Below are 72089 nucleotides of genomic sequence, written 5' to 3' on the forward strand. Positions count from 1 at the left end.
ATACATTGTTGGTGGAGCTATGAAATGGTGTAACCATTTTGGAAAACAATTTTGAATTATGCAAATAAAATGACTAAACTGGCCATACACTTTGAACAAGAAACTCCATTTACTAAGGCTTATACCTCAAGGAAGTCATCAATAAGAAAAAAGTCCCCATATACTCCAAAATATTTATAGCAGCACTTCCTGTGATAGCTAGGAATTTGAAACAAAGTAGATGTAAATCAAATGAGGACTGGCTAAACAGACTTGTGGTACATGAATGTAATGGAATGTTATCATACTGACATATGTAATGAATACAGAGAAACATGGAAAGATCTATATGAACTGATGCAGTATGAAGTAAGTACAGCCAAGAAAACAGTATACACAGTAACTACAACAGTATCAATGGAAATAACAACTATATACCAAAAAATAAAAAATGTAACAAAATTATAATGAGCAAGCAGGACTTGAATGAAGAGGTATGAGAGGACCACCCCCAACCCATCTTTCATGGAGGTGAGATGGCCACAGGTATTAGACATTGCACATGTTTTCAGCTTTTTCATTTTATTGATCAGTCATGCTGATTTTCCTTTCCTCTCTAAAAAATGATATTTTTTTATATGGGATAGCTCTCTAGGAGGAAGAAAGGGAGGCATACTTGGGATAACTATGATAATATAAGAAACAGATGATATCAATAAAATGTCAGAAAAAAAGGAATCATTGGTAACTTTGATCCTTCTCTCCTTGATGCCCATACAGCCAAGAACTTCCTAATCTTTCCCTTCTCTGCAGTTGTACAGCCTTGCCTTTCTTCCACACTTTCTCCAATCTCTAGAATCCATAGGCTCAGAATCTCTTCTCCAATTCTGAGATAGCTTCTCTCTTTTATACAAAGTGTTGAGCATGTGATCCAGTGTCTCACATAATGCCCTTGATTGATTTAAAGAGATGTACAGTCCGGATGCATATACATTTCTGATAGTTTTGATGGAAACAGCTAGGTGGGGCAGTGGATAGAACACTGGACCTGAGGTGAGGAAGTCCTGAGGTCAAATCCAGCTTTAGTCACTTACTACTAGTGTGACCCTTGGCAGGTCACCTAACTTCTGTTTCAGTGTTCTCTTCTGTAAATGGGTATAATACTAGTACTTCTCAGTTCAACAACTTCACAGTTGTTGTGAAGATAAAATGAGATATTTGAAAAGTGCTTTGCAAACCTTTAAAGTGTTATATAAAGCTAATGGTTATTGTTATTATTATTATTGTAGTGAAGGAAGAAAAGCAGTAGTAGTGGTAGTGGTAGTGGTAGTGGTAGTGGTAGTAGTAGTAGTAGTGGTGGTGGTGGTGGTGGTGATGGTGGTAATAGTAAAAAAATGTTTATACCTAGTCAAGACATCAGAACCAAATGAGGTGATCTAGATTTCACTCTCACGCTACTAAAATTTCTTAAAGCATGTTCAAATATGTAGTCAATTTATGGTACTCTTAGTACAATGCCAAACATATACTACTAGGCCTTCTATAAATGCTTGCAGAAGTGATTGAGTGGTATATTTAAATATCATTTAATAGAAAGGAATTGCACTATCAATAATTTCAACTTAGTTGAAGGAAATTTGGTTGTGTCTATTTATTTATTGGGTTTTATAGCATCTCTTCTCCAAAAAGCTCAAGTATTGACAAATAATTTTAACAATATTTTAAAGTACTCAGGTATATCTGAACCTATGGAATTTTTAGTCTCCTCTTAAAGTTGCCTATCTTCTTTGCCCTATTCCCCCAACCTCCCCAATTATCTTATCTTAAGATCACAGGTTTGTTATAGTTGATGTTGATTCTTCTCTAAGACATCATGAACATGATATCTTGATTTGCTCATGAACTGGATTTGAGACAAAGTTGTACAAAGTCATCAGCTTTGCTCTCTCCTCCAAAGTCACTGGAGTCCAGTGTCAAGACAAAGGTCAAGACAACTGGCAATGGTCCCTAAAATCACAGATTTATAGTTGGAAGGAGCCTTAGAGTTCATTGCATACAAACACCTCATTTTGCAAATAAGGAAACTGAGGCCACAGAGATCCAATGACTTTACATACAGCTGGTAAATGTTGGGGGGCAGCTAAGTGGCACAGTGGATAGAATGCTGGGCTTGGAATCAGGAAGACTCATCTTTCTGAGTTCAGATCTGACCTCAGACACTTACTAGCTGTGTTACCCTGGGCAAGTCATTTAACCCTGTTTGCCTTGGTTCCTCATTTGTAATATGAGCTGCAGAAGGAAATGGCAAACCACTCCAGTATCTTTGCCAGGAGAATACCAAAAGGGGTCATGAAGAGTAGGACACAACTCAGCAACAAAAAGTATTTGAGACAGGATTCAAACTCAGGTCTTCCTGACTTATCCAACATTCTATGCACAATACTCTAACTCTAGCTAAATAACGCTAAATAACTCTAGCTAACTCTAAAAATGATTTAACTTCACTGGGATAAGAATCCAAGATGTATTGTTTACCAAATGATTTTTAAACTAGTTATATACTCTGAATCTGCGGTGTGTTGGACAGAGCAATGGACTTGGATTCTAATCCTAGCTCTTCTATTTACTACTTTGTGATCCTGAGGTCACTTAACCTCTTCAAGGTTTCATTTTCCTCACCTGCAAAATAAAAGGGGATCACTCTAGATCTTTAAGATTCCTTCCAGTTCTAAGTGCTATGATCTTATAGTTGATAATAGTGTTATGTTCCAGATAATTTGCTACTCTGATTAGCTGAGATCAGAATACAATAAAACACATTCAATTACTCCTACAAGATGATAGATGGGACCCCCAATTTTGGGGAGTTCTGCTTCTGTGTGGATCAGCCTTGCTGTGACCAATTAGTTGGGTAATGATTCAGGGCAGACATTTGGAAAGTGATAGGAGAAGTGGCTTGGTTAGGTGAGTATGGACAAGACCTTAAATTCACAACCTTCATTTCTCCTCTTCAATTAAAAGGAGGTTTTTCAGTAAGTTTTCCCCTTCAGATCCCACATTTTGTGGTTTTTTTTTCTCTTTTAAGACTGCTTTTGCTGATTCATTTGAATTTGATTTCATTTCTATAAAAATGTCATTTCAGCTTTGCTCAGTGCCAAATATGATCCTTCCCCCAATTCCTTAGATCTACTAATTGTATGATTCAGAATCATACATAATGATGATTAATAATATGATGTCACTGTATAGCATTATGAAAAAAAAATCTGAGTTTGGTGGCTTTCTGGTTATTTGCATTCTGGATCAATGGGGCCATTGACTTCTCAGTTTTGGGTGGAAGGAGAAAGTCAGGTGTTGTGCTTCTACCCTTAACATTGTTTCTGTCTTCAGAGAATCTAGGATTTTTACATAATGTCATTGTTTTCTTAAGTAAAGGCAAATAATATAAACCTTTTGATGAGAGTACCTTGTATTTAAGCTACAGTTTAATAAGCCTGTCCATGAGGCCATACATAATGACAATGACTCTTTATATACAGTAGATTACATGAACCAGTCAATAAACATTTATTAAATGCCTACTATGTGCCAGCTAAGCACAAACAATGCAAAAAAAAAAAAAAGATAAAATAGCCCTTGCTCTCAAGATTACAGTCTAATGGGGGAAGACAACATGCAAGCAAGTATGTACAAACAAGCTATATACAGGATACATAGGAAATAATCTACAGAGGTAAAGCACTAGAATTAAGGGGAATCAGGAAAGACTTCCTGTAGAATGTGAGATTATAGCCAGGACTTGAAGGAAGCCAGAGAAGCCAGGAGGAGAAAATGATGAGGGACTGAATTCCAGATATGGAGGTCAGCCAAGTGAAAATGCCATGTGGAGAGATGGAGTGCATTGTTTGAGAAACCGCAGAGCTCAATGTCCCTGAATCGCAGAGTATTTTTTTGGGGGGGTGTGTGTGTATAAGATGTAAGAAAACTGGAAATGTAGGGAGGGGGTGGGTTATGAAGAGCTTTGAATGCCAAAACATTTTTTTAAGCACTTGCTATAGGCCAAACACAGTGTTAAATGGACAAATTCAAAAACAACTCAAAGACTCCCTCTACCCTTACAGAGTTTACATTCTAACAGGGGAAGACACACGGGGGAGAGGTGGCCCGGGAGGTGCACTTTGGTCCCCCTAGTTAAAGGGATGTCGAGCAGTTCTGGGGTAGAGGTGGGGAAGGAGTCGGGGTTGCTCACGTGGCTTAATAAACTAATTGAAATAATTAGGGGTGTAAATCCTAGAAATATTAAAATCAGTCAAGATTGATATTAATTGTCATTTGATAACGTCAGAGAACTAAAGAAATTAATATTCCAAACCAAGTAAGCCGGAAGAGTAACTGATTAACTCTGAAATCAGATAGTCTGAAGCTAACATATTATTAGTAATCGGACTTAAGCAGTATCGGACAAATCAGGTGGTACGTGCACACACATACATAAAGTAGCGACCCTCCCTCACCTAATTTAAAAATTATACATCCATAAGTGCACAAAACCCTAGACCCCGTTTCCTTTTGTGGAACGCGTGCAGCAGATATTTTCGGGAGCGAACAGGGCAGGAGCTTCTTCCGGAGAAGCGCGAACGTGTTGCTCTGGCCGAGAAGCAGCAGCGAGAACTCACACCAGGTGTCTCACGGATTTTGGAGTGATGACTCCGCAGATCGAAACTTAAGCCAGCGCCGGGCTCGCTGGGACAGGAAAGGGAGTCACGTGACCAATTAATCACTGGCCTACCCCAAGGCCAGAGCTAACAAGGCTTTAAGTGAGCGCCACTTCTGAAATCTCGCCCAGGTGATACCGCGCGCCCCTGGGGACTAGAGAACGGGCGGCCGGTCCTAGACTCGCTAGCTCTTCGATTGAAGCTCCCGCCTTTCCCTTCAGCCGGCTTAGCCAGGTTTTGTTGTGTTTTTTTTTTTTAACTCTTATCTTTCCAAAGTCAGAGACACGAAAAGAAACTTCCGCCTGGGTCACGGCGGAGGCAAACCACGTGACCCCGGCACGAGAGGCGATTGGGAGTGGGGGGGGCGGGAGTAAGTCGGTCAATTTCCCAGCTCCCCAGCCCCGGTTCCCTCCCCACCTTCGCACCGTGCTGAGACGTCGGCCGACCGCGAGTCACTTTGGCAGTCTCGCGCGCCCCCACGCGTGCGTGCACCCGGCCGCTCTCGCGGTGTCTCGCGCCGCCTACCTACCTCCCCCCATCCTTACTCCTCCTCCCTCTCCTACTCCGCTCCTTCCCTCCTCCCCCTTCCCTCCCCTCCCCTCCCCTTCCTCCTGCCCCTGTCTCTCGACGGTGGTGGCTCGCGCAGCTCGTTGGCTCACTATATAAAGGAGAGAAGCGGGCGGAGAAGACGGCTGGTGGCTGCAGCCCGTGCGGCGGCGGCGGTAGCGGCAGCGCGGGGGGCGGCGACCGGTGGCGGTTTCGCTCCTTTGCCCCGGGCGGGGGGCGGGGAACGCTTCCCTGGACCCCCGAAGGGTCGATTTTTTTTTTTTAAGGGCGATTCTCGAGGATCTCAGCTCCCGGAGGACTTCCCCCCCTTCACCGCCCCCCCTTCCCCCTACTCCACCTTCGGGACTCGATTTCATTTTTTATTATTTTTTTTTAATCTCGGTGATCTGGTTACAGTCGGGGTCTCTTTTGTTTTTGTTTTTATTTCTTTTTTTTTAATTTTTTTTTTTGTTGTTGTGTTGTGTGTGGAAATGGCGAACTCGGCAAATACAAACCCCGTGGTAAGGATGTGACTCGGTGACCGGCGGCGGCGGCCACGGCCGGAGCTGGGTGGCGGCGGGGGCGGGCGCGGGCTGGGGGCCCAGGAGCTTGAGCCGGGCTCAACTCTTTTCCCCCTTCCCCACCCCCACCCTCAGTCTCCTCCCGCTGTCGCCGCCGCCACCTCTTCCCGCCGAAGGGAAGACCTGGGCCGAGGGCGGGGGAGGGGGCTGGGGTGGAGGCAGGAATGGGGGGGTCATGGGGGGTGCAGGGTGGGGATCCTTATCCTCTCCAGGAGGGAAGGGTCTCGAGAGGGGTGGGGAGAAGAGGGGGAGATGAGAGTAGGTGGAGGGCTCTCAGCCGTGCTTTCAGGGTTTAAGGAAGGCTTTCCTCAGATTAGTTACCACTCGAGCGAAAGAAGAGGCTAAAAACTTGAGAAAGGGGAGGGGACGGGGCAGACACCCTCTCCTTCCGCCCCTTCCCCCCCAAAAAACCGCCATAAAATGGTTTTGGTGCAAGAGAGTTGGTTTTGTTTAAAAAGGTGGGGGGGGTAGATTGGTGGTAAGAGGGAGGAGTTTAGAAAGGAGTCTGATTCTCCGGGGCAACCGAAGTCTATGGCAATCCCTCCCGACGAGTGAGGCAAGAGAAGTGGCCCCGGGAAGCCCGAGAGTCCCGAAGCCCGAGCTGGCCAGGAGCGGGCTTGTCCCGCTTGGCAGCACTCAACTGTTCGGTTCCGATCGAGGGGGAGAAATCCGGGTCTTGGGGAAGAAGATTAATCTCCCAGACCCCGCCCCGGTCCAGTTTGCTGGGGGTGGGGGGGTGTTTCTTTTATTTCTTTTTTCTTTTTTTTCTTTTTTTTTTTTTTTTGTTGAACGAGGATGCCTTGGATTAGCGCAAAGTGTGAGGCGACCTTTGAGTTTTGTGGTGGTTAGTTTCTTTGGAGCTGGATGGGGCCATTTTACGTTTTCAAAAGAAGGTTGAAAAGCACTTGTCCCATCTCCTTTAGAATCGTTAAAATGGCGAAGGGGAAACAAAATCCCGTCATACCTTCGACTAGCAAGAGGAAAAAAAATTACATTGACCCAAGGCACCCCCTTTGCCTTAAATGCTGCCTTATCCCCCCCCACCCATCCCCGTGTCCTTTTATTTTTTTGTTACTTGCAGTCACATAGGTTTGCAAAAAGCAGTCACATAAATAACCTTTGCAGTCACCAGTGCAATGTGATACTCGATCCACCCGACTCTCCTTTATTATAAGACTAATAACAATAAAAAATGACACCCCTCCTCCCCAAATGCTGCAAACAAACCCTCTCTGCCCAGGACTGTACCGTGGAGACTTGGCCCCCTTGTTTGCGACTCTCAGAGAGAGATCGATCCATCATGGCTGCTGCAGCTTCCCCTGCTTTTCAGTCCCTGCTCCTTGTGGTCCTCCTCCCTTTGGCTGCCCTGTTTATATAGAGCCATTGCGCTCTCTAATATAGACTCTGCCAGGATGGGAAGGTGCTTTTCAGTCCTACGTCACCGGCTCTCCATTTAAACACCAGATCAGGCTTTAAATAGTGAGAGCTGCGGAGAGCGAGGCTGGGAGGTGCATGCTCCGGAGTGAGAAATTGATTCGTGCACAGCATAGGTTTTTTTTCCTTTTCTCTGTGGCCTCTTCTTGCACTTTAATTTTGCAGCTCTTGAGCCCTCTCTACGTTGCTCGTCGACGCTGGCTTTTGCTGCAGTAACTTGTTTTTCTTTCTACATGTTAAACAATAGGAGACTGGTCTTTCTTGATGACTTTTGTGTATTTTTTTCAAAGGAGGAAAAAAGTAAGAGGCTTCCCTCCCTTCTTCCTAGTACCCCCAATTTTTCCAGAGTATTTAGAAGTGGGAAATAGGCCACATTTGTTATAACTTAAATGGAAAATACAGGACAGGCTGTGTTCAGTACTGAGTATTTTAGTATTTTTGGTTACAGATGACTTCAAAACATTTTTAAAAACCTCAGTTTATTTATTGAACAATTTAAAATTGTAAAACATGTAAAAATCATACTTTTGAAATGTGGAATAGATTCTAGGTTCCTATGATGAATCTTAAATGTAATTTGCCTTCCAGACCTTTTCTTGAGGGAAATAGTATTTTCATTGTCAATGAAGAGGTGCTTTGGAGTACAAACCCTGGATTAAAAAAAAAAGTTAACAGACTAACAGATTGTTGAATTGATAGATATTAACATCATCCTTGTTACACAAGCAGTTTCAATTTATTTTACATTGTGTTTGTATACAGGCTACTAAGTGTGTAGGAATGGATTCTGTCATTACCAGTACCCTTAAATTTAGATGGACCATATAGATATCTGTTGCTTTATGTAATAGATGAGTATACCAACAAATGTGTATATGGAATTTTTGTTAATAGAACCAATTATCCCAATTAGGGGAACTGATTAAAAGAAACTCTAATAAAATAGTTGACAATTACATAGCTGCATGTGTTATTTCATTTGATCTTTATGACAGCTTTGTCAGGAAGTATAAATATTTGTACTGTCTTACTGATGAGGAAAGGAAAGTTCAGGGTTTCATTGCTAACAAGAATTGGATGGGTTCTGGGCATGGGAGCTGGATTTGGAGACGAGGTGACCTTTTTTTTCAATTCGCACCTTTGCTATTTAGTATAACTGCAGCTAGCCCTCTGTGTCTTCTTCAGTAAAAAAGAGAATTGGACCACATGGCCTTTGAGGGACCTTTCACTTGTAAATCTGTGATCCAATACAGCTGCCTCCCTTCTGTAGTAAATTATTTGGTAATGGAAATATTCGCCCTCTAATTTATCCAGTTGTAAAGTTTGGTTTTAAATATCCTGTTTTGCTAAAATATGGTATACCTGTATTTGCCTGAAGCAGTATGTTTGGTACAGTTTGTAGCTTTCATTCAAATTGACTCGAAAATGTCTTTAGAAATTATCCTTATTCTGAATGGTCTCTGAAGTACCTGAACGCTGATATTTTAAAAACCTCTTTGGCATAGGAACAAAGGCAGCTAAATCATTCCATATGCATTTGCTTTATGAAAATATAATTATTCTATTGCATTGTTAAGAATGTAAGGTATTAAGTCGTGTGTGGAATAGAATATCATTAAATAGCATAAGATACCATTCCATCAGAGGGCTGGACAAATGTTCTCTCTCAAAAAAATAGGTTCATTGAAAAGTATGTACAAGAACAAAGAAGTTTGTAATAGTAGTGAAGAAATTTTATACTGTTGTATTTAAAAATTAAAACTATTTTCTAGGTGCGTATAAATGCCTAGGTCTATAAGCTAAAATTTTCTGTATTAGCTAACTTATAATCAAATTTTAACATAAATGGGGAAATTATAATTTATAATTTAGCATACCGTTCAGTAATTTCTTCACATAATATAAGAAATAGCCTCATTGTCATAATCTCTTTGTAGCAGGATTTTATGGTGAAAACAGCTTGGGCAAAGAAGGCTGGTATTTAAGAAATTAAATCTCCATATATGTGGATAATACAGTAGAAGAGGTACCTGAGTTATTTTTGTGAGAATGCATTATGTTGAACCAGTCTACATCCTTATCAAAGACATTTTTTCCTAAATCAAGGGTGCGTAACCGTTTTTGTTTCATGTACTTCCTTAGCAGTCTTGTGAAGCTTATGGATTTTTCAGAATGTTTTTAAATCCACAAAGTACAGGATTATAAAGGAAGCCAGTTATATGGAAAGTTAGAAATTTTTTTTTAAAAAACCAGATCCTATGTTAATCTCTCTTAGATGGCTTCTTGTGACCAATAATATTTGTGATTATACAATTAACAGGAATATTTCTGAATGGTTGCTCTGGGGGTTTTGAATGAGATATAACTCCTGAACTTGGCACCATCAACTTCATGTTTTCACTTAATTTCTTCCCTAATTAAGTTTAAAACAACTAAAAGTCATTTTCAAAAGAGAACCTTTTAGGAAGTTTAACAAACTCTCTTTGAAAACTGTATGGAATATATTGTGATGATACAATTCAGTTTTACATATGTAGAGGTGACAAGAGACCTCCAGGGTCATTTAATCTAATCCCTTCATTTTATAGATGAGGAAAATGAGGCCCATAGAGGATAAATGCCTAAGTCGGTGTTATAAGTGGATAAGCCAGTATTCAAACCTTGGACTACAGATATAATACTTTTTCTTCTGTATCATGCTACTTCTACTGATGATTCAGCTATTATATTAAAATAAAAGGACCTTCCACTCATAGTCCCTGTTTCCCTTCCAGCTTTTGATTCTACATCTGATATGAATGAATGAGAAAAGCAAATCATTAAGTGCTTACTATGTACAAAACACAGTGCTAAGTGCTGGAGAGACAAACATAACAGTAAGATGTCCCCTGGGTCAGGGAGCTCACATTCTAATTGGGAAGACATTTATTTAAGGTTTTAGCTGATAGTCAGGTAGAAAGGTCCCATGGTATTTAGGGTACAGCAGCAAATCAGATGGTAATACCTTTTTTAAAAGTCATTTTCATTGATAAATTTCTTTTTTTGATGTCACTTGACAGTGACAAGGATTTTTGGTGGCTATTTATTCTGAGTCTTCAGTAGCTATGGCAGGAGCAGTTGCCAGGCCGCATCTCCACGTGAGTTGCTTCTCAGGATGATGGCTGTGGGCAGTGGGCTGGAAGCATTGCTATTTCCAAGGCTCTTAGATTCTGGGCCTTGGGCTGTCTCCCTCATGGGTCTGATGGGAGATGATGGTCCAAGTGTGGTGCTGGTTTGACTTGCATGGTACATTCTACCTCTTTCTCTCCCTCTGGGTGCTTTGCTGCTTCAGCTAGGCTGGCTTGCCTGCCCTTCAGAGGGCTAGGGGGAAAAAAAAGAAAAAAAGAGGGCTAGGGAGGGGCAGGTGAATGGAAACAACTGACCTATTTTCCACTGGAGTCGCTTACCAAGATGATGCATGTAAGGACCAGTTGTCTTAAGAGAGCCTCTTGAGAACAGGAACTGGGTTTTGTTTTATTTTGCCATTTTTTGTATCCCCAGTGCAGTGTCTAGCACATGGTAGTGCTTAATAAATGCTTATTGACCTGTCCTTATCTTGCCTGTTGGGTGAAAGTTGGTCAGTAGTTGATGGCAGTGGTAGAGAGGAAGGAAGGTGGGTCCCTTCTCCACAGTGATTTTTCCTCTCAGTGGTTAGAAGGGCTTACCTGTAAACAAACCTGGTGGTTGGAGGACACTGCTGTTTTCCAAGGTTCTTAGGTTCAGAGTACTAGGTGTAGGTACTTGTGAGTCTGAGGGCAGAAGATGGTCAAAGTGTGGCAGTGGTTTGTCTTGCCTGGTACTTGGTGCATCCTGTCTCTTTTTATGGTACCTTCCTGCTTCAGCTTGTTACCTCTTTTTATCCTGGAGATAAATTTTTTCCCTCCCATTTTGCAAATGGGAGAATTGAGGCACAAAGTTTAAGTGGTAAGCTAGGCATCACTTCTCCAGATTTAAAACTCAGTGTTCCTTATTGTACACTGTGCTGGCTTTGGGCCAGTGCATGGTTTTGAGTTTGTTCTGTTTTGTGGTTTCTGAATGGAACTTTAGTGTGGATAAATTTGACTCCATGGATTAAAAGTAATTTAAAATTCAATGTAGATGTTAAATGAAACTTCACAAAACAGAGGTTATGTTTAATAACATAATAATGTTATTATGTTTAATAACAGACTGTTAAATAAGTTCCTAATAATTTTTTGAGTTGTACATATCATCATTGTCATGTTCTGTGCAGGGGGATACAAAAAACTGTAAGGCATAATCCCGATACCTTGCCCTTCAGGGCATATTGGACTTTCAAGAATTTACAGCTTAGTTGTAGGTACAGGATTTAAGCATGAAGATTAATAATGTGAAGTTTAACATGTTTTATCTGATGAGTGGCAGGCTCTTTAACATTTCCTAGCCCTTTCCTTCCATCTTTAAAGTGGTCATCCAACCCTAAACTTATGTGATTCCATAGATCTTTTGTTTATATAATAGACATAGGGCAGCTGGGGTAGTTGGTAGTGATCTGCCTCAAAACCAGGAAGACTTGGGTTCAGGTCTCACCTCTGATAACATCCTGGCTTTGTGATCCAGAGGAAGTCATCTTGGCCTCCCAGTGTTGTAGACAACTTTCATAGAACTTACGTTTTAGAGTAGCTGCTCCCTTGTATTGATAGAGAAGGTTTCTTATTTACCTTGTGTAAAAGTGCACTAGATCCACAGGTCTGAGTCCCTATTCTTGTTCCTGTCTTTACACAGTAGAACATCAGAATTGTCACATATCTCCTAGGATTTGCTTTCTGGGATATTGGGACAATTTGGGAAAAAATATGGCTGTCTTAGATTGTAGTACTGTGTGGGCCCCCTCCTCCCAAGTAAAAGAGAAAAGTGGAATTGATTTTGAGGTGTGTAAAGGCATATACCTCTGAACACAAAGGAAAAAAAAGGTAACTGGGAAGTCATTGTGGGTGAAAGGGAGAGGTTAAGCTGTTAAGAATGGGAATCCAAAGCAGGATACCAAGTGAGAGTGGCAGTGAGTAGTCTGTCTAAAGCTATCCAGAAACAGGAGTCAAGTGGCTATGCTTTCAGGCCCTAAGTCTAAAACCCAAAGGTCAAACTGAGGGGCAGAGGCTGGCATGAAACTTTGGAAGGTTTTTGGAAGGTTGGGAAGGTAGGTTTTTTGCAGGGAGAGGAGACTATGTCAAGGTAAAGTAGAATAGTGACAGAAACTAAATCTGAGCAATTTGCATATCTGTTGTTCAACATCAGAATTAGTATTTGGCATTGAGATGCTAGAATTTTTATTTGTACTGTTATGCAGATTCCTGATGTGTTAATGAATTGTTTCAATTTTACTCTCAAACACTCTTTAGAGGGAGACTTACTGAAGGATTCAGTAAATAACTTGTGGATATAGAATTTGCCCACTATATTAGAAATATTAGTTTTTAAAGCTAATTGGTCAGATTGACGTGTAACTCCCCATTTTTTATGGTAACGCTTCCCAGACTAATTAGATATTTTGTAAAATGACTACCGCATTAAATCCAGTATGTACCAAGTGAATTTATGTTCTCAACAATTTCTTTTTTCTTTACAGCCCAAATTATATAGATCTGTGATGGAAGATGTCCTCAATGATGTCAGAGAAGTTTTTCTGGATGATGGAGTAGATGAACAAGTCCTTATGGAATTAAAAACAGTGAGTTGTCAATTGTTCAAAAAACATTTACAATCACACCATAACTTGCCAAACATATTAGACAAATTTTTACATTGTTAAAGGTGATAGCCATTATAAATGTTAAAGGCATGGTCTCCCTAAATATACCTTTGAAAAATGCTTTAATTGTTATAGTTTGAATAACATCTCATAATTTTGATACAGGGATTTCCTCTCTCTCTCTTTCTTTTTTTTTTAGGCAATTGGGGTTAAGTGACTTGCCCAGGGTCACACAGCTAGTAAGTGTCAAGTGTTTGGTCTGAGGCCGGATTTGAACTCGGGTCCTCCTGATTTCAGGGCCGGTGCTTTATCAACTGTGCCACCTAGCTGCCCGATTTTCTCTTTTTTTAACCTAACTCCTTTCTGAGGTTTTAAATGAAGGTCAAATGATAGGTTTTTCATGTCTCTCTTCAATTTTGTAGCTCTAAAGTCAAGATTGTGATTATGCCTGGGCCATTTTCTTTGGTTTGGACAAGTGATATTGGGGTATTTTCATTTAGCATTTATATATTCCTGCTAGTTGATATAGTAATATGATACCAAATACAGTTTTTGCAGTATTACATATAATTCAAATATTCCTCAGCACTTAACTAACTGGTGAATGATGATGTGCTGGTATATGATATATGAACATAAAATAACTATTCTCTATAACTATCTTTATCTTGATGTATAAACACCAGTTCAGTAAACAAATTTATTCAATATCTGTTATGTTCAGTGCATATAGTACTACTAGGTGTTTTGGGAAGTACAAAAGAATTGACATTGTTCTAGTCTGTTATGTAGCAAGTGAGGAAGAGGGGCCATAAATTATTTTTTTCCCCATAAGATGAATCTTATTTTTATGGGGTAGTAAAACGTGTGTTAGTCAACAAGCATTTAAGTGCTTACCATGTCCTAGGAAGTGCCAGGCATGTAAAGAATGAAACAATCACTACTCTCAAGGAACTTGTGTTCTATCAAATGAGATAATAATAATGTTCTTACCGTAGTGTCTAGTACAGAGTAAGAACTGTATAAATGTTACCGATTACTATCAAGAGAGATAATATGCATCCATATAAGTACAGATTAGAAAGAGAATGAATACAAGTAAGTACAAGATAGTTAGGGAGGTTACCAGCTATTGGATCAATATGGAAAGGCTTCATGTGGAGGTGGTGCTCAAGATGCATCTTGAAAGAAGGAGAGGGATTCTGTGAAGTGGATGTGAGAAAGGAATGCATTCCAGAGATGGGTCTGGCCAATGCAAAGGCACAGAGAAAGGAGATGAAGTACTTATATGACAAAAGGCAAGAACGCCAACTTGCCTGGATCACACAGTGTGGGAAGGGGAATAAAGAACTTTACAGAGGAGTTAATTTTTTATTCTAGAAGCAGTAGGGAGTTTATTAAGAAGGAGAATGACATAGGTAGATTGACTTTTAAGGAAAATGACTTTGGCCTCTTTGTGGAAGTTGCACTGGAGTCCATGTATTTAAGGCTAGGAATGATATGGTTGAGTGAGAATGATATGGTAGAAATGGCGAGATTTGGCAACTGCTTGAGTATGTGGGACAAGAGAGTTGATAATGCCAAGGTTACAAAAAACTTGAGAGTTTGGAAGAATGGTGGTATCTTTGACAGAAATAGGAAAGTTTGGAAGACTAAGTTTTGATTTGTAGATACTGAATTTATATTATATAGTATGGTACTTGTGAGCAGCTTTCTCTATGTTCATGTGTTCATAAGGCTTTTAATCAAGGAACTGGTAGACATTTGAACCTTCAGTCTGTTAAGGGAAATTATAGAATGTCAGGCTGTGGCCTACTTGGGCTTCAGAGTTGGAGTGGTAAAGCTTGCATACGAAGAGGTCAGAAAAGGCTGCTAAGAGGACTTACCATTGGGTATGCATTGCCTGTTTGTCTTGTCTTTGGCCACACATTGACTTGGGCAAGTAGGGGAAATTAGGAGTCTAAAATGGGGAAAGAATCTAGCTTTCTCAGTCAAGAAGATGGTCAGCTACGTGAGTCAGCAAATTCTGAGCTCTTGAACTCATTTGTACCTTTTGTAAGTGCATGGTGGGGCAGAGAGGGTAGTTAAGTCAGCAATCATTTATTAAGCATTTGCTGTGTGGTCGGCAGCTGCTAAATCATGAGAATACAAATGTAAGCAGAAAAAAAATCCATTCCCTGCCCTCAAGAAACTTACTTTCTAATGGGGGAACACAACACATAAAAGGAAACTGGAAAGGGAGGAGGCAGAGGGCATGGGTGAGGAGGGGAAGGGAAGAGAAGAGATGAAAGTATCCAACTCTATGGTATTATACAAAAGGTTATGTAGAGTCTAGAATATAGTCTGAATAGGAATGAAAACATGGCTGATCTGGGCTGCCTCCTGAAAATGGAGGCTGTGGGAGAAACTAGCCAATCAGAGGGGAAAACTACAGAATTTGGAGGGTTTCCATTGTGAAGTTCGGGGGTAGAGTGAGCTGCTAAAGTGAAGAGATTTCTGGGGCAAGAGTATAGCCTGGAAAAGAATGAAGACATGGCTGGCCTGGGTACCCTCGTTTAAAATGGAGGTTTGGAGAGGAACTAGCCACTCACAGGGAGTTACAGAATTTAAGGACATTAGTTCCTGAACTCCACTCTTCTATGTAGAAGAGTTTGAAAAGAGAGAGAAAGAGCTCAGTCCCTGGAGCTAAGATTCTGTCACCTCTGGAGATGTTAGGTCTTAGAGACAAGACTGGGAGTAAACCAGGGGAGAATTCCTACTGGTCTTAGGGTAAGGATTCTGAAAAAGCCTATAAGTAACTTAGCCAAAGATTCAGCTTAACCAGAAACTGGATGCAGCAGAGAATCATGCCAAGCAGAGCAGCAGGCCTGGTTAGCCCAGCAGAGCAGTGCCCCTAGTCAAGACAATTTATCCAGTAAGGAGTCTCATAGGGATATCACGGGAGGACAAATACGAGCTTTCCTTCCCATGTGCTTCCCCTGGGAGGACCTCATCTTGTGGGATCCCTGTACTTTTTTAGTTTCCTCCTTAATGATGTGTTGTGTTTTCAGTAATATGCTTCCTAAGTTTATGGTGGACAGCCAATCGTTTTTACTGTGCTGTTTCATTAATTACTTTTACATTGAAATAATTTTATCTTCTTGCTGATTATTTATTAAAAGGTAACATGTCAGTGGGAGTCTTCTATACTATGTGTAGTTTTAGGAGTCCCAGACCTGACCTTTCAGTATGAGTTGGGGCTAGACTGGTAAGGTCTTTAGGGATAGAAGGCGGTGAGTGGATTGATGAGACTGAAAACAAACAATGGCAAATGCTCAAATATCATGCAGATACTCAGTGGACCTGGATAAAAATAAAATGGGCTTGTTTGAGATTCTTTAAATATTAGCCCTATTGTAGTAGTAAGGTTAATTCTTTGCATTAATACCATTTTCACATCTTTTAGCTACATTTTATAGATCAGTTTTTTTAGGCTTGAGTTTTTCCAAGTTATTTCATATTCAGTTCTCGTAGCCTAATTCTGTTCATAACTTTCTGCTACATCTTTTTGTGAAGCCAAGGAATTATCTTCTTCTCAGTTGGATTAAGGAATTTCCCTTATAGAATGAGAATTCATGTTTTAGACTAGTGATACTTCAACTTTTGTTCTCCAGTCAAATTATCAATCAATAAACTTTTAAGTGCCTATTAGATGTAGGTGCTGTATCTCCAGCCTCTGAGGATATAGACTTAAATGAATCCCATTTAAGAAACACAACTCCTTTTTTCCTTCTAGTCTAAAGCAGTAATACTTGAAGATACCTTCAAAACTGCCATTAGTAATATTGAGTACTGTAGATGTTCTTGAGAACCTAGTATACTACTCTGATAAAGAAATTACAGGTATTAAAAAGCCACAGTGGTTTTTTAACCTGTATGTATATTTACATATAAATGTTTCATTCTATAGGATGTAAATTCTTTAAGGGGAAGGGATTATTTCACTTAAGACTATATTTTCAGAAACCAGAGAAACAGCATTGCACAGTGGGTCAGCTATTGATGGCTCCTTGTGTAGGACAGATGTGTTCATAAAATAGGAACTATGACTTGATAGCCATAGATATCAATAAAACTTAAGCCTAGAGTTATCATGTGATAGGTATCATAAATATTCCCTTTCCTCCAGAACCACTATCCAGTACAGAGAGATCTCGTTTGGATACCTTCCTTAGTCATCCTCTCCTTAGTTTTTCCTTTTTCCCACCTAATGTCTCACTCCACTTCTTATACCTCTTAATTTCACTTGTTCTAGCCCTCATTGCCTCTGGACGAGGCTCCTTTTGTCTTTTATACCTTTTTGTTGTGAACCAAAAATGTGCATTATTATAAGGCCCTTCTGGAAATAAGTAATTATTTTGTATTTCTAGTGGTAGCGTTGTTTAAATTAAATAATGAAAAATTCTAAACCAGTCAAGATGAGGTTGTTATAATGTATCTCTAGAATTAGTCATATACATACATTTTAATGAAAAATTTATTCCTTCAAAAAGTTTATGTGAGAGCAACCAGGAACTCCACAAAGGCCTTACTTAGATGCCTTATTGTGACAGAGAGTGGATTCTGGGCTTTTGAATGCTGTGCAGAGTGCAAATTATCTAAGGTTCTGTGGAAGTTGGGAAAGCTTTGAATATAGGCCCAATGATAACCTTTCTCCAAGGACCAACCTAGGTAATTATGCAAAGGTTTTTTTTCCCCACAGAAAAGATAAAATTACCAAATTGCCCACTGTCTATACAACTCTATTTTTTTCTGTAGTAAAAGTAGTAGTGTCAAAGGAAGGGGGACAGACAACTGAGAATTGTATAGTTTTAAAATTGTCTACAATCATTAATTTTTGCTACTCAGTGTGAAATTTTTGTCTCATTGAAGAATAGTGTTGATATACTATCGGAAGAACTGAATCACAGTGATTCTGGTTTTATTTTGACAAAGCCATAACATAAATAATTTACATCGTTTAAATGGAAGGATAGCTCGCAGGCTGTCCTGAGAGGTGAATGAAAGATTTGACAGAGTTTGGTTAGTCCTGTTCCTGAAGGCAATGAGAAATGTTACATCACTGTATGTTTGTTTGTCTTGCCCAGCATTTCTTGTGTGAGTAAGCAAACAGACCATCCAGAGGATAAATAGCAGCTTATATTCCCACATTGCTGCAACAGATGAATAAGTAGAGAGGGTCTAGGAAGAACTTAACAAATTCCTCTAAATTAAGCCATATTTACCGTGATTCCAGTGTAGAGGAAGGTGTTGTATTTGGATGTGGTGTGTATAAATTACAATTTAAAATAATTGGTTCCTGATGATGGAAGCCATTTCCAAACCAGCTGCCTACATAGGCTAATCATTAATAACATTTTTTAAAAAGTGATAAATATAAAAAGCATATATTCCACACAACTACAGCAGTTTGATTTCATTAAAAAAGATGTGGACTTTGCAGTATAGAAAATTATCAAAAGTAAAGATACTGACTATCACCAGCTTTTTTAAGTTTATATGATTATGTAAATGATACTGAAACAATATCATAAGCAGTTCTTTTTTTCTATGATGCATGTGTTATGTTAGTACAGAATATGATCTTCTTTTTAAAAGGAAGGTCGATTGCTAATAGACAACAGAACTGCTTAACATGTTTCTTTATCAAGGAAATATTAGAACTGGTAAAGCTAAAACAAACAGGTTTCCTAGGGAATTGAAGCCTCAGATAAGTGTTTTCTTTTCACTTTATTACTAACTATTTTGAATATGTTGTAATTATGCCAAATCGTTGTCACAGCAAGTTGGCCAGAGCATAGAAAGTCTCATCAAACAAACACCTGATCTTCTTGTCCAGTAGATAGTCAGAAATCAAAGGCAATTATCCAGAATTACAGAGGAGATTAAATAGTGGTATTACCTTATTAAACAATGCAAAGCTGGTTGAGGGTTAAACTGATCTGTACAGTCAATAAGCATTTATTAAGTACCTACTGTATGTGAGGCACTGTGTACAGAGCTTGGCGTGAGACTCAGTCAGCTAAGCCAGATCATTCTGAGAACGTTTGTAGATGAAACTAGGGGGATGATAAGAAATTAGCATGAAACTGAATAGATACGCTTTCATATCTATAACTATTCATTTTTATCAATGACCGTAATGGAATATATTTGGAATGTAATTATGTTAATAGCCAGTGTGTAGAGTATTTAGCCAGGTCTCCTTAATCCTGTAAATTACTGTTTTTTCTTTTTCTTTTTCCAACTAAAGTACAAAGGTTTGTATTTATACATTTTAAATTTCATCATTTTAATTTTAGCGCATCGTTGTAGTGTGATCTTTTGGATCTCATTGTTTTCATCTGTCTTGTTCTAATTTTGTCGTTTGTATTTTTGATGAAAATAGCATTAAAAGCTTTGTCAAAGCTATATGAGGCAGAAGGTAGATCCAAATGACATGACATAGTTCTTTCAGATTGATACCAGTGACTCAATAATCTTTTGGAACAGTTTAGCTAGCTACCAGTCTACTGTACTATTTTTATCCATTCCACATTTATCCATCTTATTCACAAGGAAATCATGTGAAATAATGTCAAATGCTTTGCTGCTCATTTATATGAAGATTGTAACATTTCCCTGTCTGATAACCCAGCAGAAAAAGAAATGAAATTCATTTGGTATGATTTGTTCTTGGAAATCAATATTAACTTCTAATTATCAGCACTTTATTTTGTAAATTTTCACATATCATCTATTACAAAATTTTTGACAGGCATTGAGGTCTTAACTCATTGGTTTGTAGTTTTCAGAATTCACTTAAGAATTGACAGTATTTATCCATTTCTAGACCTTAAGTACCTCTGTTTCCATAATACCAAAAAAGATTGCCCTAGATACTAATTTTTTTAAATCTGTAAATTCTCTGGAATGTAGTTTGTCTGTGTCAGGGAAATTGAATATATTCAAAATAACCAGGTAAGAAGGTAAAAAGAGAAAACACCTAAAGCTTTACTTTTAATATTGTTTCCCTCGATAGAGTAGAAAGAAGGGATAAATGTTAAGTAGTTCTGTTCTCTTTCCTGTTGTTGAACATATCCAGGGGTATAGCATTCTACCATCCTTTAAAAAAGGATCTTGTTTTATCCTTAACACCAAATAAAATGAGTATTTCCATATATAAAGTAGGACATAAAAAGGAAATTGAACATGAAACTGATATTTCTGTTGTGCACGATTTGCTTTTCTAAAAATATATTTTCAATCTGCAGCTTCCAAAGCTGTCCTGCTTGCTGTACTTCTTTCTGGTCTCTTTTCTATTTTTCTTTTACTTTATACCTTTCTCCTTTCACCCTCCTACCCTCCTCACCCCACTGAAAAGAAAAACAAAAACAATACCTTCATAATAAATATGCCTCATCAAGCAAAACAGATTTTCACATTGGCTTCTCATTCGGCATCTTGAGTCCATCAGCTTCTCTATCCATAGATGGGTAGCTTGATTCATCATCAGTCTTCTGAGGTCATAATTGGTCGTTGCATTGTTTAGAGTTCTCAAGTCTTTCAAATTCTTTTTCTGTATATTGTTAGTATGATTGTATAAATTGTTAAAAGTTCTGCTCATTTCACTGTGTATCAGGAAATAATATCTTCCCAGGTTTCTCTGAAACAATCCATTTCATCATTTTTTATGGTGTAATAATATTCCATTACATTCATTTATATCATGATTACTCTAGCCATTCTGCAATAGACTAGCACCTCCACAGTTTGCATTATTTACTGCAACAAAAAGAATTGTTGTAGATATTTTTATACATGTGGGTCTAACTAGTTTAAAGAGTACTCACTGTTTAGTGGGTTTGGGGGCATAGTTCTAAATCGCTTTCCAGAATGGCTGGATTAGTTCCTAATGTGATTAACAATCCATTAGCAAGCGTACTTCCCCAAAGCCCTTTCAACAATTGTCATTTTCCTTTTTTTGTCATCTTTACCAATACTATTGTTGTTTTCATTTTGTTTTGTGTTTTTTTGCTAGGCAATGGGGTTAAGTGACTTGCCCAGGGTCACACAGCTAATAAGTGTCACGTGTCTGAGGCTGGATTTGATCTCAGGTCCTCCTGACTCCAGGGCTGGTATCATTGTTTTCTTTAAGAATGACTGGGCACAGGCAACTTGTAGAATAGAACATCAGACCTGGAGTCAAGAAGACCTGAGTTCAGATCCAGCCTCAGACACTTCTATTTTTGTGACCCTGGGCAAAGTCATTTAACCTCTGTTTGCCTGAGGTTTCCTCAGGTTTCCCCCATAAAATGGGGGAAATAATAGCATCTACTTTGAAGGACTGTTGTCAGGATCAAATGAGATACTAGTTATAAAGCACTTGGCACAGTGTGTGGCACCTAGTAGACACTATAAATGCTTATTCCCTCCCCCCCTCTTTGTTTCCTTGCCCTATACATAGTATAAATGTTCTTGTCTTTTTTTTTTGTGCTAGTTTCTAGTGCTTCTTGACTCTACTATTCTTGATTGTTTACAATGATTACTTTCTCTGATTTTTACCTTTACCTAAATGTTGTTAATCACTTTTCTTCCCCATGCCTACAGAAACACAATGGCAGTATCAGATTCAGGGAGATACAGGTTTTATTTTTAGAAAGCATGAGAAAGAAAAAATGCATATGTACAATATATCTTAAAGTGATAGACTCTTTTGGTACTTTTTTCAGAGATTCGTTCTGGAATTAATTTTGAAAACTGAATGATCTGGTTTTACCAAAGTGAATTGGAAATCATTAATGTGAAATTGGAGGAGAGGTTAGGGAATAAAATGATCTGTAGTCATGATTATATTTGGACACTTTTTGCCATGCTATATTAATGCAACTATTAGCACCCAAACCAAACCTTTAACTTTTATTTAAATAATAAGCTTATGTATTATTTGCATGAAATTCAGATTTTGCAAAATCAGCCAGCAGATCAGCACAAAAACATTTAAGGATATAAAGCCAAAGCCCTAACAGGAACTATTAGGCCACCACTCCTTTCCCTAAAAAAATACTCTGGTCCCTATCAATCTCTTATTGCCAGAGGGAACCCCCTTTGCCTGGGATACCCTTCTTCTACTTACCTGTGTGACCTTGAACAAATCACTTCTTTCTGGGCCTCTATTTTCTTATTTGAGAAATGAGGGGATAAAATGAGATAACCTTTAAGTTCCTTCCAGCTCTCAATCCTATGATCCTAGAACTAGAAATTTCTCACAGAAAAAAAATGTCATAAATGCCAATGATAGCAGCTCCAACTTTGCGTGTGTGTGTGTGTGTGTGTGTGTGTGTGTGTGTGATGTGAGTCAGTAGTATGATAAAGTAATCAAAAAAGTCAAAACGTCATCTTAGACTGCATTGAAAGCCGCATAGCATTCAGGATTTGAGGATTAATAGTACTCCAGTGTTCTGTGCTGGTTAGGTCACATCTGTAATTCAGTTTGGACTCCACATTTGGAAAGGATATTGATGTGTTGGAGAATATCTACAGAGGAGTGGCCAGAATGGTGAAGGGCTTGGGGATCATGCCATTTGGGGCTATTTTGAAGCAACTGAGGATGCCTGAATCAAGAAGACTTGGGGAGAAATGACAACTCTCCTTTCAGATATTTGCAGGGCTGTCATGTAGACTGGGGATTGGACTTGTTCCACTTGACCTCATGAGGCAGTAGTAAGAAGTTGCCAAGAGACAGATTTACACTTGATGTTCAGAAGGGGAAATTGTAAAAATTAGAACTGTCCAGAATTGGAATGGGCTGCCTTGGGAGATAGTGGTTTCTCTTGAGTTTTCAAGCGAAATCTGAGTATGTGTAGGAGATTCAGGTGTGATTGTATTAGATGTTCTGAGATCCTTCCAAACTCTGAGGTTCTTTGATATTCATAGAAGATTTCTTGTTGGAGAAGAGGGACTTTAAAGCTCTTTCTGTTCTACTGAATTAATGTTTATCAATAACAGACATAGGGCTCTTAGAATCTCTGTATCCTTTAGTAGTGAGACTGAAGAAGTGCTCTGCTCTTAAAAATGACAAAGCCTATTCCCTTTTCATGATAGTCTTCTGGATTCTCTCTACCCTTCCTCATAATGTTTTTAAATGTAGAAAATAAAATGTATAGAGTTACAAAGGAAGCTGATTATATTGAAATGTAGTTACCAAAATATTTTTTTAAAAGCAAACTCATGGGGTAAAAAAAAAAGGCAAACTCATGGACCCCAGGGTAAGAATGTCTGGTCTAGACTCAAAAAGGTTTTATAGAGAATGTGGGTCTTTTTTTGTGGGCATGTAGGTCTTTTTTTTTTTTTTTTTTTTTTTTTTTTTAGTGAGAATAATTCAGATGATTTAATTCAGTGTTGCTTTTTGAATTTACTGCCTCCAGAATGAAACAAAATTCTGCATGTGTTTGGGTGGATCCAGTCACTCTTAATTTCTTTAATTTGAATCATTGTAGAAACTGAGCCATTCTTACATTATTTTCATTTTCTTTTTTGGTTTTATTTTTGAGAATATTAACATAAATGTGGTTTAATTTCCCCAGTAGTCTATCACCTCCTTGGTGACTGAAAAAAATCACATGTTTAAGAGTACTAATATTTTTTCATTTTTGTAAATGATCTTAAAATTGTGTTTATTAATATCTTCTTCCCATTTTTCTGCCACTCTACCGTATAATCTCTGTGAAAGCAAAAGTTGGACAGCACATAAAATGGACTATTTTTTTATATTTATTAATGTGGTGGTTTACTGGGGTCAAACTTTGGTGAACCTCGGTATACTTAGTCAGGCTAGTCCTTGGCAGATGCATTTTGTTACTGGAAGCTTTTCTAATTTAGTAGAACCTGCAGACCTGGATGCAGCTGATATATGCTGCAAGATCCTGCAGTCAGACTTCTGTCGTCTGATCAGTCCTCTGAAGGACAAGCACTGTTACCTTTATTTCATAAGTGAAGGAAACAATACTCAGCAGGGACACAGTGACTTTCCCAAAATGACACAGCTAGTTAGAGTTCAGCTAATTGGGTTCCAAATCTAATCCTCTTTCACCTCCACATTACCTTCTTATATAGTTATAGTAATACAATAGTCTAGCTATTACTGTTCATCACATAGAGTTTTGTTGGCTGGCCTTAAATTTAACCAATTTTACTATTGGTAACATTGTTCCTACAAGGCCAAGTCCCCTCAGGACAGAACTTGATCCAAAATTGGAGGTTATCCAAATAAAGCTTTTTACATGTTCCTTAGTCATGTATGTTACAGTTTCCAAGATTTGGGTTATCTTGCAATAATAAAAATTTGTATGTTGGTTTTTTTGTTGTTGTTGGCTTTTTTTTGTGTGTGTGTGTGTGTGTGTGAGGCAATTGAGGTTAAATGACTTGCCTAGAGTCACACATCTAGTAAGTGTTATGTGTCTGAGGCCAGATTTGAACTCAGGTCCTTCTGACTCCAGGGCCAGTGCTCTAGCTACCTAGTTACCCCCTGTATCAATAATTTCTTTATGTGATTTTAGTAATCTCCTTTGATCCTTATCTGTAGCAGTTTAAAAATTTATATCTTGAAAGTTGATTACTTTGGGTAGGTTTCTGTAAATAATTCTTTTTTTGTTTTTGTTTTTGTTTTGTTTTGTTTTGTTTTTTGGTGACGCAATTGGGGTTAAGTGACTTGCCCAGAGTCACACAGCTGGTGAGTGTTATGTGTCTGAGGCTAGATTTGAACTCAGGTCCTCCTGACTCCAGGGCTGGTGCTGTATCCACTGCATCACCTCGCTGCCTCCTAGATAATTTATTCCTTACTGAGTAAATGATGCTTCCTGACCTGAGATGATAAATCATTTAATGCTTTTTTATTTGCCCTGAGCTAAGCACTGAGGATACAAATGCTAGAAAGCAAAGACTCTGCCTGCTTTGGAGGAGCTTAACAATGTTAATCTCTGGAAGGGGTGGAGAGAACAACACAATAAGAGAGCTGAGAAGAATAGGAGAGTATGAAAGGGGTTGGAAATGATTACTAAGAAGTTGATGGAGACTTCCTTCTGGGTAAGATAAAGTGAACTATAATATCATTAATGATTATTGATTGGAAAATTTAAATAAAATGAGAAAGCTTTTATTTTAAGTGCTTACTGTGTACTAGGCGCTGGGTTAAGCACTGAGGATACAAATACAGAAAGCAAGATGGCCCCTGGTCCTGAGGAATTTACATTCTAAAAGGAGGAGACAACACATAAGGGACCTGTGGCCTGGGAGAAATGTTTTGTTAAGGGAAGTCTGAGGGGTTAAAAATGGAGCCATTGAGCAATTAATTGACACATCATCTACCCCTTTCTTCCAATGACAGTATTGATTTCATTACTATTCCCAGAGCATGAGGTAGAAAGCAGGAGTTGGAAGTGGCATTGTTAGCATGACATGAAGATGGCCTAGTATTAGTTTTGTGGTGGATCTGGGTTGGGCTATAAATGATGGAAGACTCTAATTACAGTCTTATCTTGGCTCTTGCTGCTGACTCCTCCCTCATAGGAGTTGTTTAAATGCTTTCTTTACTTCCCTTGCCCTCTAATTATGCTCTCATTCCCTCATCATAGCAGAAGACCTGGCACTCTACTTCACCCAAAGGGTTGAGGTTGTGCAACATGAACGCCTTTCAGTTCCCTCCCTTTGTTTCTCAAAATTTCTCAACTTCATATCCCATTTCTTTTCCTTTCCTTAGGTCACCAAAAGATCCTTTGATTCTCTGCTAAGATTAATTTTCCTACGTGCCTTCTTGATCTTTTCTTTTTCATCTCTTATGGACTTTGTTATAGCAATCCCTTCTTATGTATCTTCAATATTTTCCTCTCCACTGATTGCTTCTGAACTTCTTTGTTTCCTAATTCTTAAGGGTGGGGGGGAAAGGTGTGGAAATCTTCTTTGACTTTTTTATCCTATTCAGGTACTTACCTGTCTCTCTGCCCGTCACTGCTAAACTTATTGGGTGGTGTTGTTTAAATTAATATCCAACTTCTCTTCAGCCTCACTGTGCTACTGAAACTATTTTTCCATCTCTCATCAATGACTGAATCCAAAGGTCTTTATAAGATTCTCATTTTTCTTCACCTTTCTATAGACTTTAATGGTATTAACTCTCCTATGTGATAAAATATTTTGTTTCTATTTGACTTTATAGATAGCACTGTCCTTTGGTTGTTCTGCTACTGTAGTTGTTCCTTTTCTAGCCCCTCTGTTGGCTTCACATCTTCCTTACTCTTGAATATGGGTTTTTCTTAAGGGCTTGTCCTTGACCATCTTGGGTTTATAATCTCCCCTCACAATTTTATTTACCTTTATACAGATGACTCTCAAATACCCTATTTTTACTTCTTTCTGAGCTTTAGACACATGTTACCAAAAACATACAGGAAGTTGATCTAAATTTCTGATCAGCCCCTAAAATTCAAAATGCAGCACTTGGCATATCCTTTTACTTCAAATCTGTTGCTTGTCTATAGTATCACAATATATCACATCTCTTGTGTTCCACATTTTGAGATTATGTTCCTTTTCACATTCCATTATTTGTTAAATACAGGTATTGCTAACTCCACAATATCTCCCTTTTGAATTACCTTTTCTCTTCCCACTTCTAATACAGAATGAAAGAACTTATTTTCTCCATATGGACTCTTGAAACAGCTTCCTAGCTTTCACATTCTCTTTCCTTTTGCAAGCCATCCTTTTTATGGCTACCAGAACAATTTTTCTCACACATATATCTAGCCATTTCTCATTGAATAAAATTCAAAACCCTTCAAGTGGCACTCAATACCTTCCCAAGGGACACTCGAGACCTTTCATACTCTGATACTATTATATATTTCCACTGTTATCTTACTCAATCAACAAGTATTTACGTTAAACACCTACTAGGTGTCAAGATACTGTGTAGGCACTTTGGATACAAATACAAAAGTGAGACACAGTCTTCCCTGCCCTGAAAGAGCTTGTGTTCTACATTAGGGATGTACCATGTTTTTTTTACTGATAAGTATACTGTGTTTTGGAGGAGGGAGCAGTCACAACTGGGGCATTCAAGGAAGGTCCCTTCAAGGAGGTGGTACTTGAACTGAACTTCGAAAGAAGCCTGCGTTTAGAAGAGGCTGAGATGAGAGCATTCTAGGCAAAAGAGGCAAGAGATGGAATGTTGTGTGTAGGGAAGAGCAAATAGGACAGAAAGCGTTGAGAGGAAGTTGAATGTAATCATGACTAGAAATTCTGGAGGCAGTTTTTCAAGGCTTTTACATGTCAGGTACAGAGGAGTTATATCTTATCCTAAAGATAGTGGGAACTTAATAATGCTTCTTGAACAGGAGAGTGCCATGGTCAGATCTGTGCTTTACAATATCATTTTGGCAGCTGTATAGAGGATGGATTGGAGAGGAGAGAAACTAGATTAGAAGAGAGAGCTGTGAAGACACTATTCCACCAGGCTGGGCAAAGTCTGATGGTTAGAGAAGTCACAGATGTGGAAGGTGGAAGAGTGGTATATAAGAAACCTAGGTGACTGGAATAATGTTGAATCTTGATACAAATAGAGGAATGAGGTTAAGTAGAAAGATGGTTATGTTTTGTGAAGTTTGAGTAAAAATATGTGATGCTTTGTGAATCTTGGAATAGTATACTTCATGTACTGGTCTTCTTGTTCTTCTGTTCTCCTGTACTCTCCTTCTTCTGTGCCTCCTGTAGTAATTTGTTGATATCTTATCTTTTTACTAGACTGAAGGTAGGGGTTAGATCTCATCTAAATTTCCTGTCTCTCCAGTCACCTAAGATAGTTATTTTGTACCTAGTAAGTCAGAAAATGGAGAAATGAAAGCTTACCTTGCAGTAAACTTCTGAAGTATAATATAATAACTGATAGAATCATTACTCTGTAGCATTATGAAGTTTTACATATTAAGTATATTGTATTGAAGGGAGTAAGTAAATTATGCAGTCTTATTTAGATTTTTTTTGTATTAAAATTGCTAATACATGTTGGTATTAAAGAGGGAAAAATTTGAGTTACTTACGTATGACCCTTTCCTTTTCCAGTAATGCTGAATAAATGGGACATTAACCTTTAATAATTTAGTTGAAGATTTTTTTAGAGGGAGTGACCAAAAAATTACCAGTATGCTTTAAGGTTGAATAAATAAGATATCTTCTAATAAAGTCATAGATTTAAAATTCTGGAAGGAATTTTGGGTTCTATAGAGCCCAGCCCACTCCTTTAACAGATGAGTTTCCCTTTTATCTCCATTTATTTGAAGAGTGTAAATCTGTAGTGTGACTATATTTATTGTTAGAATTGACAATGTACTATAAAAGCACAGCATATTTGCTTTTTTATTTTTCCTTAGGTGCATTTAGTCTTTTTTCTTTTACCTTAGTTATGGGAGAATAAACTGATGCAGTCTAAAGCAGTGGATGGATTTCATTCAGAAGAACAATATTTGATACAAGTGCAGCAGCAACAGCAACAGCAGCAACAACAACAGCAACATCACCATCACCACCACCATCAGCAAGCACAACCCCAACAGACTGTACAACAGCAATCTCAAACGCAACAGGTCCTTATTCCTGCATCACAGCAAGGTTTGTATGAAGTTGGTTTCAGGCTTTTAGATGTCATCTTTATTTTTTCCTCTTGTAGAAGAAATCGAATCTGAAAGAGTTAAACCAATCATGGGTAAATGGTGCTTAGCGAAACTAGAAAATGGCATGAAATATTAATGTTGGTTTATGTCCCAGTTTCCTTCTTTTGGCTCAGTTATGTGCATATTCATTTACTCTTCCAGGATTAATCCAACATAGAAACTATTATCATAATGCCTTGCACTTAGTGGATACTTAAATATTTGTTGAATCAAGTTAATGCCTAGTGTTATTACAATAGGATCAAGATTTAGAGGTGGAAAGGACCTTATAGATAATTTATTATTATCCAAACATAATCTTGATTAGTCTAGCCCCCTTCATTTTATAGAGGAGGAAACTGAAGCTCAGAAGAGTTCATGTGACTTGATAAAGGTCATGTAGCCAGTATATAACAGAACTGGGATTCAAGCCTACATTTTCAGATTTGAAACTGTGACAGGTGAAATCTGAAATAACTGAGGATACAAAGGTTTGAGCTTCCGAACATAAATTTATTAAGCGAAAGTATGCCAATCGCATAACAAATCAGGACCAGGTTTCCTCAGTTTGACACTGGACCCCTGAATACAGGGGAAGATTTTTATGCATTAAAAGAAAATAATAGGATATAAACCAGAATGTGAGATTAGGTAATCTGATTTCTAGTTGGAAGAAAGATTAGGGACTTTCCAAGTTGGGAGGGAGAGAGTAAATAGGTACAACAACCAGAAATAAAAAATTTTTTAAAAAAGGTGTCCCCACACCTCCTGAGTATCTTTATTCAGTTAAAGGAATAAGGAAGCAGTAACTGATTGACAAGTGTGGAGCCAGTTTTCAGATGAGACCTATGGGTTGCTTGAAAAGTATAATTGTGAGAAAATTCCTTGCATCGATCTTCAGATCTGACCATTTTCTGGTCAGCATAAACTAAGTTAAGTTTTAAGTTAAGGTACTCTAAGCAACAGGTAGGAGTCCAGCATCCCATCTATGCAGGGCTAGGTTCAAATAATGCAGTGAAGTTTACTCACAATTCCCATAATTGAATAAAGTTTTCTCACAAGACAGAAATTGGACTAGACCCATAATTGAATAGAAAGGGAACGGAGCTAGCTCCAGGAATTGAGTTACAAGATGGAGTTAGTGTGGTTCACTCAATTCCCACAATGCCCACAAAACTCAGTGCTCGTTCCATTACACTGTGCTCTTACTTGCCTGTGTAAATAACGAATTATTATTTCACACTTGAAATACCCACATGCCTAAGCTAAGACAGAAATAACTTAAATTTTTCCTTGGACAGAGATTTGCTGTTCTTATTACTTTGGTAAGTCAGTTACCAATGATAAGTCAGTTAACCTCTGGCTTTCCTTTCCTCATTTGCAAAATGAGTAGGTTGGCCTACATGATTAATAAGTTACATTTTATAAGTTCAGCTATTTTCCAGTACTTGGTTTCCATAAGTTGGGCTGAACTTTAATAACAAGAAATATCCTAGTTAATTAACCTTATGCCCTCAATTTATGTTTTCAGTATTGGCAGCATTTCTTCTTAGTCTTTTTTTGTCAGTGGTGAGTTTTATTGTGCTAAACTGTCTCCACATATTTAACCACAGAAATTCTAAATATTGCTTCACATATTTGCAGATGTATTGCCTGTTACTTATTTTACCAGTTCAGATAGTAAAGCATGTGTTCATCTTAAGTCATTAAACCCCAAGGAATTTTATGTTAATGGAAAAAGTGTACAAATTTATAAACACCTGTGAAGCAATATGGTAACTGCATTTCAGAAGAGTGATGACTTTATCAGTTGTAGGTAACGAGTTAGATCACAGCACCTGTTTTTTTAGTCTGAGTCAGCTCTCCTGAATTGACTGTGATTGAAAAAAAATTTCACTTGGTGACATATCTTTTGGTGATGAATCTGACCTCAGTTGGCTAGCCTGGTCTTCAAGCAGCAGTTTAGCTTGGGTTATACTCTGCTGGCATAGGCTTACATCGGTGCCAAATAAGGCTCCAGAGTAGGACTTCAGCAGAGTATTTTAATGTAATAGGTAGGCTTAACAATCATTAGATATGGAGAAAATGAATTTATTCATTTGGAGAATTTTATTATCTTTAGTTTATTTAAGGGTAGAGGGGATTTCTTTTCCTAAAACTAGTATTTTCATTTGATAAGCTTTAAGATAATTTTCTCCTTTCTGGCTTGATGACTGTTCCTCCTATTGCCTAGAGCTCTGGCATTAGGATTTTATGTCATCATACATTAAAATTTGACTTTCTTCACTCAGAGGATATTTGGGATAAATGGATTTTCCTCCTATTCTCTGAAATTTGTGGAGTTGAACACTTTTTAAATATGCACTGCTACCACAAAATACTGGTTAGGAGTTAGTGGTAAATTTGAAGTTAGGTGATAAGCCAAATTATTAAGGTTTAAATGTCTTGATGGTTGACAAGGATATATTGCTAATGTTTAATGGCACTTAACTTTGGGCAATAATTTTTTTTTTTATAGGCTATTGGGGTTAATTGACTTGCCATGGGTCACACAGCTAGTAAATGTCAAGTGTTTGGTCTGAGGCCGGATTTGAACTCGGGTCCTGTTGACTTCAGGGCCGGTACTCTATCCACTGTGTCACCCAGCTGCCCCCAGCAATAAGTTTTTAGGGGCAACCAGGTGGCCCAGTGGATAGAGCAGAACCTGGAGAACCCGAGTTCAAATCCAGCTCAGATACTTGACACTTACTAGCTGTGTGACTCTGGGCAAGTCACTTAACCCTGTTACCTAGCAAAAAAACAAAACCAAAAATAAGTTTTTAAAGAAAAAAAATAAAAATCAGCATAACTTATCAAGACATGAAACAAGTCTTGAAAATAAGTGCAGTGTTCAATACTTGTAGACCTCCTGCCTCAGAGGGGAGGTGGGGGGTTGGGGTATCCTCTCACATTGCCTTTTTTGAGCCATACTTGTTGTTTATAATTTTGCAGCATTCACTTTTGAAGAGAGAGAGAGTGTGAGTGCCATCTACAATATTGTAGTCATTGTGTATATTGTTTTTTTGGCTTTTACTTCATTCTACTTCTATGTGTTCATCACATTCAGCATTTCTTAAAACACAGTAATAGTCCATTACATTCATGGATCGTGCTGTGTTTGGCCATTTCCAAATTTATGGGTATCAATTTTGTTTACGATTTTTTGGTATCACAAAAAGTGCTACTATAAATTTGGGGGTACGTGGGGAACTTTAAACAGTAATACCCTTGTTTCTAATATTCTCTTGCTGCTTATTCTGTTTTCAAGCCTAGCTAGAGCTTATTGTCACTGACTACTATTAGATGATGTGGTAAGGCTTGACTTTTCAGATCTGTTCTTAAATAATCTCTGTCAGTGGTTAGATCTTGAATTATAAAAGACCAAAAACCTATTTTTGTGTCTGTGAGGTATATGCATATAAGTTATAGAATCTCAAGAGTTTAGAAGGACCTCTGAGCTGAAGTCCCTAAGGCATGAATCTTACTACAAAATGTCCTTTACAAGTGCACCCCTAAGCATAGCTTGAAGACTTCCAGTGAGGAAGAGTTCATTCATTTATAAGGGGCAGTCTATTTAATATGTAGATATTTCTCAGTTGCTAAGAAATTTTTCTTTCTATCAAATCAACATCCGCTTCACTGTGGCTTTCACCCTTTAGTCCTGGTTCTGCTTTTTAGAACCGAACAGAATAAAACTAGTCTCTTTTGCTACTTGACAGTTAGAAAACACCTGTCGTGTTTTCTTCTTCAGGCTGAATATTTCTAATTCAGCTGTGGGACTCTAAGCCCGGTTCACTTTTGTATCCAGTCTAGCTTGTCAGTATATTTCTTAAGTTTTGGTACCTGGTACCTGGTACTGGAAAAGATACAATCTGAACAGGTCAGAATATACTGAGACTACTCCCTTCTGCTAAGAGCAGGTGAACATATACACATTTTATACATGTGTGTTTGTGTATTGCAATAGTGACCAAGCTTCCACCAGCCTTGAATATCTAGAATGCAGTTATTTGTTAGCTGAGAGGTATTGTAAGGCCTCAGAGGGAAATAGCTACATTTTATTCCATAAGAGCTATACATTTTTTATATTAGAGTTGGGAATTAGGCTTGTTGATAACATGAAGTGAGTGGACGTAAAATCAGAACTACATATGAGAATGGGCAAGGGATTGGGATTATTAGAAGATAAAAGACTGAGTAATGACAGCTAACAGGAGACTGTAAGAGTTGTAAGGCAAATAGTCCCTTTTATATAGCACATAGCCTTTGTAGATCATCACTGGATAACTGTATCATATAATAATAAATTTTTCTATTGATTGACTAATCAAGGAAAAGGTAAAAAAATTCTCAATGTATCCTGTGCTATGTAAGAATGTAGGGAATTGTGTACTGTGTTTTAGGCATTTTTTTAATCAAAAAGGATAAAAACTTCAATTGCCTCATCAGTGCTTATTAAACTGTGGGCCTAAACAGCCACTTGGGGCATAACACTTTATTCTCTGACAGTGTTACACTATATAAAATTAGTTATCAGATCTAAATTATTTTAAAATACTAATATTACTGGACTGTTACTGAACTCTCATATAATTTTCACATGAGAATCACTTTTGTTGCCTTTCAGATTTGTGCTTAGTAGGAAAAAATTGATGTTCTCCCAGCTGCTCTGCAATACTAATCCTACTTTTGTTTTCTTTGACCCCTAGTGCACGTTTTTTATTGATGTTCTTTAAACATATTTTTGAGTAGGTGGGAAAATTATTGGTTTTCATAGTATGTTGATAAAAAAAATTATGTATTTTTTTTTTAGTACTTTGCCATTTTAAAATAATGAAAGTTTTGTGGACACCTTTTAAGATTCCCAGCTCCCTTATGAAGTTATTAATTCCTTGCATATGAGTTCTTAAAGCATAATTGTTTTTGTTTTATGTTTTTAGCAGCACCACCTCAAGTTATTGTACCAGAGTCTAAGTTGTTACAACATATGAATCCGTCAAGTATGGTAAGATTCACAATTTACATTTTGATCAATTATACCTCAACCTCATTCTAAATAGGATATTTATAACATGGTGATATAAATTGATATTAGTAAGAGAAAACAAAATAAGAGATAACCATTACGGAATGGTTACAAATAGATTATTTTATTTTTTAGATTTAGCAGTGGAAAAAAATAATGTACGTGATTTGAGTTCTGAATTATATAATTCTCTTTGGCAGAACATAAAATCTGACTCTTCATGGGAGGCAATAACTATTTCCAAAATTTATTTTTTATGTGTGTGTCTGTTGGGACAAGTAATCTAATAATTAACCCTAAAGAAAGCATGGTGGGAATTCTTATGTCATCCAAAAGGGGTGTGTGTGTGTGTGTGTGTGTGTGTGTGTGTGTGTGTGTATGTGTGTGTCCGTGTCCGTCCCCGGGTCCATGTCAGGGTCCTCTGTCCTTAATTTAAATTTACGAATATGCACTAAATTTTAGCAAACCCGCAAATTATTTTTGCACCTAGTAACTACAGGTATGACTTTTTTTTTTCATATTTGGAAGTAGGTACTTTATTTGAATACTGCTTTCCAGCTAGCTTCACTAGCTGTCTTTGATACCGTCTCTCATTGTTTTCAGGCTACAACTTTTTAGAAAGTGGTAGTGTTTAAGTGAGATGAATGCTAAGAGGTTATTATAATTGTATGTGCATACATGCATGCATACATAAATACTCCATATATAGTACACTTTTGATTGTCTCATCTTCATCCCCGTTCAGATATGAGCTCCTTCAGAGTAAAGATTGTGTTTTTGCCTTTCTTTGTATCTCTCATGCTTAGGGTGTCTGTCACTGATAAGTACTTAATATTGGCTAATGCCTAAAGAGCTATTGCAAAGATTGTTAGACTTCTAATTTTTTTAATGTGCTGTTTCCTTCTTGAAATTCATGAGAAAAGGATTATTTCCTAATTTGTGATGTAGATCTCAATTACAATATTTCTTAATACTCATGACCTTTCCTTTAGTGTTTACAGTAAAATTAATTTAGGCACTCTTTTAAGTTATAAACACTTCTCTTATTCTTGTAAATACAAAGACCAACTACCCATTCTCCTTGTCCAGCGTACTGTTTTTGATAGCAACCAGGTTGTTTTGTTGCATTCATAGTGCTAACTGCTTGGAGTTTACCTCAAGATTGTGCTGCATCCATCTCTCCTCAGTCATTTGCTTTTCACAACCCACAGCTCAGTTGAATTTACCAAGACAATCTTTCTCAAATGTACATAATTTCCATTTTTAACGTTTTTGTCTGGCTTGGGGGTTTTTAATTTGTGTTTCATTAATCCCCTTTGGCAGTCTGTTGAAGTCTGCGGAACCTTTTTCAGAAATGCTTATGATTAAAAAAGAGACTGATTATATTGAAATAGAAATATTAAAATATTTTTTAAAAATTTGCTGACTCAGGGCAGCGAGGTGGCACAGTGGATAGAGTACCGGCCCTGAAGTCAGGAGAACCTGAGTTCAAATCTGGCCTAAGACCAAACACTTGACACTTACTAGCTGTGTAACCCTGGGCAAGTCACTTAACCCCAATTGCCTTTAAAAAAAAATTTTGCTGACTCAAGGTGAGCTAGACTTCCTGTTCTAGCTCCTTTGTCCTTTCTCCTTCCCTTTTTTTCCTCTCCCTTCTCATCCTTTCAGTTATAAGTATATGAACAGATGTGATACCTGTACTCAGGAAAAGAAAATCTAGATGTTTTGAAGTATATTTATCTTGATTAAGGATCTTCTGTCATGAGTTTAAATTCTTTGACAAAATCCAAAATTTTCTCGTGTCTCAACAGAGGTCTTTGTTATTCTCCTCAAAGTAAACTTGTTTTTCTTCCAGAAATAATCTTCAAGATAGATTTAACTTTGTCCATTTTTTCCCATTTTGGTTTCTTGTTTGAAACTGCTTTTTCTATTTGGTTCTGCATTTACAATTTGAGACCTGATTTATTTTTACCTCCTCCCCCCAGAGTGCTGCTGCCACTGCTGCTACCTTGGCACTGCCTGCTGGTGTTACTCCTGTTCAGCAGATAATAACTAATTCAGGTAATTCAGGTAATTCAGGTAATTCAAAATGATAGGTCTATTTGACATCTCAAAAATTATACTATCACCTAATCTTGATTGATGAATTTATGTTTTCATTTAATTAGGAGACTGCAAGTAATTGTGAGCTTTTAGTGCCCGTTATGCTTTCATTATAACACTTCATTTTTTTCTCAGTATAAACTCTGTTCATGGAAATAGCAGAGAAGAATGTATACAGTAGTATTGAGCACTAAGATCTGAATACTTAATTGGTTAGATCTGAATATGTTTTACCTTGTGTTATATATGTAAACCATATTTGTAAATATGTAAGCCATAGTTTACTGTGTTCAGTATTATTATTCCTGCTTAAATATTGTGAAAGAAAAAAAACTACTCTGTATTTATTTAATCAATGTCTGTCAGAGACAATTTATATAAATACATATATATATATATATATATAAAATTACATGTGTGTGTGTATATTTCTAAGCATTGGAAGCATCCCCTATAAATTCAAATTCTCCCTAATCCACGTTAAGGCCTTATTGCGTTTTGCCTGGCACACAGGCAAATTAAATGTTGGACCTGGAGTCGGGAAGACCTGAGTTCCAAGTCATTTAATTTCTGCCTTCTTCAGTTTACTCATCTGTAAAATGAGAATAATAATAGTATTTTTTCCCCCAGGGGTGTTGTGAGGAACAAATGAGATAACATTTGTAAAGTGCTATATAAATGCCAGCTCTGTTAGTATTATTATATATCATTATACACAATAAGCTCTTAATAAATACTTGTTGGCTGATTTTATAGTATTTAAGAAACAAAGACATGTTCTTTTACCAAGGTAAGGCAAAGTACAAAGTATAGGATAGAGTTTTTGATTTGGTGAAGCAGAATAATAATGTTTAATATTTAAAGGTATACCCTTGGAGATGATATCTTCTTCAAAACTAAGGTCATATCTAGGGTGTAAGAAAAGGATCGTATTCTTGGCCACATAGCTTTAAGGAATGAATGCTGTTAGTTTAGTATGCCATACAGGAGGCGGCAGCATAGAGTACACATCCTTGGTCAGAAAGACCTGGGTTCAAGTGCTAGCTTTCGTACGTACAGTATTGGCTATTTGAAGTCATTAACCTCTCATGCACCAGGCAGCTTGGTAAGACTGTAAGTTGCAGAACAGCTGTCAAATCTGCTCTAGTCAGAGGAGATTCAGAATTCCTGACTAAGGGAATCACCAGTCTGCTAAAATAAATATAACCGTGTATGTGTGCATGTGCGCATACACATGTACAATGCACAGGTCTATTTCTAAAGTTCTTGAAGTTTTCTCTTACAAGCATTTTCAGTAATCCTGTCACTTTGATCTTGCTTTATTTACTTTATTTAGGAAGAAGGACTCACTTAGATGTCAGCCTAACTGTTAGGCTACTAGGATTCTATTTTGAATGAAGCTGTGTTTCTACGCAGCCCTCTAGTAGTCTGAAAAACGTACATACTTCTAAAGTAATGCTAGTAGGATCATAGGATTTTAGAGTAGGGCTTCAAAAGTCTCTAGATCCCTTCTCAGGCTAATCTTTTCAAATGCATAAAATGAAGGTAAAGGTTTACAAAGAAAACCAGTTACACTGAAATGCAGTTATCAGATATGTATATAGATATAAAATTCACAGGCTCTAGGTTAAGAACCTCTGATTTGGACATCACCTAGTCCAGCTTTTTCACCTTTCAGATGAGGCAACTGAGGCTCAGAGGAGTTAAGTGATACATAGCAGAGGTAGGATTTTAAAATCCAGTTTCCACCTCACTCTAGATTCAGTCTCTTTACTCACTAGTAGAATAGACTCTGTATTTCAGTCAGTAGTTTGGATCCTGTAATCAAATCACACTTTTAATAAAGCCCTGTTGGAGGGCAGCAAAAAGATGAAAACAAAAGAAAGTGCTGTGTTTAAAACAGCACTTTGACAGGAATTTTAACAAAAGGAGAGAAGAGTATATTAAGTATAGATGATAGCACTAAATTCAGTTTTGGGGCATATTATCTGCTAACTAGCATATTCACTGAGAACTTTTCAGTGAAGCCTATTTGGTCTAACTTGTGATATGCTATAACAATCATTACTTAAAAGGTAACTTGAATAACTTCTTGTTGTTATTATAGGCCAGATTCTACAGGTAGTCAGGACTGCCAGTGGTGCCCAGTACATCCTTCAGCCACAGCAGTCGGTGGTTTTGCAGCAGCAGGTTATACCACAGATGCAACCTGGGGGAGTACAAGCTCCTGTTATACAACAGGTAAAAGAATCTTTAATAATAAGGATTACTATGCATGTATGTAGCACCTACAAGTGGTGTTAATTCTCACTAGCATTAGAATTTAAAGATTATCTCAGCCACTCTTCCTCATTTGGCATATAAAGACACTATGGCCTGTTCTGCTAGAGACCTTGCCTAAGTAAAACTAGGTGATTGTAGCAGAAATGGGACTAGCTTGGAAGGTATCCAGAAATCCTTTCCCATGGTCTGTGTAGTATGTCTCCATCAAAGATATTAAAAGGCATGGTGGGATCCTCAGTGGCAGAAAGGAAACTGAGAGCCTCATGGCTTCCTTTTTTTCTTCAGACTAAAGTTTTAGGCACTGTAGAAAAAGACTATTCTTCACAAAGAAAAAATGTCACAATGACATTGAAAATCTTCCTGTGTACTGAGACATATTGAAAGGTTTGAGATTCAGATTCAATTCAAATAAAGCTTAAATGTCATCTCTATTTAGGAGATCGTGCTAGGTGCTGTGCATATAAAAATGAAGAAGGTTGGAGGGAGAAGAAATTATATAAATACAGTACAATTTAAAGGAGATCAACTATGTGGAAAAGGTCAAGCGTGGGTCTGTGAGGTTGAAATGGAGGAAAAAATTCCTATTAATTGAGATGGTCTTGGAAAATTTCAGAGAAGGTAGTACCTGAGTTGGTCCTTAAACATAAAGAACAATTTCACACGATGAGAAAGTTAAGGGAGTCTGATACAGGTATGTGGGCAGATTCACGTAAGAATGAGAAGGCAAGCCAGAATTGGGAATAATCCAGTTTGAGTAGAGTTTGAGCTGAGCAGAAATATGCCAAGACCTCTATTAGGAAAAGAACTTGGTGATATAGAGGCCAGATGAACATTTTCAAATTGTTCTGTTCTTGTGGCTTAAAATACCCTTGCTTTCTCCTTGTTTTCTTCAAATTGTATGTCCTCATTACTTCTTGCCTAGATTATTGCAACAACCTCCTAATTGGTTTCCCTGCCTCAAGTCTCTCATCACTCCAGTCCAGCTTACTTTTACTGTTACCATTGCTTCCAAAGTAATTTTTCTCAGGCTCAGACTTCTGGCTCCCTTAATCAGCTGAATCCAGTGGCTTCCTATTGCCTCTAGGATAAAATATAAAACCCTTGGTTTGACTTTTAAAGCCATGCACAACATGGCTTCAGCCTATCATCCTATCTTCATTGGGCATTACTCCCCCTCTCATACTCTCTGATCCTTCCAGACTGGCCTTCTCTCTGTTCCTCACGTATAGCACGCCATCTCCTCTTTTCATGCACTGGCCATCCCCTATGTCTGTGATGCATGTAATTCCAGCAAGTAGCAAGCATGTTTTATCATTTCAAGGCTTTACTTTTTTCATCATATTTACAAAGCTTTATATGCTTGCATTACTTATTATAATCTGTCATGTTGCTTCTGTATTTTTCTGTTTGGTTTTGTAAAACAGGTTAAGACTTAAGTTTTTAGTTCCAAATTTTCTCCCCATCTCACCCTTCCCCCCACTCCTAGATGGCATGCATTCTGAATACACCTTAATGTGCCCTCTCTTCTATCATCCCCTCATTCTCTTATCCCCTTTTCTCTTCTATTTTCCGAAAACTACAAGTTTTTAGATCACATATTTTAAATGCGGAGAAAAATATACTAGGTGATAGAATTCTGAAAGATTTCTTGAATTTTGCTCAACAGCTGTCTGTTGAAGCTGGTATTTTTTCCAGTCTTACAGTGTAAGAATATCTTCTCTGTTGAATATGTGAATGAAATGTATATGAATATAGAATGTTGAATTGATTTGGGGAACGTTTATTTTGTTGTTTAAAGAACCCTCTTCCTTTAAGACATAACTCAAGCACCATCTTTTTCTTTTTAAATTTTATTTGTTTATTTGTTTTTAGTTTTCAACATTTACTTCTATCAGATTTTGGGTTCTGAATTTTCTCACTCCCTCCGCTTCCCCCTCCCCAACATGGTGTGCAATCTGATATAGGATATATATGTACAATCATATTAAACATATTTCCACATTAGTCATATTGTAAAGAAGAATTAGAACCAAAGGGGAAAAAAACCACGAAAAAGAAGAACAACAAAAAAAAAGAGCAAATAGTATGCTTCAATCTGCATTCAGACTCCATAATTCTTTCTCTGGATGTGGATAGCACTTTTTTTTCCATAAGTCTTTTGGAATTGTCTTAGATCCTTGTATTGCTGAGAAGAGTTAAGTCTGTCAAAGTTAGTCATCGAACAGTGTTGCTGTTACTGTGGACTATGTAAAATGTTCTCCTGATTCTGTTCATTTCACTCAGCATAAATTCATGTAAATCTTTACAGATTTTTCTGAGGTCCACCTCATCATTTCTTATGGAACAATTGTATTCCATTTCATTCATATACCATAACTTGTTCAGCTATTCCCCAACTGATTGGCATTCCCTCAATTTCCAATTCTTGTCCACTACAAAAAGAGCTGCTATAAATACTTTTGTACGTGTGGGTCCTTTTCCTGTTTGTATGATGTCTTTGGGATACAGACCTTAGTAGTGGTATTGCTGGGTCAAAGGGTGTGCATAGTTTTATAGCCCTTTAGGCATAGTTCCAAATTGTACTCCACAACGGTTGGATCTATTCACAACTCCATCGATTAATAAGCACCATCTTGTTTATGAAGTGTTTCCTGATCTCCCTCAACTGCTAGTGCCTTTCTCCCAAAATACATTGTATTTAATTGCTTACGATATACTATATTTATTTGCTTCAGATTTATGCTCTATAGGTACTTTTCATCTTAAGCTTATTGCAAGTACGAGTTTGTTTTATTCGTGTACTTTGATCTCCAATACTTGGAAGAGGGTAGAAGCTAGCTTACTTATTGTTCAGCTATTGAAGCCAGCCTAACCAAAGTGATCCTTAGGTAACCTTTAAATTTAAGCTCATGCCCTTGCCCCAGGAACTTCCTGTATTTTATGGCCTGAGGCCCAGATACTGTGGTGGGAAAGTCTGGATCTAGCAAATAATCTTGAGTACTCTTGTACACAGTTGCTTTTTCTTCTATATTATTTACGTGGATGAAGGTATAAAATGGCATGTTTTATCAAATTTGCAGGTTCATAAAGCTGGAAAGGATAGTTAAAATATTGACTGTGAATCATATCCAGAAAGATCTCAACAGCATAGGATGATGTGCCGAATTTAACATAATAGAAAATAAAGGATCATTGTAAAGTCTTTACCAGATTTGTATATATAATAGAGTGCCAGGAAGACTCATCTTCCTGAATTAAAATCTGGCCTCAGATACTTACTAGTGGTATGACCATGGGCAAGTCACTTAACTCTATTTGCCTTATCTGTAAAATGAGCTAGAGAAGGAAGTGGCAAATGATTCCAGTACCTCTGCCAAAAAAACCCAACTGGGATCATGAAGTGTTGGACGTCACTCAAAAATGACTGAACAGCAAGAATAAAGGACAGGAGAAACATGGTTTGAAAACATTTTCTGTGAGGGGAATACCGGGGATTTAGTGAACTACAATGTTAGTTTGTTAAACAATGTAATATGGAAGCTAGAAAAAGGAAACATGATGTTTAGCTGCATGAATAAATAAATAAATGCATAGTGTCCAAACAAGGGAGATTATTAAAGTCTCATGTCCTCTACCACAGTCTGTACATATCTGGAATACTATGTTCATTTTTAAGTACCACATTTTAGGAACCAAAAAGTAATTGGAAATCACAAAATCTACTCTCTTTCCCTGGCAAGATAGCTGCTTAGGGTCAGGCCCTCCCTCCATCTGAAGCCCTGAACAAGAACTAGGAATTGAATACAGAGTAGGGACTAAGCCCCATCCACTGCTGCAGTCTGTTGCTTTGGTCCATTTTTAGGGATCTTCCTGAATCCTTGAGGCTTGTGCAGTCACTCACCTAGAGGTCATTGGCTTTAGGCCTTGTCCCCTAAAGCAACTTAGACTGGAGTTTAAGCTAGTTCAAGCCTGTCTCCTGGGAATTGGCCGAGTTTTCTTGTTCAGTCCCCTACCACAAGGTCTAGGGTTTTAGATTTTGTCTCCTGGAGTGTCCAAACTCAAGTTAGCATTGATCTCAGGCCCTGTTTTCTAGAGCTGGTGTGTTATTTTATAGGAAGAAGGATCTCATTCGTATTTCTCTTTGGTTTTGGTAATTCTCTTTAATATGGCACTCTTCTTCATTAGGTGATATCATTTGTGCTCATGTGAATCACCAATATGGGTCTTAGTCATGTTTGACAAGTATTTGGAGTTTTCTCTATCTTGTTCTAAATACATGTCCTGGGTGGATAGCAGACCTCACTCTGTTGTTATGGGGATGGAGCTTGACAAATTTTGGGCAGAAGATAAATATTTAGGAGTTTAACTAAATAGTGGTGTTAGGTCAAAACTATGTAAATGGATAGATCTTGGAAGAAAAAAAAGTGGGAGAGGGAGAAAGCTGAGAACAGTCATGAAAAGTATCCATTTAGAACTAGGAAGAACAACCACTGAAGAAAATTGAGAACAATGTAATAGTTAAAATTGTTAAACTTGAGGTGATAAGACAATAGTAAAGTTGCTTAGGATAAAGGAGATAGTATATTTGTAAAAAAGTGAGTGAAGAAGGAGTAGAGAGGTAGACATTCAAGAGGAAAGAAAATGGGAATGATAGAGGGCACAAGCTCCTAGAGAAGATGGGAAAAGATTAAAAAATAAGTGCAGGTGGTCAGGTTTGCTTTTTCAAGAAAGAGGACAACATATCTAAAATATAACTCAATATTTTCCCTCCCCTCATTCTAGCTCCTCCTCCTCCTCCTATTTCTGTTGAATGGACCACCATTCTTTCAGTCACCTAGGAGTCATTTTCAACTCTTTGCTCTTACTAGCCCAGTCCATATCAAATTAATTGTCAAGACCTGTCAGTTCCATATTTTGTCCTCTTTTAGTCATACTGCAATCATTTTAGTATAGGCCCTCATTATCCCTACTACTGAAATAGCCTCTTCCTAAATCTCCCTGAATACAGTTTCTTCCCTTTCAATCCATCTTCCACATTCCTGGTAAATAGATATTCCTAAAGTTCAGGTTTGACCCTGTCACTCCCATGTTCAAAAAACCTCAGTGACTTCTCATTTTTATTTCCACATTTTCCCCAGACTTACCTCTTCAACTCGTCCATCTTCAGATGAAGTGTCCTCAGCCCCATCAGCTTGTAGTACCAAATAAACAATAAAATATAAATCCCTCTTTGGTATTTCTAGTATTTAAAGCCCTTGATAATCTTGCTCCAGTCTGTCTTTCCCACTTTATTTTTCCTCCTGCATTCTATCTAAGCTCCAGTAAAACTGGTCTGCTTACTGTTCTTTGTGTATAACTTTCCATTTCCTCCTTCCGTGCCTCGTGTTAGCTGTGTCCCTGTGCCTGGAGCGCTCTCCTTTCCTACCTTGTTCTGTTTTTCGTAATAATCTGTGACTCCTTTCAAAGTTCAGCTGAAGTTACACCTCCTTCAAGGGGCCTTACACTAGTTGTTAGTGTTTTCTTTGCCAAATCGCTGTGTATTTATTTTGTATCTGTGGAATTTATCTGTGAATATATTGTGTGATACGAAGGGAGGGCAATGAGAGAGTTTCTGATAGATGTTTTTAATCTTTCCTGTAAAGTAGACTCATTAATTCACTGAGATAAAAAAAATAGATCAGGCGAGGGGGCATATGGGAAAATACAGAGGAGGTTTGGTCTTGGGAACGTGAAGGAATGATTTAAAAGATTTCTGCATAGCTCTGAGGAACCAATTGAGATTAGCATAAGTTTGTTGTGGACCCAGTTATCTTGGATGAAATAAGTACAAATGAGACTTTAATATTCCATTTCTTTATGTGTCAGGTTTTGGCTCCTATCCCTGGAGGGATACCACCACCAACAGGTGTCATCATACAGCCTCAGCAGATCTTATTTACAGGAAACAAGACACAAGTCATACCTACCACAGTGGCAGCTCCCACTGCAGCACAAGCACAGATCACAGCAACTGGCCAGCAGCAACCACAGCAGCAGCCTACCCAACCACAAGCTCCTTTGGTGCTACAAGTAGATGGGGCTGGGGACACCTCATCTGAAGAAGATGAAGATGAAGAGGAAGATTATGATGATGAAGAAGAAGACGATAAAGAGAAAGATGGAGGAGAAGATGGACAAGTTGAAGAGGTAAGTCTGGGGAAAATGTGGAAATGAAAAAACTTGACTGATGATGATTTTATATTTTTCATATAAACTATAGTTTTCATTGGGAAGGTTGGTATTTTAAAATACTGATTACTTAGCAACTTGCAGAATAACATTATTGTTTTAAGTTCTTCATAGAGCTATAGGATTGAGATGGAACTTGGTAAAGTGAAAACATTTAATATATCCTGTTCTTTAAAGTTTAGGTTGCTATTCAACAAATTTGCACAGTGATTAAAGTGTATGGTGATAAAATTTATGGCAGTTAAATCGTAACACTTGTGTCTACAGGTGTAGTTAAAATACATCATTTCCAACTCTTGAACTCATAGAATAGGCCTAAATATGCAACTTTTGTGATAGAGCAGACAAGTGATAGTGCATTGTTTCACTAGGTTACTACAAATAGATAAAAACATTCAAAAATGAAAAGAAACCCTAGATAAACAAAATATCTTAGATGTGAAGAATTTTCCTAGTCTCCCGAATTGCTGCTTTTGGCAATTAAAATCAGAGGTGTATACTTTCAGAGAGCTTCAGTTTGCTGAGTATTAGTAGGGTTTAATGCTAGTAATATTGACTGATGATAAATTAATATAAATATCTTTTCTAGGAACCCCTGAATAGTGAGGATGACGTGAGTGATGAAGAAGGACAGGAACTGTTTGATACAGAGAATGTTGTTGTGTGCCAATATGATAAGGTAATGACCTTAACAAATTATGGGGGTGGTTTGTATTGAAATTTCTTATCTTGCCTTTTTCCTACTGCTAATACTCACCTATTTGATTTTTAAATGAATAAAAGTAAAAAGACCCATTAAATTGGTATTGCAGTAGTATAAGCAGATAGTAATGAAGGGTCTGTATGAGGTGAAGTGGCAGTTGGAATAAAACAGGGAAGAAATTTAGGGAAATTTAGTAGAAGTGGAATTTAAAGACGTAGTTAACTGGATAGAAGAGGAAAATGAGAGAAGGAAATGCTAAAAGATTACCATTAGGTAATGGGAGATTGAGAGTGGTTGCTATGGACCAAAAATGGGAGTATATTGAAGAAAAAAGAAGATTAGTTAGATTTTGTTGTTAATTTTTTCAGGTCCTACTAGACCTTCCAGGTGGAAATACGGTGGACATAGTTAAAAATACACGTCTGGATAATATGGGAGTTAATTTGCATACAAATAAAACCTTGAGAGTGGAGGAAATTTCCATAGTGGAGTGTGAGTGTAAAGGAAGAAGAAATTGTTGGAGTACATTAAGGGGTCAAGAAAAGATTAAAGAGCCAGCATCCAAAATAGGAAAAGCACTGGAATGGTAGAACAAAGGAATATTCTTTCCCTAAAGCTAATGGAGTAAAGAGAATATACAGGAAAGAGTTAACCGACTGAGCCAAATGCTGTTGAGAAATCAGCAAGTGTGAAGACTCGCAGAAGCCATTGGATATGACTTTTGAGACATTTAGTAACGTTTGCAAGTATGGTTTCAGAGTGATGAGGGCAGAAGATTTGAGAGAGTAATTTGGGGATTGAGGAACTAGAGACAGTCAGCATTTATTTAGTGCTCATGTCAGGTGTTAGGCACTGGGAAACAATGATGGGAAAAAGTGAATGACGCTTGGGTGTAGAGCGGTCAAAGGAAAGCTGCTTTAAGATTAGGGATAGCTTGGCTATGATTGTAGGCAGCTGAGGAAAAATTAGTAGGGAAAGAGAAATACAAAGATACAAAAAAAAAGACAACAACAGGAATAAAGTCCTGGAGGATGTAGAAGGGAATGGGATCCAGGGGAGCAGATGGGTGATTATTAGCCTGCTTGAGGGGTGTGACCAGCAAGGAAGTCCTGTGGCCTATGGGCAGGCAATTCACCTTGCCAGTCTTTGCCTGCTCATAAAGTGGAAACAATGCCTACAGTACCTTCCTCCTAGGTCTGTAGTGAGGCTCACATGAAATACTGCATGTAAAATACTTGACAGACTTCGAAGTGACATAGATGACAGCTCTGTGACCAGTAGGAAGGAGGAGATGATGGGTGAGGGAACTGAGGTGTAAGGACTATAGTAAAAGATTTGAAGAGGAGTACAAAAACAACTCTGGTCTTAGCTCTTCTTGGTTCAAAGCACATGTATTGTGCATTTCAGAAACAAAACAAACTTGAAGTTAACTGCACAATTGAAAATGTATTGTCAGCTTGTGGTGTAATAAAATACTGGATTTGAACTTAGAAGACATAGGTTTAAATTCTACTACTACCCATGACTTATACTTCCTGAGTCTCTTGCTTTCCTCACACCTGAAATCGGGGGGTTGGATCACTTTGGGTTCTAAATCTTTTTGACAGTCATACTATTATCTATTTCAGAAATATTACATGTATATCTTATCACTATTTGGGAAAGAGAAATAGGAAATAAATTGTTTTAAATTATGTTTTAAATTTTCATAGATACATGAACAGTTTTAAAATGTATTTACTTATTGTTATGTTTACTAGTATTAATATAATGCTAACTTACTATAGGATTTTAAAAAAGACCTTTTTGACTTCATTTGTAATTGATGTCCAACATTTGTTTTGTATAGGATATTAGTTATAGAATATAGTCTGCTCTATTATGGTCCTGTCCCTTTCTTTTCTTACCTTCTGTGTTATAGAAGTCAGTATACCCATACAACTGAAGAGGCATAGAAATTTTCTAGAGTAAATCTCTCACTTTACAAATGAAGAAACAGTTCTAGAAAGGTTGTCTTAACCTAGTCATATAGGTAGGTAATGATATCTAGGACTAGAATCCATGTGTCTTGATTCTAATTCCACTATATTTTTCAGCTGTTCAATGAATTAGACTACTGAGGTCAAAAGTCTCTAATGTTTAGGTGTATGGCAACCATTTCAGTATGTTTTGCTCTGCTTTAAGTTAATTAGGATACTTTCATAAGTGTCAGTTACTCGAATGTGTGTATGTATGTGTATGCCTCTCCTCTGTTTGGCCATTTCACTGATTTTTCCACAAGAGGGCACCCAAAAGAAGTAAATGAAAGATTCATAGACTAAAGTATTTAGTATCATTTATATTCCAGCAATGAATTAGACTACTGAGGTCAAAAGTCTCTAATATTAAGATATATGACAATAATCCCAGCATGTTTTGCTCTGCTTTAAGTTAATTAGGATGCTTTCACAAAATGTCAGTTACTATACCTGCAATTGTGTATGTATATAATACATACATGCATATATACCCACAGCTAGACTAGAAATTGACACAAGAAGACATAATAATAGAGAATATCTATTTGAAGGATTGTTATGTAGAAGAGAAATTAGATAGTCTGAAGTTAAAGGGCAGAATTCTAGGCCCAGTGAGTAGAAATGTCTAGGAGTTCGATTTCTTATAAGAACATTGATGTTTCAGAAAGGGAAAAGGAGCAACCCTTCATTGACTTTTTTTCCACAACCGTGCCATTTTGGAAGGGAATATTTTACAATGTTAATATAATTTGGACTTGGAGTCAGGGCAGAAGGGTTTTTAGGCTTAAAAAGGGTATCTAGTAAAATGAGTCAGTCAATTAAGGAGGTTGTAGTCATCAAAATAAAGTTGTTTTAAGTAGTGTGGTAGCAGCCATGGAAATGGAATAAATAAAGAACATATTGGAAGAAAAATGGACAGAACTTAGTGACTTTTTTGGTGACGTTTTTGAGGTGCAGAAGAAAGGTAAGTGATTTAGTAGAAAATCGCAGGATTTAGAATTGGGAGGGAGCTTAAAGATCACTTAGTTCAATTCCTGCATATACAGTTGAGAAGATGTTAGGTGACAGTGAGTAAAAATAGAACCAGATTTCAGCACTAGGTCATTTGGCTCAAATCTAGTCCTTTTTTTCTGTGGTGCCTCTATAGGAGGAGTTCAGTGGTCTGTGAACTATAACTATTTCAGCATAATTGGTTTTCTTTGTAGTATTCTGTATTTTCTGGTATACATTTAAGGAGAGTCCTTCACCAATCTTCATGAAACTGGTGAAATAATAGTAACACATGCAAAAAAGTTAAAAACACTTGCTTTATAAGAAGAGCACTAAACTTAAGAGTCTGAGGATCTGGCTGTGCTATTAATAGATTTGTGCCTGAGGGCTTATCATTTTACCTCTTTGAGCCTCTGTTTCCAATTTCTTTAAATGAAGATTATAGTGCCTCACGGGGTTGTTATGAAGAAATTGTGTTATAAACTTGAATTAGAAGTGACTTGTTTTTATTTATTATGACTCCTAGGTTAGGCATAGTGACAAGGAACTAAAGTAGCATAGATAACTTGAGATCTGTTTAATTTTTTAAATTTCTACTTCCTATTCCATCAAAATTTTTATAAAAAATAGTTCAAATTAATTGGTTTTAGGTTTGCTGCTTTTATTTTCCTCCTCTGCTGAAGTAGTCATAGAAGATGAAGACAAGTGCCCTCTTTCATTCTTTAACCCTAATTCTTGAGTTAATTTGAAGGTAGCTATAACTTGCAGGAATTTAATAAAATACATTTAAATGAGGCAGTTGAAGACCACCTAGTAGATAAAAACCTTATTCTATATTTAGGTGAGAAACAGATATATATGCACCCCTATTGTTTTGTGCAAGATCATTTGTGAGAAAGCATTTGCCAGGCTGAGATAATACAGTTGGTAGAAAGCTTAAGATTTCACCAATAAATTAAAAGCCTTATGAGCTATAAAATGAAGATCATTTTAGCGTAATTGACTTTTAAAAAGCCTATTGTTGCTTTTTGTTTTTATATCGCACTAACTTCTTTTAAACTACTGCCCCTAGTGGCTAATGTTCAGTAGATTTGTGCCTTGGGGCTAATCACTTGACCTCCCTGAGTTTCTGTTTCCATTTTTTTAAATAGGGATTATAATGCCTCATAGGATTGTTGTAAAGAAAGCATGTTGTAAACTTTAAAGTAATGAAATGTTGCTTGTATTTATTGTGGCTCCTAGGTTATGTATAGTGAGAAACAGATTTAACATAGATGGTAAAGATCTATTTGGTTTAATTTTTAAAATTTACACTCCATTAAAATTCTTATAGTAGTCAGAATGGTTTGATTTTAGATTTGCTTCTTTTATTTTCTGTTCTTATCCTCTGGTAACAATAATTATAGTCAGAACCATTTCACCCTCATTGAACCCTTATTTTAAAAAAATACAAAAGCATTAAGCAAAAACCAACTAGACACAGTGGCCATGTTTGACAGCGTATACTTAATTCCACATGCATAGCTCCTCCTCTTCTCTATAATCCCTGCCCCTCCCCCCAAAAAAAACACAGTGAAAAGGGGGGGGGAGGTATTTATTACCAGTTCTCTGGGGATCTAGGTTATTCATTACAATTAATCATGATTTACTTTTTTGGTGGGGCAATTGGGATTAAGTGGCTTGCCTAGGTCACAGCTAATAAGTGGCAAGTGTCTTGAGGCCAGATTTGGACTCAGGTTCTCCTGACTCCGAGGCTGGAGCTCTATCTACTGCAACACCTAGCTGCCCCTCTGTGATTTACTTTTTAAATGGAATATAGTGTCTTATTTCTTAATTTAAAAAAAAATTCTTTCTCATCATTTCTTTGTACCTTTATTTTCGTCTCACCTTTTTTGTTTGTTTGTTTAGATCCACAGAAGTAAAAACAAGTGGAAGTTTCACCTCAAAGATGGCATTATGAATCTTAATGGAAGAGATTATGTATTTTCCAAAGCCATTGGAGATGCTGAATGGTGAAGAATTGCCTTTTTTAAAAAAATAAAAAAAATTAAAAAAAAAAACCAAAAATATTCTTAAAGCTGGACTGGTTGAAAACTTAGGACATATACTTCAACCAAAATTTACTTCTGCATGTCAGAAAAGTATGGTAGAAGCAAAGCTACTGGAACAAAGATTGACCATGACACCGTAGACACTACTTCAGACTGGCAAGTCATGGAACTGTAGCACCTGGCATTGTTGGGAGCTGAATTTTTGTTAGGAACACCATAATTATCACTTCAACATACAGGTACCTACAGCCAGTAATTAGCATGTAAGGCTTTGTTGCCATCTTTCTCCCTCTAACTTGTTAAATCAGAAAATGTTTCTCGGAACAAATTGAAGGAACTCTTCCCTTTTGATAGAATGATCTGGAACTTCATGTGTGTGGTCATTATATTGATTAAATTTGTGTGGGGGCTTTTTACAAAAGGGAAAGAATTATGGTGTTGAACTAAAATTCTCTTGTATAAGGAAAAGATTTAAAATTCTATTTGATAGGTCTTAAGTAATTTTACTTGCCATTCTCCCTCAATGATATTCCTTCTATATCCCTACCCATTCCTTTTCTCAACATCTGTTTAATAGAGAAAAGAATATAATCAGTGATAATATTCATAGGATCATACACTTAGAGCTAGAAGGGACGTTAGAGGTCATCTTACCAGAACCTTATTTTATAGATGCTGGAATTTGAACCCAGGTCCTTTGCTGGATTTGGACTCACTCTTATTGTTATACCACATTGCTTCCCAATTAGATTACTTTTTGGAGACCACATCTTTATTTGACCTAAAACTTTATATGCGTACATATATATCCTCTTAAAATTAAGTTTTTAAAATCTGTTCAGTATAATTCAAAAACATTTCACAGGAATTGAGAGGAAATAATAGTGGTAAGTTTAATTTCCTTAGGGAGGGCCTGTCTCCCTTTCCTCATCCTTTTTCCCCTTTTAAAGCCAAATTGGCTCCTCAGGAATAGTTTTACTTCAAAGGGTACCATCTGATTGAAGTTGTATATACATGATGTGCAAATACATTGATTTATTCCTATAATTAGGCTGAAATTTGTCTTGGTGAACTTAATCTCCAAGCTTTTTAGATATCCAGTGCATTTATTGTAATTGAGGATGGGGACACTGATTTTATTAAACAACTTAGTTATTATAAAAAAGATTCTTGTGCTTATTGGGAAAGAATAGCAAAATTTGGTAAAAATCTAATTGTCAAAGTTAAGGTAACAAGTTTTTTTGACAAGTGACTTTTAGGTAAAACCTTTTTTGCTTAAGTGTTAATGTCCTTCTTGTTTACATGATGGCCCTACTTTTAAAACCAGGTGATGGGAAATGTAAACAACCACTCCAGTTTGTTCAGCAGGAAGGAAGGCAGTGGTATGTGGGGTTAGATTAGCAGTCACAATTCAGTGTCCCATCAGAGACTCAAAAACAGTGTAGCTGTAGCATTGTAATGTTACTGTGTCAGCTACGTAGGAGAGAATCAGTTAATATCATTAGCAAACTGAAAGGACGTTTTCTTCGTCTCTGTTCGTTTTGGATAATTAAAATTTTGTCATGGTTTTGGTTAACAAATTCCAAGTGTATTTAATCTCTTGTATATTTATTAACTGCTTTTCTTTTTCCTCTCCCATCTTAGTCTTCCTTTTACTTGCCTCTCAATATATTTGCAGCAGTAGCTTACATGAAAACCTTAAAATACATTGCAAGGAAGAATACTGTGATGAGCCATTATATGGGTTTTTTACACCACTTAGATCTCTAAAATTGTCTACTCACCAGAGAGCCTAATCAAATTACTGCCCCTCTTGTCCTTATATGTTGTAAACCTCTATAATTATAAAGTTGTTTTCCAGTCACATTAATAATAATTAAGTACTGTTTTGATGTAAAGATTTTAAGTATGATTTTTATTTTGATCTGTCTTAATTTAGGGTATAATCTAAGTCTTGTGTTTTTCTTATAAAAAAGTTTGTTTTTAATTACCACTATGCTAAAAGCACATGCAATTTTTTTTGGAGGTCATTTATATGCTGGGGTGGGGTGGGGGAACCAGATTAGTTGTACCCTAACTTTTTTTTTTAATTGTCATGTAGTAAAGCTGCCAAATAGGTTTGTTTACCCAAAAAAGAAATCTACCTGTAAAAGTTTAGCAAACAATTGAACAAATGAAACCTTTTAGCTACTTAGCAGTTTTTTTTTTTTGTTTTTTTTTTTATTACTGGAACCCACATTACAATATACTTATTCTCTTTTATGTCTTGAGTCCTCTGTGGTAGACAAATATCTTTTTTGTTTATATAACAGCATTATAAACTGGCCTGTCACTATACTGTATTTTGTGATATGAATAACTACTGCTTCCAAAGTAATTTTTGGATTATTTTGAAGCAGGTTAATAACCATTTGTATTTGCACCTGTGTCTTACATATTAATTATGACATGCTTGGCAAATGAGGGATTTTGTTTTAATTACCTGTGAAGTTTTTTTGAAAGCCAGTCAAACAAAATGACTTACCAAATTGTGCTCTTACATATTGCTACTTCAAGTGTTCCTTTTAAATCAAACTTTTCAATTTTATTTTGTAGCAATTTGCTGTAAGAATGTAGCTTGCTTACCTTTTATCGTACTTGAATTTTAATCATGGTTTTAAACATTGTAATTGAACAGACCATTTCATTAGGTTCCATAGAAATTGTCGTTGCTTTGAAGAGGACACGGAATTCCCACTTTGAGTTTTAAAATTAATATAACTTGTTTATTTGAAGTAGAAGAAATAGTTCAGTATTAATATTACAGAGACAAGAGATTTCAAAAGCGTTAAGTTTAGATTTGCACAGATGGTAACAGCACCTTTTAACTTGAAAAAATGGGGAAATATCTTTTACATTAATCATCAGCTCTAATGGACATTTGCATAGCAACTGGATAAAGTGTAGAAATTTGTGCCTTTCAGTATACAGATTCTTGGTTGGTGGTCATTTGAATAAGCCAGGCCACTTGAATTTCTGAGAGCACGTTTAATTTTTGCGGAGTTTCAAATGTATCTTTAAAAACTCTTAATGTGCAATTAATTTCTAAAATCAAATAAGTAAAATGTCTGCTATTGAGGGGAATAGACATATAAGGAACTTTATATTGGACTGTTATATTTTTAATGTTCAATTTTTGTTATTGCTAAGTAATTAAATTTCATCCTAATGTTACATCCATGTTGTCCCTTGCATTGAAGTCATAGGCCACATTAAACATAGTCCTCTAAGTAATATATCATGATTTCAAAAGTACATGGTGATTTTACAGTGTGTTTTTTGAGGAGCATAGTTCTAATATTCATTGTTCATAGAAAACAGAATGAAAACATGATGTATACGTGTTTTCCTTTGCTAGAGTGTAAAATGAAAAAACCAAGGTTTGGGCTTTTTTTTCTTTTTTTCCTTTTTTTTTTTTGGCCTTTTTTGGGAGTTGGAGGGGATGTAGATTCCCCTCTGTTGAAAGTATTTCATGAATACCCAATAGCAATAATGTCACCATAAACCACTTCCGTAGGGGAAATACTCATAATCCCAATGCAGGATAACAGACAAATAGATTCCCATAGGAGTTCCCTTTTTAAAAATTAGCAATTTCTTCCACTTGAAATAAATTCCTTTGTTTGCAGATTTCACACTGAAATTTTTTGTTATTGTTTAAAATTGTTGTGCAATGTTAATTGACCCTTTTTATTGGCATTTTAATTTTTTTGGCAGAAGCCCCTCATCACCTGCACCAATTTCAAATTAACCTGTTTCAGATTTCCAAATTCATTGGTTAAACATAAGATTCACACACACACACACACACACACACACACACAGAGTTTTGATTCTTATCCCGCTATTATGCTAGGGAAGTGATATTTAAATTTATGTTCCTTTTTACGTAAGGTTGTTTTCATTTACTTTTCAGTCAATTACTGTGGCTTTTAAAAAATTATTTTGGCTTATGCCTATTATGAAGAACAAAAGGAACTTTTTATGGGAGGAACTATTTTGGGTTATTTACACCTGTATCAAGGTACCCATGGACTACAATATTTTTTTGGTGGGGGGAGGGGCTAATACCCTTTTTTTTTGCTGTTCTGAGCTACAATTGTCAACTGCTGTTGTACATACTATTATGTGTACGGGGTAAATATATTTATTATGTTTGTAAAAGTCATTCTGTACAATTACAGATCAAGGTTGCTCTTCTGTGATATACAGGATATTATGTTTCAAAGGCCATGCTTGGAATACAATTAGAGAACTTAGTATTTTGATGTACTAAGACCTATTTTAAGTTTAATATTTTGCCTTTGCAAAAACTTTAATTAAAGATGTTATTTAAAAAAACTAGTTTTTTTATTTTACTTGTTTAATAATAAATTTTATTTTGACACAAAGGTTACTACATGAAGTTACATCCTTTGGTAATTAGGCAAATACTTCAAATATGGTAATCGCAGTGAACCAATCCATGATGGGAAAATATAAAACCTGATGTAATTAGTAAGAGAGAACATCAACCTGAATAGGTAAGAAGTCCAAATTTATAAACATTGAATAATTAAGTGTCTTCAAGTACATATTGAGCTTTAAAAATGGAACCATATTTAATGAATAGGGCATAGAATCAAGATGTAGAACTGAAAGAGGCACCTAGGAAGGAATCTAGTGCATTCCTCTTTTTTTATAGATGGATAAGTTGAGGTCCGAAGAGGGAAAATGACCTTGCCCAATGTTTCACAGACATAGACATTGGCAGAACTGGGATTTGAAACAAGGTAGGGATTTTAAAAAAAAATGTTGATATCTTTTTATCCCTATATTTCACACTGTATCCTTTCCTTACTCCCTTCCAATAAGCCATTCCTTAAATTAAAAAAAAGGAAGGAAAAAATGTTCTTCAGACCCAACCAGTCTATCAAATAAGAATGGTGTTATGATACGTGCTGTTCTGCCACAATGTACCCCAGTTTCTGCAAAGGAGCATGGGGGTTGGGGGAGTGAGAGGCTTCTGGGAGAGAAGTATGAGAGCATCTTCTCATATCTCTGGTTATTTTGCAGCATTCAATTTCAATTTTGTTCTTTTCATTTACATTGCTGTAGTCACTGAGCATTTTATTGTCCTTTCTCTTCCTTACTCCAAATGTTGTATTGGAATGCATTGTACCATTTTAAAGTACATTTTTTTTTTTTTGGCTAGGCAATGGGGTTAAGTGACTTGCCCAGGGTCACACAGTAAGTGTTGTATGCCTGAGACCAGATTTGAACTCAGGTCCTCCTGACTGCAGGGCCAGTACTCTATCCACTGTGCCACCTAGCTGCCCCCTTGAAGTGCTTAAGCATTTGTATTTAAGAGAAAATTTGTTTTCTTAAAACTTTACTCTTTTAAGTTTGTTTATCCAGTCTTTTATAGGTAACATCATCAATTCCAACTTGGTCTAAATACATTTTTATTGTATGACATTATGTTTATGTTAAATGACAATTTTTTTGATCATTTTATAAATATATTAAATACAGATCAAAAACTGGGGTTTTTACCATGAAAGTTTTTGTTACTTGGACCAGTATTATTACTTTCTCCTATCCTGGTATTCAGCCAAGTTTTGTCTTTCTTTAACATCCTCAGATATTGGTCCAAAATTCTGGATAATTCATTTCTCCAAATAGTTATAATCACATAATACTTAAACACTTCTCCTTTCCCTACCCTGCAAAAAATAACTGTTTTGCACAGAAAAACTGTTTAAAAAGCTAATGAAATCACTTACATTAACTGTCTGTGGGTTAGCCATGCCTCTTGCTTTTATAATAAAAATTGTTGGGCATGGTAAATCACTGGCATAGGTAAATTAGTCTCAGAAGTAATGTAGTAAGATTGAGGAGCAAGAAAAGCTTTTTGCAGAAAGTGGGTCTTTACCTGAGACTTTGAGGAAGGTGGAAGGTGGAGATGAGGGGAGATTTCCAAGCACTCAGGAGAGTCATTGAAAATTCCTGGGGTTAGGAGTGTTGTTCAAGGAATAGCAAGGAGGTAAGTGTCTTTGGATCACAGTACATGAAAGAGTAAAGTGTAAGAAGACTGGAAAGGAAGGGTCAGGTAATAAAGGGCTTTAAAAAGTGAACCAGATTTTATATTTGATCCTGGAGGTAACAGCAAATCACTGTAATTTAGTTAAGGTGGGGGGGAGGAACGTGATCAGATAGATGACTTTAGGAAGATCAATATAATAATTAAGTGAAAGATTAACTGGATTGAGGAGACAGGGAGACCAACTAGCAGACTAATGCAGTAGTTAAGACTTGAGGAAATGGGGGCCTCCTCTTAAGGTGGTGGCAGTGTTAGAGGAGGGAGTGAGATGTATATGAGATGTTCTGAAAGTTGAAACTATAGGACTTGGGAAGTAATTGCATACGGGGAAGGGGTGAGAGGGAAGAGTTGAGGATGATGCCTAAGTTGCAAGGCTGAGTAATGAAAGCTGGGGGTATCTTTGAAACTAATAGGATAGTTAGGAAGATGGGGGAATGTTTGGAGCGGGAGAGGTATTGAGTGTTGGACATAATGAGTTTAAGATGTCTTATGAGATATTCAGTTCAAATTGGAGATGCAAAACTGGAATTAAGAGAAGTTAGGGCTGTATAAATTTATCTGAGAATCATCTTCATAGAGATGATAGTTGAAGCCACGGAAGCTGATAAGCTCACCATGTGAAATAGTTGTAGAGGGAGAAACTGTCCTAGGCCAAAGCCTCGGGGAACAACTATGGTTAATGGATATAACCTGGGAAAAAAATTCAGCAAAGGCTACTGAGGAATAGTCAGGAGTAGGAACAGGAGTAACCAATGTCATGAAAACCTAGAGAGAAGAGGGTAATTGGCAGTATCAGAGGCTGCAGAGAGGTCAAGGGGGCTGAGAATTGAGAAAGGGTCCTTAGGTTTGACAATTAAGAGATCATTAGTAACTTTAGAGAGAGCAGTATCAGTTTAACAATGAGGTCAGGAGCCAGACTGAAGAGTTAAGAGAATGAGAAAAAAGTAAGTGGAAGCACTGATTTTAGGGTTTATTTAGGATAACCTCAAGGGTTATCATGAAAGAAGAGGTACAATACCATTGTTAGTAGGAATAAATGGGTCAAGTGAGGATAAGGGAGACACGGACATGTTTCATAAGCAGCAGGGAAGTATCCTGCAGACGAGAAATTGAGGTGAGAGAATGAGGTTAATGAAGGGTACAGTCTGCTGGATAGGATGGCCATTGTGCAGGTAGAGGGTTTTTGCTTTTATACTGAGAAGGGTCACATTTTCATGTGAGGGGGGGTGAAGACAGAGGTAGTAGAAGGCATCAGAGTGATGTGAGATAAGTAGAACAAGCCCATGGTAAATGGTCTTGGGTTTTTTGTTTGTTTTTTTTTTTTTTTTTTTCAGTAAATATGAGGCAAGTTTCTCAGGTGCAAAGGTGAGGGGAGAGAACCATGGAGGTTTAAGAAAAGATGAAACGTTTTGGAAATAACATTGATGAGTGGGATAGTGAATTCAGTAAATAGAGAGGTGCCACATTGAGGGTCCATTTGAGATTATGTAACATAAATTTGTGGTGGACCCGATCAGCATCAGCAAGTTTCATTATTTTTTCCAATTTTCAGCAACATGTGAGTAGGAACAAATGTAGTAGATTGTGGGAACAATCCAAGGTTGAGGCTTGGCAAGGCAATATAGGTAGGTGATAGGATATGGGGGCAAGGTATTCTAGAGAAGGATACGGTATAGAGTCGAACTGATTGACCAAAAGGTCTAAATGGGGAAGTATAGAATTGATGGCCTGGGAAAGAACTGATGGGTATAAAAATTAGAGGTCACCATGAGGACAAAGAACAGAGGATGTACAACGCAGAGGAAGAGTGGAATGAAAAGTTATAATCAGAAGAAGGAATTTAAATACTTCGTGTATAATCTTGTACAGTGTTAGATACTAGGGATTCCAAGACAAGAATTAAAGTTCCTGCCTGACACAGGAATTGTCACGGGGCTGCGCCCTGCCTATCGGAGTCCTGGCTTCCAAGCAGGAAGTTGAGGGTCACAGTCTGTTGTGTGAAAGCAAGGAAGTCTTAACTGACCTCTCCTCTGTGGACACGCAGCAACCATGGCTGGTTCGGCTCTCCTCTGAATGGCTAAGCGTTCCCGTGCACATCCTATTCGTGACCCTGACACGAGGCTTGCATGCTATGAGGGGATCTACTGACTGGCTGTAGGGCTCTGATCATGCAATCCCAAGGTGCCTTGAGGGCTATAAAGGTCACACCCAGCTTACAATAAACAGGAGCTCCTGCCATCTTGTCTCCTGCCTCATCCATGCGTCTCCGGGTTACTGAGCACTGAGCTGGTCTCATGCTCTCCACTGCAGCGGCCACGACAACTGGTGCCCAACGTGGGGCAGATCGATGACAGGCCTGACAGCCCACTGGCGGAGTCTAAACTCCATGAATAGCGCGTCAGCAAGCTTCGAGCTTTCAGCTCGACGGAATCGGGTCTCCGAGACGTTTCCTGTCCTTGGGGGCGAAGAAGGTAAAGGTTTCGCTTTACACAATGGGGCAAAATATAGGGCTTCTCCTTCCCACAGATGAGGAGAATTACGCCAGAGCTTTATATAAGGTAGTGAAGAATGAGGGAATAACGATACACCTAAAAGATCTTAGAAAATTTGTGAGGTTGGCTTTTCAGGTATCCCCCTGGCTCCTGGAACAGGGTTGCTTTGAGCCAGGGAGATGGAAGGCGTTTGGGGAGCAGCTGTCCTCGTATGATGGTACTTGCCCTGGAAAAGTTAGGCTTTTAGACTATACCATCTACAGTCTTGTAAAACAGGTTCTGACGAATCAAAAGCAAAGAGAAGTCTGGTGCTTTCCAGTTTGTACTCAGGTTCCTCCCTCCCTTCCCCCTCTGCGAGTAGACCCTGCTGTCTTAAACTAAGAGAAGATCTCACAGACTTCCCTCTCCGGCCATCCCCAGGACACTATTCAACCTTGTATCCCAACTTGGGGGAGCTGGAGGACGCTTTAAGAAACTTGGTAGCGACCCCTCCCGAGAATCGGGGATTGCGGGAGCAGGATAGTAAGGAATTTCCACCGACAAGAGCAGAAATTCCTGCACAGGATGTTACAGGAAAGCCTCCTGCAAAATAATTTCTTGCTGCGCCACAGACTTTGGGAAGTGGGTGTGGCCACCTTGGCCTGCACACAACAAAGTCCAGAGGTGAAGAATCACCATTACAAAAGGGCATTAGAGAAGCAAAAGAAAAGGGTGAGGATGTTAGTGAATTGGATATTGGCCTCTATCCGGTCATTGAAGAACCTGATCCCTTTAATTCAGGGCTGGTACGGAGGAGGCATGAAAGTATTCCTTTTAAAACCTTGCTGCAATTAAAACAAGCAGTTGCCCAATATGGACCTACTTCAACTTTTGTAATGTATCAATTAGAGGTTATATCTAACTCTATTTTGTGTCCAAATGATTGGAAGGCAATAGCCCGTGCAGTTCTGATGCCCGGAGCTGCTGTCTTTTGGATGGCTGAATTTGTAGATCAGTGCCGTATGGTTTCATACCAATTGGCACCTGGACCCCAAGGAAAAGCCCTCTTCGAACAGATGAGTGGCACAGGATTTTGCTACCACTGCCCAACAGCTAGGATATGCTGAGGAGGGCTATCATAGAATTGCAGTACAAGCTAGAAAAGCTTGGTCTAGGATACCAGAAAAGGGGCAGGCAAAGGAGTCTATGACCGCTGCCCGGCAGAAACCTACTGAGACTTTTGTTGATTTTGTGGCTAGAATTCAGGAACTAGTCGCACAAACAATGGGAGAAGTAGAAGGGACTGAAATAGTCATAAAATCACTACTTAGAGAAAACTGCAATGAAGACTGTAAGAAAGCCATGCTAGGTTTGCCTAGGGACGCTACCTTACAGAAAATGATAAGGGGATGTGAAAAGGTAGAGACTCAGTGTTTTCACTCTGAGTTGATGAATCAATTTTTAGCAGAGCATAAGTCAGGGGAAAAAACAGGGAAAACATGCTATCAATGTGGGAGAAAAGGGCACTTTAAGAAAGACTGCAAATCAAACAGAAGGTGCCCTGCCACACCCTGTCCAAAATGCAAGAATCTAGGGCACTGGGCCTCTGAATGCAGGTCGGGAAACGGGCGCAGGGGCTCTGCAGGAGCACCGAACACTCGTCCCATGGGAATGACAGTACAGGAATCAAACCCTCTCACAAACGAATGGGGAAAGAAATACATGACTCTAGCTGCCCAAGAAAAACAATTCGAGTATTGAAACTGAGAAGCTTAGATAATTTTAGACTGCCACCCCATGCTGTCTGTAATGTCCCACTCATGGACCAACAGGAATTGGGGCCAGAATTTTCCTTAATTACCATATCACCCCCAGATCAGCACTACTCACATGCAGTTCCAGTTATTCAAATGTATAAGGGTTCCCTCTCTCACCTCACCATGATTAACACTAACAATGATGATACCTATATTGAAAGGGGACAGTGCGTGGCTCAAGCCATCGCCATTACTGCAGAATTCCACATAGAAGATGCTACCATAATAAAAGGCCCACAGACAGGCTGGAGGTCAGGAGCATTTTTTACACAAGCTGTCTCTATGGACCGTCCCCTATGTACTATAAGTGTAGAAAAACAGAAATTTACAGGGTTAATTGATACTGGGGCTGATAAATCAGTATTCCTTGCAGACCAGTGGCCACGTTGGTGGCCTAAGGAATTGACTTATACCTTTCTACGAGGTATAGGAGGCAATCAAGAAACAGAAATCTCTACACGTCTCCTCACATGGGAAAAGGACAATAAAAGTGGCAAGTTCCGTCCATATATCACAGCAGGATTACCTCTTATTTTATGGGGATGTGATGTTCTTACAGACATGGGTGTTACAATCGGCACAGATTTTTCATAGGGGCCACTGATGTTTCATTAACAGCACATAAATTAGTTTGGCTTACAAGAGAGCTAGTGTGGGTCGATCAGTGGCCCCTGACACGAGAAACTCACTGCCTTACATTCTTTAGTACAAGAGCAATTACAGCAGGGACATATAGAGGAAAGCTCTAGTCCATGGAATTCTGCTGTATTTGTCATTAAGAAAAAATCAGGAAAATGGAGAATGTTAATAGATTTAAGGGAAGTAAATAAAAGAATGGAGAACATGGGTCCTTTGCAAACAGGACTACCCTCACCTAATATAATCCCTAGACATCAACCCTTGTGGATCCTTGATATTCAGGATTGTTTTTACTCCATTCCCTTGCACCCTGATGACTGCAAGTATTTTGCATTTTCTATACCTACACCAAATCACTGTGCTCCTGCTCGGAGATATCAATTGAAAGTTTTACCACAAGGAATGAAAAATAGTCCTACTATTTGCCAAAGATATATAGCAGACCTACTAGAGCCTTTAAGAATCAAATATAAAGGAGCCTATTTAGTGCACTATATGGATGATATTCTTTGTAGTCATGCCAATTTAGAAGTCCTTGAGCAGATACTCCAAGAAACAGTATTTATTTTGACAAACAAAGGGCTTCAGATAGCACCAGAGAAAGTGCAAAAACAACCTCCCTTTCAATATCTGGGATTTCAGCTTGACTTGGAGGAAGTCTCTTTACAACCTCCTGAGCTTAGACAAGACAAGGTACAAACTTTAAATGATTTCCAAAGATTGATAGGAGATATTCAATGGATACGACCAAAGATAGGCATTACTAATGAGGAGATGCAACCCTTATATTCTATCTTAAAAGGGGATCCTCACTTAAATTCTCCTAGAAAATGGACCCCTGAGGCTGAACAAAGCTTAAAACAAATCATTAGGAAGTTAGGAAATCACAGCCATCGGGTATCTCCACAGAAGGAGATCGAAGCCACATTGATAATGGCTCAGCAACATCCACACATTATACTTCACCAAGAAGAAAACATTATAAAATGGTTATACAGTAAAACCAGTAATAAAAGAGTTTTAACTAGTTATCTAGAAGAAGCCTCTATGTTGGCACTAAAAAGGCACTTCTTTGCATTTTACATCTTAGTAGACAGGTACTTTGTGGGTCCCTGTTACAAAAGAAAGACTTGAGACCCTTTTATATTGTGATGACAATTGGACTGTGTTATTGAATCTAGGTAATATTCAAGCAGGACGAAAACACACCTTTGCTAAATGGTTTAATAACTGGCAATGGATATTCCCCAAGATTGTCAGGGATACACCTGTTGATGGCTATAATATCTATACTGATGCTACTAAAGAAGAGAAAGCTGCTATATATTGTCCTGACTTAGACATTCATACAGTTATACAGACTCCATACACTTCCACTCAAAAGAATAAGCTATATGCTCTTCTACATGCTTGCAGAATACCTCAACCTATTAACATTATTACAGACAGTCATTATGCTGCTGGTGTGCTCTCTCACATCGAAACAGCATATATTAAACCTGAAGCTTCACCAATAACAGAATTGTTTTATGACCTTCAATCATGCATCAGATCAAGACAACATCCTCTGTATGTAATGCATGTAAGATCCCATACAGATGGTTTAGGTCCCATATTTTCAGGGAATAATATTGTGGATTCTATGCTTATAGGCAATTGTCAAGAAGCACAAGAAGGACGTGGTAAGTATCATATGTCAGCCAGGTCTCTACGTCGCCTTTATGGCATAACCAGAGAACAAGCCAGAGCTATAGTGAAAAGGTGCACTCAATGTGTCCCTTTCAATTCACCATCACTTTGCTCTGATATCAATCCTAGAGGACTTTTTCCTAATTCTCTATGGCAAATGGATGTTACCCATATCCCACCATTGGGGAAACATAAATTCCTCCATGTTACTGTGGATACATTTTCTGGATTTTGTATAGCTACTCCTCAAATAGGAGAAACTGTTAGACATGTGCTTTTGCTATAATTGGCCCACCATGTGTGATAAAAACTGATAATGGGCCCGCTTATACTGCCAAACAATTATAAGCCTTTTTTCTAAAGTTTGGCATACAGCATATATGTGGTATCCCTTATAACCCAACTGGTCAAGCCATTGTTGAACGAATGAACCAAACCATCAAAACTTTCTTTCAAAAACAAAAAGGAGGAGCTTCTGCCATCTTGCTGTCTCCCGCCTCATCCATGCATCTCCGGGTTACTGAGCACTGAGCTGGTCTCATGCTCTCCACTGCAGCGGCCGTGACGTTAACCAAACAAGTAGCTGTATCTTTCTCTCCTTAATTACAATTATCCAGTTCTACTGAGCATTAACAGAACCAACAAACAAACTCCCTTGGGAAATCTCCATAGACACAGCTGAAAGTCAGCTTTATTTCAGCATAAGATAAATTTTCTTTGGGAAATTTCACTTTAAATCTCCCTAGACACAGCTAAGAGTCAGCTTTGTTTCAGCATAAGACTAATTTTCTTCGAGAAATTTCACTTTGAGAAAGTGACAACTTTCATCAGTTTATCATGCTCAGAATTCAAGGGAAAGGAGGGTTAAGTAGTACCTATCTGTCTTTGTATTGAGACAGATATTTTCATGAATTACTCTACCTCTATCTGAAGAAGTGACATGGGGTTGGCAGGGCCAGAACTCTTGAAATAGAAGTTGAAGCATCATTATGTGCTAATCCTTGGCTTATGTCAAGAGAAAGTCTAGCCTCTAAAGTTCACTTTCCCTCTTTATTAGACTATTTAATCCTTCCTCTCTCATTCCTCCAAAGCCCATGAATAAGTGAGACATGGTGGATAGCATGACTTGCCCTCCAACACAGAGCAAACTAATAATTCTTTATATAAACATCTCTGACAAGTGATCTTCCATTTTTATGCTTCTGATGAGGGGACACCCTCTACCTCCTGAAGGGTATCATTCCATTTAGGATAACTCTGTTACGAAATGTTTTTCATAGGGACCCTAATTCATCAACTTCGGAGTTTCTATCCTACCAAGTCAGGATCATTGTACCACCCACCCAAAGTCACTATCTGTATACCTTGTTTGACCTTTGCTGTAATAAACTTTGAAAGGCATTTTCTAATTGTGCCTAGCCTTCTTTTCCAAACTTAGCTTCTTCTAAGAAAAAGGAATTAATAAACAAAACCCTAAAGGGAAAGAGGTTTAAAAAAAAAAGAGATCAGGGGTAGAAGTTGTATTCTTAACCGAACAAAAGATAGAGGCAATTGCAAAAGATAAAATAGATAACTTTGATTACTTGAAACCAAAAAGCTTCTGCACAGACTAAATTAATACATCTAAGATAAGAAGGGAAGTGGTACCCTTTTCCAGCCTGTTCCGCAGCTCCAACTCAAGCCTGGGGAGCTCAGGCGGCTGTGGGTGGAGGTGGGTCCAGGAGAGGCACCCCAGGCCGGGCACGTGTTGGACTCTGCAGAGCTGGGGCAGCTAGACAGCCGGGCCCTGCGTTGGGCAGAGCTCACCCTGGCCCAGCGACCGCCCCCACCCCTACCAATGAAGAACCCCTAACTCAGAGTGAGACGGAGGACAGACACTGCAGCCACCAGGAAGCTGGTCTGCCACACATTATGGGATGTGAGTGAAACCTGGCCCAAGAAGCAGAATTCCTTTATTACCTTGCTCATTTTACAGATGAAGAAATGAGACAGAGTGAAATGACTTGCCCAGAATCATACACCTACACATGTATAATGCTGCCTTAAGAAAAGAATCATGGAGGGCACCTAGGTGGCTCAGTGGAACAGAGCACTGGCCCTGAAGTCAGGAGGACCTGAGTTCAAATTGGACCTCAGACACATAACACTTGACACTTACTAGCTGTGTGACCCTGGGCAATTAACCCCAATTATCTAAAAAAAGAAAAAAAAAGAAAAGAATCATGGATAAATACTGTAAACTCCAAAAGATTGGGGAAGGATCCTTTGGAAAAGTCATTCTTGTTAAATGTAGGGAATATTATAAACAATAGTTATTAAGGAAATTAACATCTCAAGGATGTCCAGTAAAGAAAGAAAAAAAGCAAGGAGAGAAGTTGACGTGTTGGCAAACATAAAGCGTCCAAATATTGTTCTATATAGGGAATCATTTGAAGGTCAGATAAAATTTGCCAAAGAGTATACACTCATCAACTAAACAATGGTTTCTGTATAATTTAGTTGAAACTATAGCTTCCTTACTCTGAGGGAATAATGTATATCATTGCAATGCCAGTATTACGTGGAGCCTGGTGGCCAGGGTGATTCTTTGACACCATCCATATCCCCACTTAGTTCCATACTGGCTGAGGACTGTGTTGGTAGGATAGGTGTGATAGGAAGGAACCTATCTGGCTAATGAAAATAAAATATTCACTTAAATTGTTCTTAACCTTTTAAGTCCTGCTAAGCATCACCTTTGAGAGAAAGCTCTGAGCCTCTGACAATAAGCTGATAGACCTATCCACTCATTGGTATCTTTATATCTGAAATTATAAGATTTAAATACATCAGGTATCTTCTTCATGGGGTTTAAAATGCTGTGGAGAAAGTATTAGAAAAATATAGGCCAGAAATTGTGGAATCTCTTCTATGTATATCTTAAATAAGAGGCTAGATAACCTTGTATTAATAATAGATTTAAAAAAAACTTGAAGACAGTAAACACCACATAGGATAGAAAAGATGGGAGGTCCACAGGTGTTACACATTACACATTTTTGGACTTTTTCAAAATAAAAATCAGTTGTGCTTAATTGTTTTTCTCTCTAAAAAATAACTATTTGTCATATGGGATGGCTTTCTGAGAGGGGCAAGGAGAGGAATTCATGGGGTACTATGATGATGAATAACATGGAGATTATTAATAAAAGCTTATTTTGAAAAAAGAAAATAGGGGAGGAAAGATGAATTTTTAAAACAGATTATAAAATAGAGATTCAAAACTGAAAGTCTTATTTTAGAGATAAGGAAATTGAGGCCCAGAAATGTTAAATGACTCATCCCAGGTCATACTAGTATTGAGTAGTGGAGCCAGGTTTTGAACCTAGGTCTTCTGAGTCCAGAGTAGAGCCAGCTTTTCCACTGTACTAAGCTGCCTCCCAAAGTAATGATTAAGATGAGCCAGCCTTTTTTTAACAGATTACCAAAGGCCGAACTTGTTTCTAGAGAAGATGAATGAGAAATTCAGATTCCTGAATGTAGCAAACAGAGAAAAACATTTTTAAAGAAGTTAGTAGAGAACTACAGAAAGATGAGGGATTAGCACCACCAACTAACCATCTAAAAGTTTGTTAAGAATTACAAAGAGAAGAAGTGGAATGAGTGCTCAATTAGGAGAGTCCGGTGCTGCCATTATCTAACTATAATGATCTTGGGAAATCCAACCTGTTTGGTCCTCAGTTTCCTCATTTGTAAATGAGGTTGGACTCAATGACCTCTAAAATCTCTGACAGCTCTAAAATTCTATCATATGTTAGATGTTGCCTACCTTTTACACTTAAAACAACAATCTTCATAAATGTCTGCAATTGCTGCTTAAAGGCAGTCATTGTTCTATTTTTATGTTTGATTCCCAGCTCAATAAATGTTTATTGATTGATTTGAGGGGAGGGAGGGAGGGGAGGGGAATGGGGAATGAAAAGACTAAAGTTCCAAACTGGTTTCTCCCATTCACATGGTCTTGGAGGGTGGAGGAGAGAAGGAAGCCCTAGGTCTTAACCAACTGTGAATGAAGGAGTCACTTTTACCCTCAGAAACAAAAGCAGCAAAAATCCCTGGCAACTGCTAAATCAGACCATTTAAAAAACATTAACACTTGTAGCCACATAGATAATGGAAAAATGCTACTCCTAATCACATGGTAGGCTGAGGTAAAATGGCCATATGTGATCCAGCCTCCAGTCTCCCTGAAGCAATTTCCGACTGTCTTCCAAGTGGATGACATCTCAGCAAACTAAATGTGACTGCACAAGGGCCAGGTTCTACAATGGCCATTATAAAGTATCCCATCCCCAGTATTATTCTTCCTTATAATTCTCCTCCCTCTCTCTGCTTGTTTCTCTGCTAAATTTGATGTATTTCTATGTGTTTACGTGCATGTGTATGTGTATATGTGCATTCAACCCTCTTTTGTACTTTTCAAATGAATTTCATCTGATGCCCACTTCCCCCACCCCATCCTCTGTGTTTTCACACTGTTCTCATCTTTCTCAAAAGAGAGAAGGTCCTCTTTGACCTTTTGGAATATAGTATTTTAAGATATCCCATTTATAATAGAAGCTTCCAAATCTTTGGTGATCCTGACTGTGGTTCCTCGGTACTTGAACCTTTCTGGTTGCCTACAGTATTTTTTTTTTCTTGGACATAGGAGCTCTGGATTTTGACCTTGATATTCCTAAAACTTCTTCCTTTTAGGCTCCCTTTCAGGAGGTGATCAGTGGATTCTTTCTCTCTTTACTTTGCACTCTGGTTCTAGTAGATCTGGGTGGTTTTAATCTATGATTTTTTAAAAGAGTCCAGGATTTTTTTTATCATGATTTTCCATGAGTCCAGTGATTTTTAAATTATTTTTCTTTGACCTGTTTTCCAAATGAATAGTTTTCAATATCTTCTGATACCATAGCTTTTTAAAATGTTATTATAATATTTCTTTCTATCTCATAGAGTCATTGATTTCTAATTGGTATATCTAATTTTCAGAGTTCTTTTCTTTTCTTTTTTTTTGAGATTAGGTCTTCTATCTCTCCCAGACTGGAAGTTCAATGGCCACTCATGGACTGAAGCCTGATATTGATCAGTACAGATTCAACCCAATAGTTTTCTGATCTGGGTCAGTTTACCCCTCCTTAAGCAAACTAGTTGCCCTGTACTTTCAAGACTCACCACACTGTTGCCAGATTTAGTGTGGATGCCTGAATGGCATTAGCTCAGAACTCCTGTGCTCAAGCGATCCTCAGCTCCCCAGCACCAGAGACTACAGGCATGTGCCACCTCACCAGCTGAGCCTATTTCTTGAGATCTACCATTTTAGCTTCTAAATTACTTATTCTCCCAGTTCTTTCTTCTAAACTTTTTATTTCATTTTTTAAAAAAAATATTGTTTCATTTCTTCTAGGGACTCATATAATTCTTATGGAAAATTGACTTTTTTCCTCTGAGTCAGCTATGGAATTACTTGTTCCTTTTTGGGAAATCTCCAGATTTGCAACAATTTTTGCTACTGATCAGTGTTTCTCTGTTTAGTTTATCTCTCCAGTTTTAGTTCCTGAAATGCGCTTTGACTAGGACCAGTCTCCAGCCCCTGCTCAATTTTTGGGTAAAATGGTTAGCCATACTTGGTCTTGCTCCGGGTCCTCTGGTTTCTTGTGCTGACCTTCATTTTTTCAAGAACAGGTACCTTAACATAAGGGCAGGAGTTGAGATGGAGAAGAAGACTATGAGTCAGGTATTGAACTCATTGAGATAAGAGAAAATGTCTTGGGCCCAGTAGATACCAACTAATTGATTTGGATTAGGGGATAAATTTGAATGGAGTAAACCTCAAAGGAAAAGAGATCGTTGAGTGACGGTGGCAAAAAGAGAAATCTAGAAATGGCAGTGGAGAGCAACTCATCATCCAGGACCAGCATATAGGATAGTGAAGAAGGAGAGGGTTGGTATTACAGAAATTGCATCTAGTAATAAAGAAGAGTAGCTAGGGATTCTATGTCATATTGAGGATTTGGGTTTATATGAGTTTGAGAATCAATCAATCAATCTCAGTAAATATTTATTAAGCACCTCTTCACCTGATCAAACTACATCTTATTATAAGATTGCTTCCCTAGACCCCTCATGACATTTCTTTCACATCCCTACCCTAGGATGTTGGGGATCTCAGAAGAGGTAATGACAGCAACATAAGGTGACCCATCAGGGAAAACAGGATGCCAGGCACTGTGCTAAGAGCTGGGGATACAAAAAGAGGCAAAAGACTGTCTCTACCCTCAAAAAGTTTATAATCTAACGGAGGAGACAGTACGCAAACAAATATAGATGAAATAAACTACATAAAAATAAGGAAGGAGCCTGAAATAAAGATCTCTAAAATAAAAGTAAGTTTGTTAGCTATGGAGTGGGAATTCTTAAAGTATAGGGTTCATATTAGGAAAAAGCCCTAAAATACAGTAATAAGTGAAAAGACATAAAAACTTAAACTCTGTGAAAGGTAGCAGCCCAAACACGGTGACCTGTTTACATTCATAACTTAGATGCTGAATTATATTTTAGACACTGAGTCAAAACTTGAGATACTATGACCATAACAGCCAAAATATGAATATCGTGACCCATATATGACTGGTACATGATCAATACACAAACTTATGTTTGGGCATAACACTGGCTTAACTCCTCCCAAGTTCCTTACTAAGCAGTAAACCAAAAGTATCCACCAATCAGTAGTAATGCACTCTCTAGCTCCTCCTGCCGTTGTTGGTTTTCTATAATTACCACAGGGGTTCTGCATGTTCTTTAGCAGGGATCCACAGAACTATCTGGCTGCCACCTCAGACTGAAGATTACTCCTGTTCATAAATATTCATAATGATTGATTAAACTACTATCTATAATCAATGTAGAGCTCCGTGGCCTCTTTCTTTGGTATAAAAAGAACACCTCATGGTTATGGGGGAGGTACAGGGTTCCTCTGCCAGGGGAATTCCAGACCTCACAAAAAGGCACAGTGAAAGAGGTGGGCAAGGCTGGAGTAGAACACAGGAGTAGTGTTGAAGCAAGTGGGCATGAAAGATTGGGAAACTAGAAGAATGAGACAGCTTACTCTTAGGCAAGTCAGTGAATCATTTTCACAGGGAGGAAAAAAATCTTTTTATTAAATATGTCAGAAAGGGTTGTGATACACAAGCTATAGAGAAACTCAATACTAATACATAAGACCAAGAACCATTCTTCAAAGCATCAGTGGTTAAATGACATCAACTCTCAACAATTTTCAGAAGAATTGCAAACTATTTTCAACCATATGAAAGACTTCTTAAAACACTAATATGAAATATGCAAATCAAAAATTGGAGGTTTTATTTCCAACCTAGCAAATTGGAAAATATGACAAAAGATGGAATAGTCAATATTGAGAGGGGATGCTGCAAGACAAACCCACTGATATACAGTTGGTGAAATTGTGAACTGGCCCAAAACACAGGAATTATGCTAAAACAGAGGCTAAAACATCCATACCATTTGATCCAGAGATCCTTTTAGTAGGCATATACCACAAGGAAGTCAATGAGAGAAACAAAAGTTCCATATACATCAAAATATTCGTAACAGCTTTTTTCTGTCAAGTGAAGAACTGAAAATGTTGTTCTTCTTGTTGCTGCTGCTGCTGTTGTTCATTCTTCATTTTTGAAGAGAACCAATGACATCACAGGGCGATGACTTGCATGTGAATTGGATTTAAATGAGATAGTGTTCCACAAAGTCCTCAGCCTCACTCTCCTGGAGTCATCAAAGTCACCAGTATGCAGTGGATGAGCTTGGCATCTTCAATGTCTGATTAAGGTCTAAGTGCTCTACAGAGCCTGCTTCAGCCACCTTTATGATTTGGGGAACAAAATGTTCTCATCTGCCCATTTCGCTGGGGGGAAGTCTTCACATGCTTGGGGTAGACAACCCCTAACTCACTGATGGGTCTGAGGCCTGTTGATTACCCTCAACTTGGTTTAGCCCATCTGCTGAGATGGTTTTACTGGGGTGTGACTGCTGCGCATGCTACAGTTTCTTGGAGCCACCAGTAAGAGTTGGGTGAGGCAAAGTAGACACTCTTCATTTGGGGAATGGATAAACAAATTTTGGTGCAAAAATGTAATAGAATATTACTATGACATAAGAAACAATAAGAAATGAAAATACAGGATTTTATATGAAAATGAAGAATTCAAAGGAGCATGAAAAAACATACCTGAAGTGATGCAAAAGGAAGTAAGCAGTACCAAGAAAGCAATATATATTACACAATGACTACAGTAATGCAAATGGAAAGAACAATAAAATGAAGGTAAACTCTACATAATTATAATGACCAAGTTTGACCTAGAGAAAAGTTGGAAAAATAGTTCCTCCTTTTGCTGCAGAGTTTAGAGACTGTAAAGGATAGAATATTGCATTCTCTTTTGGATATGGGACATGTGTGACTTTGTTTTGCTGAATTGCTCTTCTTTCTTAAAATCTGTTATAAGGAATGACTGAATATGGGGGCAGAAGGAAAAATATACTTTGTCAAAGAATGCCTCTTACAATTTTTTCGTTTTCCAACTGGTCATTTCTGGTGATGACACAGTTTTATTTGTTCATAATATTTTCCCATTATCATTAATTTGTTGTTACTTTGTTTATTTTTTTATTTTAGATTATTTTTATTTTACTATGTGGTTCTTAAGTCACTTTTTCCCCCTATTTGGAAATTGTTTTTTTTTTTTTTTAAGGAAATGTGATTCTCTTCCAATCTTTTACACTGCCATCTTTCCCAGAAAAAGTCTCTTTTTTAAAAGCCAAAATGAACATTGCAAATATTCAGAGTAGAACAGAGAAAGATTTAAAGCATGACCTGCTGGATGACAACCTATGGTTACATGCAGTTCTAACATTGAAGAACTACTGTTGGGCCTCACTACCACTCCATTCTCCACTAAAGACCAGCTCGGCTCTAGAACCAGGTATGTGGTTGAATTGTGTTTAGCCCTAGGGGAACCTAACCTCTAATGAGAGGGGTATTAAGCTCCCTTTTTTTTATTCACCCTCTTCTCATAATAACCTCCTATCTTGGCACCCTGCAGAAAAACTTGCTTATCATTTAAACCATGGCTCAT

General features: G+C 37.7%; 1 protein-coding gene, 1 long non-coding RNA gene and 1 other non-coding gene across 7 annotated transcripts; 2 read left to right on the plus strand and 1 right to left on the minus strand.

Annotated features, from left to right (window-relative positions):
* The first annotated feature begins 4786 nt into the window (after window positions 1–4786).
* Window positions 4787–51747, plus strand: GTF2A1 (general transcription factor IIA subunit 1). 5 transcript variants are annotated; one of them, XM_027844830.1, is made up of 9 exons: window positions 4787–4928; window positions 12882–12983; window positions 28478–28685; window positions 33706–33770; window positions 35777–35861; window positions 38002–38135; window positions 44043–44363; window positions 44995–45084; window positions 50025–51747. In XM_027844830.1, exons 2-9 carry the CDS (start codon window positions 12903–12905, stop codon window positions 50130–50132), a joined length of 1092 nt encoding a protein of 363 aa, XP_027700631.1. In that variant the 5' UTR covers window positions 4787–4928; window positions 12882–12902; the 3' UTR covers window positions 50133–51747. The 5 variants fall into 5 exon arrangements, with proteins under 5 accessions (XP_027700631.1, XP_027700629.1, XP_027700628.1 ...); XM_027844828.1 differs by lacking the exon at window positions 4787–4928 and adding an exon at window positions 5451–5761 and having other exon boundaries at window positions 33709–33770; XM_027844827.1 differs by lacking the exon at window positions 4787–4928 and adding an exon at window positions 5452–5761.
* On the minus strand, window positions 6309–7247 carry LOC114030118. The gene is made up of 2 exons (XR_003567552.1): window positions 7070–7247; window positions 6309–6791 (listed from the first exon to the last, which is right to left on the minus strand). It is a non-coding gene; the product is annotated as an uncharacterized LOC114030118 (long non-coding RNA).
* LOC114030213 lies at window positions 30934–31078 on the plus strand. The gene has a single exon (XR_003567567.1). It is a non-coding gene; the product is annotated as a small nucleolar RNA SNORA79 (small nucleolar RNA).
* Window positions 51748–72089: the final 20342 nt, after the last annotated feature.

This window comes from Vombatus ursinus, unplaced genomic scaffold (assembly GCF_900497805.2).
Source record: "Vombatus ursinus unplaced genomic scaffold, bare-nosed wombat genome assembly UNPS02014945.1, whole genome shotgun sequence".
Classification (NCBI taxonomy): Eukaryota; Metazoa; Chordata; class Mammalia; order Diprotodontia; family Vombatidae; genus Vombatus; species Vombatus ursinus.

What these genes read in the sequence shown, in the direction of transcription:
- GTF2A1 (XM_027844827.1), top strand. Translation starts at nt 5,732, where the DNA reads ATGGCGAACTCGGCAAATACAAACCCCGTG. An exon ending in CGGCAAATACAAACCCCGTG is followed by an intron (nt 5,762 to 12,881) that starts GTAAGGATGTGA and finishes TTTTCTTTACAG; the next exon opens with CCCAAATTATATAGATCTGT. An exon ending in AAGATGGACAAGTTGAAGAG is followed by an intron (nt 44,364 to 44,994) that starts GTAAGTCTGGGG and finishes TATCTTTTCTAG; the next exon opens with GAACCCCTGAATAGTGAGGA.